The following is a 67446-nucleotide window of genomic DNA, read 5'->3' on the forward strand; positions in this document are numbered from 1 at the left end:
GAATAGAGTTTTATAGTTATATAAGGCGCAGAGTATATAATAACAAAAGCTAAGTTAGAAACTATGGTATAGTGCAAAGCTAATAGACCTAAGTAATACTAAAGAAGCCTATAAGAAATAGAGTAAACTATAGAAACCTAGAGGATAAGGATTAAGTAATTAAAGGTCTAAGGAGTAGAGGCCAAATTAGGGATCTTAACAGCAGAAGATATTTAGGTAAACTCTATAGTAAGAGAAATAGTTTAAAAAAGGAGCTTATATAAATTGCGGAAAACAGGGTTATTATATTAGAGACTATAGAAGTAGGTAGAGTTACTACGTAGTAAAGGGTACAAGACTAGTAGACAATATATACGTATAAAGGGACGACAATATACTATAAGGAATAAAAGAATATTTAATTAGAAGTTTTACGTTTTATTATAATAACATATACTAAATTTATAAGGACGCTAAGTACGGCGTAAGCTATTAGCTATAAGAGCTAGCACCTATAGGATATAAAGGAACTAATAAACTAGTTTGCAGATCGGATATTAAGGACAATAAATTTAATATAGGTAAAATATTCCGTAACAATAAGGCAATAAGGGCTGCTTACTAGGAGTAAGTAGACCTTAAAGATATTATACTAAAGGTAGAGGATAATTCCACTATAGAATAGGGAACATTAGTAGGGATTAAAACCCCACTAGATATAATATCTATTGCTTTATAAGATATAAGAGAAGTAGGACAGTGAACTACTTTAGCACTTAATAAAGGTAAAAGGCTAAAGGCTTAAGATTCTTAAAACAAAATAAGAGACGACTAAGATTCTTAAGACAAGATAAGGCATACCTAAGGACCTATAATAGACGAAAACTAATAAAGTAGGGCAGTAGCTTAGTTTAAAGACATATAAATAAGCTCGGGATAAGAATTCCCAACGGTATAAGACTCTTAAGACGAGATAAGTAAGATTTAAGACTTTTAAGATAAGATAAAAATACTATAGACGCCTAGTTAGACTAAGGCAGGAGCTAAGCTTAAGTTAAAAGTAAGCTTAGGATTAAAGAATCTAAAGGACTAAGATTTCGAAGTATAAATAAGGACACCTATAGGTAAGAGGCAAGGAGCTTCTTTATAGATTAGAGAATCTGTAATATAAACAACAGTTAGACTAGGAGACAGATATATAGACCTAGAAGACTTACTAGGGGAACGTAGTATTTAGCCTAAAAATTAAAAGTTTAATACTAGGATTAAGAAATAAAACAACTTTAAAAATTAGAGCGTAAGGCGCAAACTAAAAGAAACTATAGAAGAGTTTAGGCAAAGAATTATTGTATAGCAAAAACAGAAACTAGATAAGAGATTTAGCATATTAGGACGTATAAAGGACAGGGTATTAGTATAAAGAATTACTAATAGGCTAAGAACAGGCATATTAAAAGCTAAGTGGTTTATTAAACTAGAAGATAAAGAGGATCTAGGGATTTTAACTAGGTTTAAAGAATAATATATAAAGGGCTATTATAATGCAGTAATAAGAAAATACTTCCTTATAGATAAACCGTATATACTCCAGCAGCTATACTAAAAGTAGTATAGGCAAAGGCATAATGATAAGTGGGAAGATTTCTATATATAGTTGGATGAAAAAGTTATCTAAGACCACCCGATTATAAAAAAGGCTATAACGTATATTAAAGGAGCCTTAATTATAATGTTAAAGGATCTAAAGAAATATTTAGAGGACTAGAGAAGCGAGAGACGTATCTTAGTACCTATAAATAAAGTTATAACGTTCAGATTAGCATGATAAAGGTTTAAACTTAGGGATAAAGATAAGCTAAGAGTTAACCTAAAGTACCTAGTACACTACACGATATTATAGATTGCGTATATAGACGATATATGCGAAATATATAAGAATCCAAAGGAAAAGAATTAGAAATACCTTATAAGGATATACTAGATAACGGACAAGCAATAGTATAGGAATGCTAAATATATATATAGATGGCATCCAGCAGAGATCTAAGAGGAAGGAAGTTTAGTACTTTAATTAGGAAGATTCCTTACAGAAGAATACTTAGACGGATAATAGTGGTGGAAATGCCTAGAAAATACGTATTTATGGCATATTAAAGATAAAAAGCGAACTAGGTATTGGCTAAAGAGTGAGCTAAGCGCACTAAGATTAAGTAGCTAATAGTTAGGAAAAGTAGAGGCCTATAGGACTAGAGGGAGCTAGTAGTAGAGCCTTAGACCCTTAAAGGAATTTAAGGATAATACCTAAATTTATAAGTTAATTAGTAAGATTAGCAGTTTAAAGCGCTAATAGATAGTAGAGTAACGCGAAACTATATCTTACTAGCAGTAGTTAAAAGAATGGGACTACCTTATAAATAAAGGGAATAATCTTACCTATTAGTTACGATTTTAGGAGATCCAATAACCTATAGAGGAGGGATTATTAATCTTAAAATAGAACCTATTTAGATAACTATTAAAGGAAGATAAATTAAGATATCTTTTAATATTCTACTATTAGGACGGGATGAGGCAGTATTAAATATGCCTTGGTTATAGAAATACAATCTAAGGATTAATTAGATTATAGGTTAGGTTAATATTAGAGATACTTAACGCTGTAAGATGCGATAATAAGCTAAGTTAGTATAGTACTAAGTAGGAGCAACTTATAAAGAAATAGGAAAAGGACTAAGTTATATACTAAAAAGATACTATAAGTATGGTAAGAAACTATAGTCACTAGAAAGTAAAAAGCTGTTAAAGTATATAGTATAGGACTATAAGATAGAGTTAGAACTAAGAATAAGTCTAAAGTTCTTTTTAATCTATAAGCTTACTAAAGAAGAAGGTAAAGCGTTAAAAGAGTTTATCTAGGAAAATCTATAAAAGGGATATATTAGACTATCGCAGTTATTAGCGGGTTATCCAGTACTATTTGTATTAAAGAAAAATGGTAAACTAAGGCTATATATCAATTATAGATAGTTAAATAGCATTACTAGGAAGAATAGATATCCTTTACCCTTAATTAGCGAAATCTAAAATAGGATAGGTAATGCGTAAATCTTTATAAAGATAGATCTAAGATAGGTATACTATTAGATTAGAATTAAGGAAGGTAATAAATAGAAAGTAGCCTTTAGGTTAAAGGAAGAACTATATAAACTATTAGTTATATAATTCGGGCTTATAAACGCACTAGTAATATTTTAAAAGCGTATTAATAATATATTAGGAGAATACTTAGATAAATTTGTTATAGTATATCTTAATAATATTATTATCTACTTAATAACTAAGAAAGAATATAGGGAATATATTAAATGGGTTTTAAAGAGACTATAAGAGGAACAGATGCTAGTAGTAATTAAGAAATGCAAGTTCTTTACTAGGAAGACCGATTTCATCGGATTTATTATTAAACTAGGCCAACTTAGTATAGATCTAAAGAAGATTAAGGCTATAGTAAATTGGTAGGAACTAGAGAACGTTATATAGTTAAGATCGTTCCTAGGGTTTTGCAATTACTGTAGAAGGTTTATAGTATAGTAGTTAAAGGACACTAAACTATTTACGAAGTTAATAAAGAAAGAAGAACTATAGGTATAGGGAGAGGAGTAAAGAAAACTTTTTAAGAAAGTTAAAGAGTTATTTACCTAGAAGCCAGTTCTTAAGATCTATTAACTAGAACTAGAGACGGTTATAAAAACGGATATATTAGACTATATACTAGGGGCGTGCTTTATATAAAGGTATTAAAATAGATGGCACCTAGTAGCATACTATAGTCGGAAGATAACACTACTAGAGTTAAACTATAACATCTATAATAAGGAGTTATTAGGTATAGTTACAGCATTAAAGGAATAGAGAGTATTCTTATAAGGTATAGAAAAACTATTTATAGTTAAGACGGATTATAAAAACCTAATAGGATTTTTAACAATAAAGAAACTTAACTAAAGATAGGTTAGATGGGTAAAGATGCTTACGGAATACTATTTTGAGATTTAGTATACTAAAGGTATAGATAATATGCGGGTAGATGCTCTAAGCTATAAAGCTAAACTATAAAATAAGGAGAAGCTATTAGGGGCTTTATTGCGAAAAGATATAGACGGATTAATTAGGTACAATTATCCGAAAATTATAGTAACTTAAGAAGATAATAAACTAGAGAAAGTTTATAAGATATTAAAAAGCTTTTAGGTATAAAGAATTCTAAAAGCATAGCTAGAAGATCTACAGTTGGATATATATAAAAACTAAAAAGCGAAGTATATCCTAAGAAGTATAGCAGAGCAGTTTATAGAGGACTTTTATAAGGGACTAACTTAAGGATATAATAGAGCAATAAGCTTAGTATTAAGACTCTAAAAGGAATATATCATTAACGGAATTTAAAAAATAGTTAGAAGGGTTACTAAAGAGTATCTAAATTGCTAAAGGAATAAATTAATAAGGCATAAGCTATATAGAGGGCTATAACCTATTAAAATACTAGAGAGACTATAGGAGGTTATATTATAGGACTTTATTATTAAGTTACTAAAGTTAAGAGATCCTATTACCGGATAAGATTATAACGCGATTTTAGTAATAGTAGATAAGCTTATAAAGTGGGGATACTTTATAGCATATATAGAAGAAATCTTAGCGAAAGATGTTGCTAGAATTTATATTAAAGAAGTGTTTATAAGATATAGAGCACTAAGCAAGATTATATTAGATAGAGATTTAAGATTTATAGCAGTATTCTAAAAAGTGTTCTTAGCGGAGTAAGGAGTTTAAGTAGTAACTTTTACCGTATATTATCTGCAGATAGACGGTTAAACGGAAAGATTAAATTAGACGCTAGAGTAGTATTTAAGGTATTATATTAATTATGCATAGAATAATTAGGTATTACTATTACTAGTTATATAGTTTATATATAATATAATACCTTAAGAAGGAATAGGCATATTATTATTTAAGGCAAATTATAGATATAAGCTAAGAATATTATTATTACTATAGTAAGCGAAGAAAATAAGTAGTATAGCTAAAGAAAGAATAAAGATGTTAATAAATCTTTATATAGACCTTATAGAATTAGNAAAGAAAGTATAAGAGAGAATAAAAANGTACTATAATGCTAAGAGATCTAAGGGACTAGATCTTAAGGAGGGAGATAAAGTATAGCTACTATACAAAAATTTTAAGAGTTAATAACTAAGTAAGAAGTTAGACTACGTTAGACTAGGACCTTTTAAAATTATATAAAGGATTTCACTAGTTATATTTAAGTTAAACCTACTAGCTAAAATAAAGATCTACCCTATATAGCACATTATAATGCTAAAGCTAGTATATAGGAATGTTAAGCTACTAGTTTATAAAGCAGACACGTATAGAGGGTAAGAGGAAGATAAATAGTAAGTTTTAAAGATCGTTAGTTATAAGGATATAGACAATAAAATATAATATAAAGTAAAGTAAATAGGCTATAATAAGACTACCTAGGAGTTACTAGAAAATTTAAAGAATGCTATAGGAAAGGTATAGGAGTATTAGAAGAAAAAAGGTTAGGTAGTATTAATAAAGAAGGATCGCTAAAGAATAAGTCACCTAAGGGGGACTTAAGAAGAGCAGTTGCCGAACTACTTAAATCTATTTCCTTCTCTATTAAAAGAGAATCTATTCTTTTATTACCTAGTTCCTAAAGGCCTTATTAAATAAGTTTCTACTTCTTTAAATAAACTTTCTTACGGATATATTTTAAATGCTAAAGACGAGTATAAGCTAGACGTTAAGCTTTAAGGATATATATAGACTCTTCTAAGGTACGCTAAACCTTAAGTAGTATAGAGGCTAGCTTACTATTGAGTTTTGTAGTAGTAGATTAAATATAAAACCCTAAGATAAATTAATTAGGGAACTAGACGACTATTAAGAGTAATAGGTTATATATATTTAGCATTAAATATAGAATAAACATTATATAATGAACGTATATTAGTATAAGTGCATTTAGAATAAGAGGAAGGTTAGCGACTAGAAGGACTCGCGATTATAATATAACTTAATCCCTCTTTCGCATAACAAGAGTAAGGGATTGCTATTACTTTACCTAGTAATAGTATTAAGGAGACGGTATAAAGGCGACGCTTAACCTAAGAAAGAGAAGAAATTGCTTTAGGTATAATAAGCAATAATATTAACTAAGTTAATTAGACGGATATTATACCTCTAGTAAACAACCTAGAGATACTAGGTATCTTTAAAGACGAAGATAAAAAGGAGGGGGATGGTATTACGGACGCTTTAAGTATAATATTATAACTACTTAGAGAGGAGTTAGAAGAAGCTAGTTAGTTAATATAAGCACGGTCTAGGATGGAACCTATAAAACTATATAATAAGGAATAGTAAGCGAGTTATATAATAATTAAACGTATTAGCTGTGTTAAATATAAGGGACGCTACGTTTAATATAGATAAGACGTATATTACGTATAAGAAGGATTTTATAGAAGTACGGTTATATATTTAAGGACCCTTAGTCCCTACCTAGATAGTTCCTTCCTTGTAGTAATTCTTAGAATATAATTAAAGTTAATCTGTTAGGCAACCACTCCACTAGTTATTATTACGTTGTTAACTTTTATACTTACATTTCCTATACACCTAGCCTAATAACGAGCCTATTGTAGTTCTTGCTATAAGGTTCCGTTATACGCCTGTTAGTTATAAAATATATCTATAAAGTATATTTAGGATATTCTATAGACCTACTAGATTAATACGTACGTTAGACCCCCTAAGTATATCACCCACAACGCTAGTAGGAACTTTATTAGTAAGGAATTCTAGCAGTATACTACGGCCATAGCTATATTAACAAAAGCTATCCTAGTTAAGGCGTATTAGTCTATTAGGCTTATTAAGTAAGCTTACTTAGCCTTATAGAGAGCTTACTAGATTATTACGGACAAATGTAAGAACATTTAAAAGGAACTAGCTCTATAAATGGCCGTAAAAGCTATTAATAATACTGCTAGCCCTAACGGACTAGTACCTACCCTCTTAGTTTATAGAGCCTACCTAAGGATAAGTAACCTAGGCCCTCCTGCCCCGTCTATTACGGAATAAGCAGCTATAATACGGAAGGTAATAGCTAAAATAGTTAAATTACAGGCTAAACAAACTATTAATAACGCCCTACACTACCGTAACGGACCTAATATAACCTTAGTATATAACCTCCCGCTTAACTCTAAAGTCCTTATATAGCGTAAAAGCGGCAGCTAGAATAGACCCTATTATCTATTGGCCGTAGAAAACGAGACGTGCTATATATAGCTTCCTAGTGGGCCAACTAGCTTTAGAAGCACGTCCGTAAAACCCTACTTTTAGCCTAAAACCACCTATAACGTTAAGCTAGATAAACTAAAAGTAACCACCAAACCAGACGAACTAGAAGTAATTGCCGAATTAGACGAACTAGAAGTATCCTTACCTACCCTAGAAGTCCCCTAGAAACCTACTAAACCTATTAAACCTACTATAAAGCGTGGTTAAGGACGCCCCTAAAAGCACCCTATAACTAAAAACCCCGTAATAGAGAATTACCTAACCTCCGCAGGAATATCCGCAAGGCAACCTCCGCCTACGGATATATTAGTTCTAGTATAGGAAACCCCATTTACGGACTTATAACGTAAACAGATTAACGGACTACTTAAAAAGGGTGTCTTTGCGGTTATAACGAAGAAAGACGTTCCGTAAGGCGTCCGTATATTTAACTTACGCTTTATTAATAAAATTAAGCACCCTAGTACTAATAAAGCTTTTAAAAAGTTAAGGCTTATTATATAAGCCTATAACGACTAGGGAAAAGACTTAGTCTTTATATAATCGCCTATAATTTAACGGGTTAGCCAACGGATTATACTTATACTTATGCCTAGACTATAGCAAACTAGACCCGTAGCCCTCTACTTACGGGATATCTCGCAAGCCTATATATAGTCTAATACCTACTTAAGTAGGGATATCTTTATACAACTACTGCTCGAGCTTAATCTATAACTAGGAACAATTTTATAGGTTATAAAACCTCTATACAGAGTACCGGAAGCTGGAAACTATTAGTTTAAGATATATTACTAGCACTACGTTAGTAAACTTAAAATAGAACAATTAACCTACAACCCCTGCCTCCTATATAGCCCATTAAACGGCCTTAGTATTATTAGACTCTAAATAGACGATACCCTATTCCTAGCAGACTAGACCTTTACGAATGCTAAAGAAACTAAACTATAAAAGGCTAAGTTCTTAGTAAAGCTATAAGAGTAGTTAACTAAGTAGAATCTAATTAAGTTTAATAGAGGCCTAATTATATAAAAGGGTAACCTAATTAAGCTAACTTAGGAACGCTAAGCTTAAAACCTAAAGCCCGTTATAGCAAAGCCTATAGACCTTACTAGCTCCTGTAGAAAGACCTATAAGACCGTAAATATAAAGGACTAATACGTTGCATAGCGTATAAGAGGCGCCTATATTGCTATAGTCTGTTAACCTAAATCTGCCTATAATTTGTCCTTTATGGCCTAGGCAGTAGATCCGTAAGAAGAAAATATTAAGCAGCTTAATAAGCGCATTTAGTGGCAAATTAATAATGCAGTAAGGGGACTTACTTTTATACTACTAGACCTAAGTTCCCTTAGCTTACTAGCATTTATAAACGCCTTCTTTGCCAATAATAAAGACCTATTATTACAAATTGGCTTTATAATTATACTTACGGACTGTAATTAGGACGTAAATATACTGCACTAGTCCTTAATTAAATGCAAATAAGTAACCCGTAGCGTACTAGCTTCTAAACTATATACACTAGCTTATAGCTTTAATATAGCAGCCGTAATTAAATTAATGGTCTAGAAGACTCTATAACTAGAGTAGTTACCCCTAGTTTTATATACTAATTTAAAGTCCCTCTATAACTACCTAGTTAAACTAGGTACGACATAAGAGAAGAGGCTTATAGTTAACTTAATATGCTTATATTAGGCCTATAAACGACGTAAAATTATAGAGGTTAAATAAATTAGCGGCGGAAATAACCTAGTAGACGCTATAACTAAGGTAAAGCCGTATTAAGCCCTTAAAACCTTAATTAATATAAATAAGCTTAACCTAGAAGTTATAGAATAGGTAGAACGGGACTAACGGAGCACCTACAATACGTTTACGGCCTATTGGAAGGCTATACGGCTCATTATACGGTATAGGTGGAAAACAGTAGAAAGCTACGGTGGAATTTAGTAGACTTATATAACCTACCAAATTTTATAGGGTAGTTAAATTAACTAATCACGATTTTCCATCCCCGGGATGGAAAATCGCTATTAGCTCGCTTAGCACTAGCGCCTTAGCGGCCCTTAAGATCTGATTTACGGTTCGTTTACGGCCCGTTAAAAGGCCGTACAGTTCATTTTACGGACCATAAGCAGGACTTATGGCCAGCTTAAAGCACCGTTTAAAAGGCAGCCTAGACGGCACCTCAGGGGAGATTTCCTATGTATTTTCCTTTATGTTTTATAGTTTTATTAAAGTAATTACGGAGGCTGTACACAGGCGGTTTCATTTTTCAAGTACCGCCAGTGTATAATTACAGCACCTGTTGCACCAACCGCGTGCCTACGCGTTCGGTGCACCAAGTACGCGATTACGCGTTCGGTGCACCAACCACCCGCTTACGCGTCTGGTGCACTTATGAAGCACTGACTAATTAGGGGGGAGGTGCATCAGTATATAGACCACGTAGTCTGCTTCATACAATCGACAGTCACCATCATCCAAAAGAGCATACGATACTACACGTATTTCGTGCCCCTGGATCTGACTCACTCGTGCCATTAAATTGGTACGAACAATACCTAAAGAAGGTAAAAGTACGACAAAATGGCCGTGCGTATTACTTCAAAAGGTATAAACTCTGCCGTTTGATCACTAAGATCGACACGCGCTTTCAGCCGGATGCGCTAGGGTGGTATACATGNACCGGTATCAGTCGGAACATTTGCAGGCTCTAAATTCCCTTTTTTAGCTATAACAAGATTTGCGGGACAAACTCCTGGTTGGTAAATTTTCGGTAGAGGGGCTAGCCCATGTACAATTACAATTTGCTGCACTGTATTAAAACGTCCATTAATTACAGCTTCAATGCCGGTTCAATCCTCCCCACGCATTCTCCAAAGCCAACGAGAGCCCCTTCATCAGAACCGCACACGCCCGTGATGGTGATTTCATCACCGTCCTCCAGGAACTTTCTCTCCTCGCCACCTGTTAATTTAATGGAAGTCTTGCCATTGCCATTCTGCTCCAGTAAACTCCCTCGCTCTGATGGTTCTAAGCCACTTATCGTACCAGATCCGAGTAGATCTCCAACTTGCATGGGGCATCCTGTAACAGAATGATGGGTGAGCATCTGAGGAAAAGACCATAGAAGATTTCGGGAGCTGGTTTTGCTGAGAGTCGCCGAGTTTCCAGATTTTGCTGTAGCCTAATCAGCATTAGAAGCCACTAAAACATATAATTACATACTTTTCAGGTCAACCTGGAGCTTGATGTCGTAAACATTCTCTGTCTTCTCCTCTCTTAAGTAGGGCAAAAGCTCAGAATCATTCTCTAAACCTTTGGCCAAGAAAGGTTCTAAAGATTCAGCTAACACAACCCACGCACTAATTGTGGTACCAAAGTTCTTTGCATTGAAGGGTCCCAAAGGAACATATTCCCAAGCCTGAATGTCTCTAGCTGACCAGTCGTTCATCAGAACCACACCAAAAAGGCTCTCCTCTGCCTCACCTATCGATATTGGCTCGCCCATATTATTTGCTTTGCATACGAATGCCCCCAATTCCAGTTCAATGTCTAATTTCCGACATGGGGAGAAAGAAGGAACTTTCTTCTCAGCAGCGGGGTTCTCCAGTATTTGACCGTTTGGTCGGCGGATTGGTGTTCCGGAAACTACAACCGAAGATGCTCGGCCGTGATATCCCACAGGGAGATGCTTGTAGTTTGGTTGCAGGGCATTTGCCGGGCCTCGAAATAACACCCCGACGTTATAGGCATGGTTTAGCCCCGCGTAGAAATCCGCATAGTCTCCTATCTTGAAAGGGAGATGGGTCTGGACCTCCTTCAAGGGGTATATAGCTTGCTTCTGCAGGGATGGGTTCGTCTTGAGGACTTCTGGGTAGGGAGTATCTTCAACAAAAACGTTCTGGATGTACTTTCGCACTACGGAATGAATTGGTCGGCCAAGGGCCGCAAATGCGTTCAGTGTTGGCTGAGAGAAGACGGCTTGGTGGGGTTGTATTGTGGACAGGGCAGAGAAGCCATTGTTTGCAGCAAAGACTTCTAGATCTAAGGCGTGGTCTCCAATTGCAACAGCGACACGGGGAGTTTTGGAGGAAGCGGTGGAGATGATGCCGAATGGTATGTTTGCAAGGGAGAAATGCGACCCTCGAGGGATGCTGAGCCAGGAACGCAAGGTGGACATTGTCACTAAGGTGTGCTGTAATTCAAGGTGAACTTCGGGACGGGGTGGGTAAATGCGGGGGGTGAAATATGGAAATATGTGTCTTTCAAGGCGGTTCATATGCCATCAATGTTCTGATACAAGCCAGAGCGACAACACATGCAATGACGGAGATTATGTTGACGGCTGCCATCGGAGCAGATGCGCGTGAACGGGGGAGGGCGCAGTTGAATGGTTGAAGCATGCACGGAAGCGTTCCGCGTGATGAACTCCGCTCATTTTGTACAAACCCGCCCCTTGCCGTATCACCACCTCCCGGTCAACGATGGCGGAAAGGCCATTGACGGCATCGACTGCCTACGACGACCCGAACACGCCTCTCCATCCCAAAAGGCGCTGGAGCTCGCTACTTAAGAAACTCGTCCTCCAGAAGGATCCCGCACATAAGATCCCCAAAAGTCTCGTGCCTTTGACCGAAAGAAACCTCACCGAGTTCTTCAACCCAGACTACTGTGACGAGCACGATGCCTTCCACCCAGTTCGCCATCAAAGAAAAGTATCGATATCAGAATGGCTTCAACTCTTACCATGAGTATGCTTCTCCCTTCATTTTGAGGCCTAGTATCTTATACATCTGACTGTATAGGTCCGAAGCTGTAGAGGGCGCCCTACCCGTTGGAGCGAACTCTCCGCAGAAGCCGCCTTACGGACTATACGCCGAGAAACTATCTGGAACTGCTTTTACTGCTCCTCGCCATGAAAACCAACAATCATGGCTTTACCGAATCCTTCCCGCTTCCGCTCATAGTCCCTTTGAACCTCGAGAATCATCTACATATAATACAAACCCGGAGAACAAACCCCATGAAAAGATTCACCAAATCCCTAATCAGCTACGATGGGACCCGTTCGACCTTGACGAGACAGTTGACTGGGTCCATTCTCTCCACTTGGTTGCTGGAGCAGGAGACCCGACAATGAAGTCTGGTATCGGCATATTCATCTTTGCTGCTGGAAAAGATATGGATCCACACGAAGCCTTCTACTCTGCTGACGGTGACTTTCTCATTGTCCCTCAACACGGTGTGCTCGATATCCAAACTGAATTCGGAAAACTCCTCGTACGACCTAACGAAATCTGCGTGATCCCTCGTGGAATTCGCTACCGAGTCACACTACCTGAAGGCCCAGTCAGAGGCTACATCCTAGAGCTTTACCAAGGACACTTTCACCTTCCTGAGCTAGGACCCATTGGATCTAACTGTCTCGCCAACGCACGGGATTTCCAAGCTCCTGTTGCGTATTTCGACGAAGACACTACTAATACATGGCATATTCTCTCCAAATTCGCGGGCCATCTCTTCAGCGCCAAACAAACGCATACCCCGTTCGACGTTGTAGCATGGCACGGACTGTACTACCCTTACAAGTATGATCTAGGCCGCTTCAACACCATCGGCAGCACTTCCTTTGACCATCCAGATCCCTCTATCTTCACTGTGCTGACTGCGCAGTCCGACCATCCCGGCACAGCTGTTGCCGACTTCGTCATCTTCCCACCGCGCTGGCTAGTTCAGGAGGACACGTTCCGGCCACCTGTGAGAAACCTCACTGTCCGTCGTGATTTCAAAAGGCTAACACATTTTATATAGTGGTACCACAGGAATACAATGAGCGAATTCATGGGTTTGATCCACGGCCAATACGATGCTAAAACCGGTGGAGGGTTCCGGCCTGCAGGAGCAAGTTTGCATAATGTGATGAGCGCTCACGGACCAGACGCTACGACACATGAGAAAGCGTCAAACGTAGAGCTGAAACCCAATAAAGTCGGAGAAGGCAGCATGGCATTTATGTTCGAGAGTTGCTTGATGGTGGGCGTGACGGACTGGGGCCTGCGGAAGTGCAAGAAGGTTCAGGAGGATTATAATGCCGAGGTGAGTCACATCCTTAATTTTTTAGATACTGCCAACAGTAGCTAACATAATAGTTATAGAGCTGGGAGCCGCTTAAGCCGCATTTCAAGAGGCCAGGGAAGATAGAAAACGGAACGGCAGATGGCAAAGACGGGGTTCTGGGTGACGAGGGCCAGGTGCCGCACCGGACTTCGTAATAGGTGCTCTCTGAATCATTGTATATATTTTAACACTTTTTTCGGGGCAGGATTCGCCTGTGGCTCTTAATACCCTCACTCACTATTGTGGTAATCGGACATCTACTTGAGATAATATCTAAATATCAAATCATGATGAATTCTATGCCTACCAACCTGCACTGAGTATTCATAGCTAAGTCACTGAAATGTTTTCAAGAGTTAGGGGAGCATGAAGGACTTCTCAGGGGTCAGAACGAATGCCATTCTAAAGATGTTGTACAGTCACGAGGCATATTTAAAACTTTGGAATCGCAATATTGGGAAAGTATGAAATTTTTCTTTTAAATAGCTAACCTGATCAGACACCGAGTCAATGGTCAGATGAGAAAACGCCTGCTATATGCCGAAGAGCACCAGTACGCCCGGTAAATGTACCCAATCAAGCAAGAAGAGATATCTTCTATTCGTCGTCCTCGTCCTCAACGACTCTCCTCCTCTTCGCCCGGGGCACGTTGGCCACGAAGTCGTCATCTCCCTCATCAGCCCCGTGCCGATTCCGCTTCGGACTCTGCGTCTCGCGCGCCTTATCCCTGTGGCGCTCTCTCGGCGCTTCAATGATCCCGTCGTCCTCGTCCTCGTCATCATCCTCCGGCACTTCGTCTTCATCGCTCGTAGCGATAAAGCCATCCTCCTCGTCGTACTCATCCTCCTTCGTATGCCTCCGTCCACCATAATCATCGTCATCACTCCAATCCCTCCTCAGGCCGCTCTTCGGCTTGGACTTCCTGGCCCCACGCGCCCTGCCTCCGCCGTCCTCATCCTCCAGCCCGCCAACCGTTAGCCCGCCGGCGGTCCGCAGCCCGCTGCGGCCGAGAGTGCGGTTGGCGCGCTCGCGCTCGCGCTGCTCGTGCTTCTCCCGCGACCGCTGCTGCCTCAGCTTCTCCTTGTAGGCCGCCTCGGCCTGCATCTTCTTCACCTCCGGGTCCTCGTTCACGTTGATGAAGGTGATGCCGCTGCTCTCCTCTGGGTCGCGCCCGCGCGCCGCGGCGGCCGCTAGTGCGTTCTGCAGCTGCTCGAGCGCCGCATCTTTGCTGTCGGCTGATGGCACGATTTGCAGGCCCGTGGTGATCTTGTTCGTAACGCGCAGGATGGACGCGGTTTGGTAGGGCGCGACGAGGTATGTAAAGGAGTCGGAGTTGGTGTTATACTGCGTTGATGATGGACGGCCGTGCCTGGTGTGGATGCTGGTAGGCGTAGGCTTGGGAGGGTTGTGTTGGGGCGGTGCAAGCTGATTACCGTTGATAGAGTACTGGTGTAGCGGATCGGAGGCGAATTGGAGGGTCAGAGAGCCGTCAGACCAGCGCAAGATGCGAGCGTTGGACTGCAGCTCTGCAGGATTAGATGGAGAATGACGCCAGCGGATTGTTGTAAGGGCTGTATTGTAGGTGGAGAAGGTAGATGATGGTGGTCCTTTTAAGTGGTGGTCGGTAGTGGGGGGCTGGAATTTCTCATGGTGCCAGGCCACTGGGTCGATACTGAGGAAGCGTGGGACCTTGAGAAGGTAGAGCTGGGAGCCGCCATTAGCTAGGAGACAATGATTGAAAGAGAGGCTTGCTCACCTCATTGTCGCTGGGCTCTGGGATGGCGTGTCGAGCGATGTCGGCGTCCATATAATTGAACTGCTGCTCCTCTTGAGTATCCTCACCGGCTTCATCATTCCGCAGGCGATCAGTTCTGCCTTCATCATCTCCCGAATCGAGTTCTTCGTCATCAAGTTGACGTTGCTTGCTATAGAACCGTTAGCTAGGAACTCAAGGAGAGTGCGCCAAGTTGTTCACGGAGATTGCTCCAGCTCATCATCCTCCAGGCCATCACCAAAGAGGTCATCGTCGTCTATTTGCTCGTCGTCGAGTTCATCCTCGCCGCCGTGTTCAACCGTGCGCCTCGGAGGACTGTCGTCCTCATCGTCGTCCAATTGGCCAACCTTGCCCGTAATCTCAGCATCCGAGTCCGAGCCATCTGGTAGAGACGGAGCTGTCGAAGCTGTACTGACTGCTGCTGCGGAAGCCATAGGTGAGTTCGAGAAAGACGCGTTCGAGCCTCTCTCGGCGCAAGATGTGATAATATGGTGAGAGTCGCTCCCACTATGCAATGGTAGAGGAAGAAGCGCGAAGTATGTGGGAGGTAAGAGAGAGGTGTGAGAGGTGAAGAGGATGGAGAATAAATTGCGGGGGTCGGTTGGTGAAGAGATGGTCAACAGATGGTCAACAGGTGAATAGGTGGAGGTGATTAACGCAATGGGATAAAAGCCGAAAGCAGACTAGCGCAGTGGCGGCGGTTTTGTAGTGCAAGAAAGCCCCTTCCTCGAATTCAAGCCCCCGTGCAAAGAGCCAAACGCAACCTCCGACCTGCTTCCTAAACCATCCCCTCCGAGTGCCGGGTAAACAGGCGTAGTTCTCGGATTTCCACATCTCCAGTGCAATTGTTCGACAATGACCAGCTTCTTCTCCAGCGTGTAAGTCGTCTTGGCGTTTGGCGAGTGCCCACGAATTCCCAGGGTCATGCGTGCCTCTCCGCCTCTTCAACTCTACTGTTTCAAGGGTCGGGTGAATGCAGTTTTAGTCCAATGCATCTACATTCACGCTTGCACTCGCTTTCTCTCTCTGTCGTCCTACCCCTCGTTAAACCCCGTTCTCTTTCTCTGACTCTTCTTCTTGATTCATATCAGAGGCCAGCGCTTTGCCCGCCAGGCAAACAAGGGCAACAACCAGCAAAATAAGGGCAACGGTCAACAATCCCCCTCTCCAATCTCTTATCAGCCCTCACCCCCGTCTCAACTGCCCTCGGTTCCTCCTATGCCGCATTCTCCGGCCTTGTCTGCCGCAATGTCTTTAGATAGTCAACCCCCATCCGATGCCCAAGCTCCCGCCAGCCGCAAGCCACCGTTCTTCTTCCGCGAAGAGTACGCTGGACTTATTGTCAAGGGAAACTTCATGACTCTTGCCGCCAAGCCAAAATTAGTCGAGGAAGGCGAATGGCTTGCTCATCAAGGTAATTTTTATTTATATTTATTTTACACACTTAAAGCAATATACGTCCTGACATACTCCAAAGTGGTTGAGCAGTACAGACTGCTTGAGCAGATGATCGACATCATCAAAGTCGTTGACGAGAGAACCGGTAGGCCTGTCTGCAACCCGGAAGTCTGCCCAACCATGTCCGCATCAGGGTTCGTTCTCCCTTGCCATTTCTAGAAGCAACCAAACACCAGTTCTCCCAAAGAAAAGAAAAAAAAGCCATTCAACTAACTGCAAACCCCCAGACATACATATACCTGGCTCGACAACCAGAAAAAGCCTATCAAAATTCCCGCTATCCAATATATCAACCTAGTCCAAAAATGGATCGTCGGCAAGATCAACGACCCCTCCATCTTCCCTACCGACACGACCTTCAACTCTGCTGCAACCTACGCATCCGGATCCCTTTCGACCCCTGCATCCACCCCAATCCCCGCCGGCCCAACTAGTCTTAACGCCCCCCTCTCCGCCCTCTCGGGTCGTGACTGGCTCGGAAAAGCCTCCGGATTCCCCGAGACCTTCGAAGCCGACATCAAATCAATCTACCGCCAGATGATGCGCTGCTATGCGCACATCTACCACGGCCACTGGCTGGAGCCCTTCTGGAATGTGAACGCGTACAAAGAGCTCAACACGTGCTTCATTCACTTTGTGAATGTCGGCAAACTGTTCGGCCTAATTGGCGATAAAGAGATGGAGCCTATGCAACCACTGATCGAGCTGTGGCTAGCCAAGGGCTTACTACCACAGCCGCAACAGCTGCAGGCGGCGCAGTTGACCGGCAAAGCCGAGGCACAGGGAAGCGTGCAGCAGCCGGCACCTGGCACTGCGGCATGAGCACTGTTATTAGAGGCGTTGGTAATGTAAAGGCAATTCCTCGGTATAAGATTATCCGGATGCGAGATCATTGTTATGTGCCATGGCTATGGGATGCATGGAATGTTTTGGCGTTAACGAGCTATGAAATGAAGCTGAGCCTGTCCGGTGTTTGTTCCATCACAAGAAAGTTTTATCAAGGTGTTTTCTCTGAGCTCTCGTTTCTAGTATCTTGGTGCCACGCAGATTGCATGTTTAGATTGCTGTAGTAAACTTGGTATATATACTTTTTGAATCTGGAATTCTTTCACCTGGTTGATTTGAACTTTGCGGTGTTATGGAAATGCGTTCGTCGATGTCCGGAGTTGTAATCAATTTTCACAGGAACAGAAAGCATCAACAGTAAGCAAAACATAATACTACCGCAACTAATCCATCTATGGCTATAGTCTCTCTTGTACAGGTCCTCCTGCCTCCCAACCAAGGCAAGAGGCAAGACTTTCAAAAGAGAACGAAGCCCGCAATAAACTAAACAGCAAATAGACGAAATCAAGACAACATCCCCCATCGTAACGCATGGAGACGTACAAAGACACAGCGCACCAAGTTGGACAGAAGTATAAGGCATTTGGGGGAAGGGGGGGGGGGGAGGGGACGAAGCTGGAGAGGTTTTAGAAAAATTCAAGAGTTCATATTTGTAATATGCAGGCTTGTAGTAGTAGTAAGAGCAAGAGACCGTCTGTAAACCACCAACGACCCATGACTTATTAAGCAACTCCGGGAAACTGCTCCACCGTTTGAGACACGCACATTGTAGAAGGGAGAGTGTGAAGATTCGTGATAGGCTGGCTGGATGACATGAGGAACGCTAGAATCGATCGCGGAAAGGTGATGATGGGGCAGTAGATGGGTGGCTTAATTGTGACCGGCCTTGCGGAGCGAGTTGCTCAACCATTCGAGACCCTCATAGAGACCGTCACCAGAGGTGGCGCAGGTGGATTGAATATACTAAAACCAAAAGTCAGGAGATAAATGTTCTAGAAGAGCATGGAAAACCTACCCAGGCTCGTTGTCTCAAGCTGTGAAGGCCAAGCTTGTCGGTGATTTCGGCGGCGTTCATTGCGTTCTGTATTAAAGGTCAATGAAAGTCTCCAATATAATGCCTAGCACCAATCAAAAACTTACAGGCAGATCCTGTTTATTGGCGAAAACCAACAGAAGCGCATCCCGAAGCTCATCCTCGTTCAACATCCGCTGCAATTCCTCGCGGGCCTCAACCACACGATCGCGATCGTTGCTGTCAACAACGAAGATAATGCCTTGGGTATTCTGGAAGTAATGCCTCCAAAGAGGTCGGATCTTGTCCTGCCCACCGACATCCCATACGGTGAACTGGATGTTCTTGTATTCGACGGTCTCGACGTTAAAGCCTATGCAGCATAAGTATGCTATCATCAATCACTCCAGAGTTGCGGACGAACCGATGGTAGGGATGGTCGTCACAATTTCACCAAGCTTGAGTTTGTATAGAATCGTCGTTTTTCCTGCAGCGTCCAAGCCGACCATCAAGATTCGCATCTCCTTCTTTCCCCATAGCTTATCGAACAGCTTTGAGAATGTGAGACCCATGATTACAACCTGTGGCTACTGTGTGGAGAATGCGGAGGTGAGCGAGTCGCAAAGAGAGGCAGTGAGAAGAGGCTCTGAAACCCTGAGACGACACTAGATGTCAGTTGCCGACTTGCAAGAGGACTGCGGAGTGCTTTTGGCGGACTAGAAATGAAAGCGTGACGGCGTGACTACAATTCTAGCTGAGGCGCTGATGTCCTGTCGAAAGACTTTTGGGGATTGATGGTGGCAATAGATAGGGTGGCTCAGACCGGAGACGGGCGGCCCGGGCCTGATAAAGGATTTTTGCGGCAGAACTTACAAAGGTTGAAGCAGAGCGAAGGTGATTGATGGGGATGGTTGGCAGGCGTAGACGTGATCTAATTGATGTACAGTTCGGGCTTGGGGTTGAGGAAATGGTGTTGTCGAAACAAGCGAGCGAAAGAGGGATGCGGCTGAAAGCCCGGCTGCTCCAACAATGTCTCCTGCTATGGGAGCGCGTGACTGCGAGGGTAAGGGATTGCAACAGTAGGATATTAGAATGTGAATTGTTATTTGCAGACTCCCATCGAATGCATCGAGCTCTTTTTAAACCCAATGACTCTCCACTTGAAGACACGTTTTCCTTTCTTTTACGAAGCATATCTCAGGCAGCAACAATTAACACCGTCGAATCACCAGTATAAAATCAGAACTGAACCGAGCTCATCTGACACAAACGCTCCATTTATCATTAATCTATAGGCATGCTCATTTATTGTGGATCTACCACCAGATCGCTGCGCAAATGGAGATGCGCTTATGCTCGAATGAAAGGTTTCTAATCAAGTCATCCCCGTTAAACTTCTGTCGAAATGACTTTGGAATATTATAAAATACTTGAAATACTAGTTGAGTTGCTCTCAGCTTCCTAGCTGTCTCTGCGGCAATAAAATTGTCTGGAAAGCTCAAGCCACCCACGCACTGCCACCCCAAAAAGTCCGTGTCTCCGATCATTACGACACCTTCCGGTTCTTGCGAAAAAGAAACGCCTTAGATATATCAAAAACAATACGGCTCAGAGGCTTGTAGATCATTTTCCCCTCCGTAGTACCACTAGCAAAGCCGAAAATAGCAAGCGCAAGGAACGAGGACCCCAGGATCACGGAAAAGGAGATCCAATAGTCCCTTAGTGTGAACTTGACGTTGACAATCTGCGTTGAAAAGAATGCTGTCATTAGACTGACCGGCATAAAGAGCATCGTGACCTTGGCAAGGAGCAGAGTGATCCTGGTGAGCCTTTCGACTGAAAAAGACTCCTTGATAGCTATGAGGTTAAAGTTCTATACCAATCCTATTAGGCTCCTATTCTATCGGGATGAGGGGTCCGTAATGCATTCATACCATCATGACGAGAGAATTCTTCTGATCCAAACATTCCTGTATTTCGCTCAATGCATATAACCGGATACGATCCTTCAGTCTTTCAAATCTTACTCTTGCCGCAGAGCTCAAGGACACTCCAAGAAGACTCTCCACTACTGCAATTTGAGGGATGGAGGATGCAAGTGAGTCCGGGCCTGAAACCACATATGAGTTCTTCAGAGATGCAAGAGTGGCTTCTTGCTTCTTGAGTACTCGATCGATAATGAGCTCGTAGCCTGTGTAGACTCGTTTAAGAACTGCGAGCTGACGTCCAATCTCATGGAGCCTATCAACATGGCCTAACTCTGCTTTAATAAGCATATCTTTGCGCTGACAAGCCCATTAGACTTGCTTGGTTTTTGTGAAAAGCGATTGAATGGTGGATGCCTACCAATTTATCAAGTTTAGCGGCGTACTGGTGTTCCCTTCTAGTCACCAGACTATATGTGGTGTACCAGTCCTCAAAGAGGTAATAGAACAGCAAACCGGGAGAGTCTGTCGGCCGGTGAGCCGTTTCTTCTTCAGTATCTCCTACGCGCTTTCGGATTGGTAATGTGTTTACGGAACTCTCTCGGGAAGAACACTGGGCCTTCGACAACTGCTTGAAAACATTGACAAGATTTCGGCGGACTGCCACAAGCATTTTCAGTTCATATGCCCTGAGATTTCCATTACTGAAAGGGAAGGGGTCTTCTGCTATGGATATTACAGTCTCTAAAACGAGATACAAGTAAGTCAATCGCGGATACAAATGTCTTGAAAAATTCCGTTGCACTCACTGTCTTCGCAGAGGACAAGCCAATTCCAAACTCGTTTCACGTGGGGAATTTCTTTCCTTGTATCATGTTCTTCGGCTTGGTCTGGAGGACTCGTCCGCGCACAATGCAGGGCGTTGAATCCTAAGCATACGACTGGATAGCCATTAGTAAACGTGTGCGTATACATAATACACACACATCAAACACACATCGTCTTCCCCAGTCAACGGACGACCAATGCCACACTTCATCTACGATATGGTAGTGAGTGAGATCACGAAACAGGCCAGTCTCCGTTGATTGCGTCAGGTCCGCCATCCCAATATTCTCCTCGGAACCTAGAGATGGGTCCTTTGATGATTTCTGGGGGCTGCCCTGCCGAGGAGACTTCCGAGACCAGAGCGTCGAGCCGCTCTTTGAGGGCCCTGCAGAGTTTGCCTTTGGCTGCACAGGCTCAGAGCACATCAGCCCAAGGAGATTCGGGGAGAAATCGTAATGCTTCGCAAGAGCCTAACGAAAGTTATGTATAGCACCCGAATATTGCGGGAAGGTATTATTGTGCGTACGTGTAGAGTGTCCTTCTGATCGTATGGTAACCAGATGTTGCTACGGAAGGCATGTTAGCGGTTGCATATATCTCAAACGGAGAGATTAGGTGGCATGCATCCATCTTGTATTTAGGGCGGGCGGTCTCTGCGGAAGAATTGATAAATTAGAAAATCCAGAGAAAATCACAGCGTCAAGTTAGTTTGAGGATGCCAAACATACATTTGTCCTCAGAAGGCGAGTAAAGGAGTTGGCTTCCAGGTCAAATGCACACCAAGCCTCATCATCGCCGAAATCTATGAGAAAATTCCTGCTATTTGGGTTTCGTACTTTATGATCGAATTGCTCAAAGTGAATATCATCATCGAAGTTTTTGATGGACCGTAGTATGTCATCGTCGCCAAGCTCTCTGTAATAGGCTGGAAGATCAGTTGTTGAAATCGGTGGAAATGGAGCACCCATAGTGTTGATTCCCTCAGAGAGCTAGACGCATATTTGTGTACGAAGAATGGGCAGCCGGAGCCAGTATATGGCTTCTGTTGAGCCTCTGCCCATCTCTGCTTTGCCAGCCTTGTGATCTGAACTCGTGCAGATGCCATGTCAAGTATGCTACCCTCAGTCTCAGACGTGTCCATATCACCGGACAGCGCTCGATGCACGCAATTGTTGGGTTTGTTCTCCATAGCAGCGTTAGCCACTTGATAATGTTCGGCCAGCCATCACTATGAAATACGCTTCACCTTCTTTGATGATCCTCAGCCTGCTTTTCCGAGCTTGGAATAAATGTGAATGATCAAGATGAACAGGGTACCGCAGGGCACGACAGGTGACAGCTGGCCAAGAACTCGCTTGTGGAACGATCTAGCCTCCTACCGGCCGCCCCAACAGCAAAACATCATCTTCCGTTCCTAATGGTACTAACCCGAGCCCCATTCTGCGCACAGCATAGATTGTCAGTAAATGCTGCCCGCTAACATTTAGGTAACCCCCTGCAACACGGACATGTTAACCATATCTTCGCAAGTCAGTTTTAGCCTTGTTGGTTCGACGCTTGAAAGAAAACGAAGAATCTTGTCGGACGGACAAGTCACTGAGAAGAACTCTGTCTATTGAATGTGGCTCTAGAGCCTCTATAAATACATAAGAAAAAGGGTAGTAGACTAATTTGGTTACCGTGTCGTTGACCGAGTCGTTGAACGAGTCGTTGACCGAGTCGCTGACCGAGACAGTAGTAAGACGTACGAGAACAGGGTGGTGAGTCATAAGGTGGTACTTGAGAGTGACCTCAACGGTCGACAAATCTCGCCTTACAAGGCTAATAAAAGGGAGGCGAGAACTTTGAACTAGGTCACACTAGGAGTTTCCGATGCCTACAGTCCGCCGGCTTAGTTTGAAGGTCATAGCAGTCTCGGTTTCGGCACGGTGACTTCTCGTTCTTCATAGATGCCGTGTCCATCAGATTTGTGTGTTGTGGGGGCCAAAATTAAGTCCAGGAACAGATGCCTAGCACGAAAATTGCGAGATTTTCATCCGTCAGGGAGAAGGGACGTCTCTCCTGCTGTAAGCCATGTTGCTGCAAGGCTTGACAGGAGAAGGGTGTCTTCTCGGATAAAGGAGAGTGGTCCATCATCACTTAACGTGAGTGTCCTCGCTAGTCTATTTGAGAGAGGTATTTTCACTCGTTCACAGTCCACTTGTTATTTCGTCCTTTCATTTTGCAGCTCTGCCATACACTTGTCATACAATCCTACGATTTATAGACCACAATTCCATATTGTTTTGAAGCAATGGATTCCCATCTCCACTATAGGTCATGGTGGCTCATATCAATCGCATTGTGTTATCTCTCGTGATCAGCGATGTCGCAAAAACTATGGATCAATGCGGTTCCTGCATATTCCAACCTCCTAGTTTTTGCAGAGATACCCGTTAGTACCATCGTGAGAGACATGGAAAACGGCTGTGATGGCGGCGCAGCAGCCTCCTTCAGTTGCTTCTGTCTGTTCCGACAGCTCTAGCCAATTTGCGAGCATTATTTCAACATACGTCAAGTCCAAGTGCGGCTCCAACCCGAACACTACAGTCAATCAAGTCATGGATGTGTTTGTGAGCTATTTCCGCTTGGAAGTCTCGACAACTGCGGCGGCTTCTTCAGGTGAGTCCCAGGCTACTGACAACCCAGTTCGCCGAAGCTGACCTATCACCAAAGCATCTTCGTCTTATTCATCCATAGCATCATCCGCTTCATCGAGTTCCATATCTACGACTATGATCTCTTCTGCATCGCCTACGCTCTTTATTAGTACACCAATTCAAACTAAATCCAGCACAACAGCAACTCCTACGTCGGCCCCTGCTAATAGTTTGATGTCCTCACCGTCATCACCTACGACGGTTGCTTCCAGTAACGGCGGCAGCGGCAGCGCCAATACGGCAGCAAAAGTGGGTATTGGAATTTGCATCCCCTTTGCCGTCATTGGCATCGGCATCGGCGCCTTCTTCTACCTGCGCCATCGAAGGGCTCGTAAGCAGGGCATCGCTTTTCCAATAGACAGCATGGACAATGGAGGGCATCTGGGTATGCCACAGTCCCCAGCTACCTCTCATTCAAATTCATCATTCGTTCCTATGCCGGTCTATGCCAAGCATGAATACGATCCGAGTAAAATATCTTTCTAAACTCCTGAAACGACTCTGACATCTGGCCAACAGTGGAATTGGGGGCAACCGCAAACCCCGTCTGCCGAAATGCACGCCGAGCACCGACCCTGTGAGATGGCTTAGTCGATCAGTATCGACAAGTGAGTAAATGAGACACCCGGGAGTCAGGATTAACGGAAGGCTACAGATTTGCAATGGGTCAGGCATGGAGTCAAGCAACTGTGATTTTCTGGATACATCATTTTTGTGACGGTGTAGCTTTAAGGCACTCAGATACGAAGCTAATTAATTGGATTATTCATTATCTCCACCGTGTAGGAAGTGCCTGTACAGAAGCCAATAGGTCCTTTCTCAAGCACATTTGGTTCCCTTTATGTCAACCATGATGTAGATTGTAGTATACATCTCTAAAGTTCCCTAAATGTTAAGGATAGTTGTACCCCTAGTCCGCCAACGCAAATCAAACAATATAATGAAACCGTCCCTATAACACGGTTGAGGCGCTGACAGTCTCTGCTCTGTACAGAAGCCATAGAGCCAGACTTAGCCTATCAAAACTGCTTCAATCGTTCATCTCCAAGCTATAGTGGTCAAGGATGGGAAGAGTTGTGTTTTCGTAAGGTATCTACCCCCTCGTCCACATATATCCGCCTCGGGATCACACCTTACTACACACTGCCAGCCATGTCCGCATCAGGCAGTTGCCTCTTCTGGACGTGTATCATGAATCCCATTCCTCCTCGGACTGACTGTGGTTCCAAATCGAAGGCATAGTCCAGGCTAAGTTTGTCACACAACTCCTGCTATTTGTACTCGCGATTTATACGGTTTGATGCCTTACGAGCATATATCACCTTGTCGACGCGGATGTCCCTGCCGATATGTGCCTAGATTTTGACGATATTACCCGCCGCAATTTCTTCAACCCAGGCTAGCTCTTTGATGATCGGCGTTCTCTCACTGAATAAAGCCGACCTGGGATGGCAGCAGCCACAGTTGATAAGGAATATGAGTGGTGGCCGAAGTTCCGCCAGTTCTAGCTCACAATTCGGGTGCTTTACGGCAAATTCGATGTAGGGATATATATTACATATAGTGCTGGGCCACCCCGGGGAGGCTGGGCGGTTGCAAGTCCAATAATTTCTAAACCTAATTTGCAGTTTTCTAATCCACTTGATGTTTTCAGCACCTATGTCCTCACACCATGCACAGCTGTGCCGATAGCCTTGGCTAAGTAGTCTTGGTGGTTGAGTATTTCGCCTGTGTAGAGAAAAGTATTCTCGCCGTAGTAGATGGATATAGCTTCCCTGCGAATTTGACTAGATATTTGCAAAAGCGACGGGGTCTTAGCCCAAGAGTCGCTACGCGAAGCACCACGGTCGTTACCCCAACCCTTTTAGCCAATCATAATTGCACCTTTAAAGTAAAGAACCCCCTTATAGATTCGATTACGTAATTCACCGGAAAAATCTATAAAGCCGACCCTAGGTGTAGTAACAAGCGCAGGTACTTCACTCCTATCCCGGTTCTAAATTTTCTCAGGCCGAGCTTTCTCGGTCTGTTATTGGCTGGGTTTCCCCTCCTGGTCTTATTAAGATGACCCTATAGTTTTCTTTATACTAGATTTTTGTTTTAATACTAGATTCTATTTCCTAGTTTATTTCTTAGTAGGGGCGCCGGCCTTACTAGCTCGTCTAGGTTTATAGAAGACTGCTATTACGGAAGATAAAGCAAATAAATCCTATAATATTTGGTGCAATACTAGACTAAGGGTTAGTAATATATTTAACGGCTCGCACTATTATATATTAGGGCGCCTAGAGAGCGCGTAAGGTTTAAACTAAGAGGTTAACACCCTCTGGTTAAGTATTGGTTAAGTTTAATAAAACCCTTTTAAATAGAGATAATTTTCTAACGGTTACTAGGATTAAAGTAAGGTACTATAGGGATAAACGTCAATTTAGGTTAAATTTAGCCTATTACCCTATTCTTATTCCTATTTTAGTTATACTATTACCCCTTATTTTAATTATATACCCCCCCTTTCTTTCCTATTTTAAATACCTACCTTATATATAAATAGCTTTTTTTCTTTATAGTTTAAATAGACAGAGTCCTTATTCTTTACTTACTTATTAATATATAAACTACTAATTAATAATAAATCCTAAAATAAAAGAGTAGCTTAAATATTTTAATAGAGAATAAGGACTAATAAAGATAGCTAGGATTAAATTAGAGGGCTTTACTAGTTAAAGAGAGTGTAGTAAAAGAGAAACACTCTAGGTTTAATAAGCCTAAGTTACTACTCTACTAGTTATCTACCTAGTAGGTGCTTATAGCTAAGCGGATACGCTCTTTAAGGTTAGCTAGTTATACTATAATATTAAACCTATAAAGAGGCTTTACTAACTTTATTACTACTTTATACCTAATTTATATAATTTATAATAATAGTATTTAATTATAAATAGTGTATTTAAGCTCTAGTTTAACACTCTTCTTAAGTAGCAGCTCTACTACCGCCTTATCCCCATTCTCTGCAGCCTATAATAGTGGAGTCCAACCATTAGCATCCTTAAACTCCAGCTTAGCGCCCTTCTTAAGTAGTAGCTTTACTACCGCCTTATCCCCATTATCTACAGCCCATAACAGCGGCGTCCAACCATTGGTATCCTTAGACTCTAGCTTAGCGCCCTTTTTAAGCAGCAGCTCCACTACCGCCTCGTGCCCATTCCGTGTAGCCCACGACAGCGGCGTCTAACTATAGGTGGTATTCTTAGACTCTAGCTCAGCGCCATTCTCAAGCAGCAGCTCCACCACCGCCTTATCCCCGTTCTCTGCAGCCTATAACAGCGGCGTCTGACCATAGGTGGTGTCCTTAGACTCTAGTTTAGCGCCCTTCTCAAGCAGCAGCTCCATCACCGCCTTGTGCCCATTCCGTGCAGCCCATAACAGCGGCGTCTGACCATAGGTGTTATCCTTAGACTCTAGCTCAGCGCCCTTCTCAAGCAGCAGCTTCACCACCGCCTCATGCCCATTCCGTGCAGCCCACAACAGCGGCGTCTGACCATAGGTGGTGTCCTTAGACTCTAGCTCAGCGCCCTTCTCGAGCAGCAGCTTCACCACCGCCTCGTGCCCGTTCTCTGCAGCCCACAACAGCGGCGTCCAATCATGGGTGTCCTTAGACTCTAGCTCAGCGCCCTTCTCGAGCAGCAGCTTCACCACCACCTCATGCCCGTTCCGTGTAGCCCACGACAGCGGCGTCTGACCATAGGTGGTGTCCTTAGACTCTAGCTCAGCGCCCTTCTCGATCAGCAGCTTCACCACCGCCTTGTGCCCATTCCGTGCAGCCCACGACAGCGGCGTCTGACCATAGGTGGTGTCCTTAGACTCTAGCTCAGCGCCCTTCTCGATCAGCAGCTTCACCACCGCCTCATGCCCTTTCTCTGCAGCCCACGGCAGCGGCGTCTGACCATAGGTGGTGTTCTTGGACTCTAGCTTAGCGCCCTTCTCGAGCAGCAGCTTCACCACCGCCTCATGCTCATTCCGTGTAGCCCACGACAGCGGCATCTGACCATAGGTGGTGTCCTTGGACTCTAGCTCAGCGCCCTTCTCAAGCAGCAGCTCCACCACCGCCTCGTGCCTGTTTTCTGCAGCCCACGACAGCGGCGTCCAACCATAGGTATCCTTAGACTCTAGCTCAGCGCCCTTCTCAAGCAGCAGCTTCACCACCGCCTTGTGCCCATTCCGTGCAGCCCACGACAGCGGCGTCCAACCACAGATGGTGTCCTTAGACTCCAGCTTAGCACCCTTCTCTAGCAGCAGCTTTACCACCGCCTTATGCCCGTTCTGCGCAGCCCACGACAGCGGCGTCTGACCATAGGTGGTGTCCTTAGACTCCAGCTCAGTGCCCTTCTCGAGCAGCAGCTTCACCACTGCCTCGTGCCCGTTCCTTGCAGCCCACAACAGCAACGCCCAAACATAGGCGATGTCTTTGGACTCCGGCTCAGCGCCCTTCTCAAGCAGCAGCTTCACTACCGCCTTATGCCCACCCCATGCAGCCCACAACAGCGGAGTCCAGCTATAGGCGTCCTTAGACTCTAGCTCAGTGCCCTTTTCAAGCAGCAGCTTCACTACCGCCTCGTGCCCGTTCCGTGCAGCCCACGACAGCGGTGACCAACCATAGGTGGTGCTCTCGGACTCCAGCTCGGCGCCCTTCTCGAGCAGCAGCTTCACCACTGCCTCGTGCCCGTACTCTGCCGCATATGACAGTGGCATCCGTCCGTGAGAATCCTTAACATCTAGGTTATGCCTATTCTTAAATAGGGCCATTACTATCTCTCTTAATCCAAAGTATGCTGCAAGGTGTACTCCTGTTGTTAATGTTGGCCCTCTTTGACCATAGTCCGTGAAGTTTCTAGAAACCATCATTGCCTGGCTGGAGGCAGATACCTTAGCTTCACTCTCAAGAAGTCCCAGAACTAACTGTACCACATCCCCTTCAGTAGCATAAGCGTGATATCCCCAGTTACGCGCAGCATAATCATAGAGAGCATTAGACCGTAATCGTGCCTCAAATTCCTCATTTGTTGGACAGAAACCAGATTCAAAAGCATCGAATGATAGATAGGTAACGCAGGTTATTGTGATATCGTTCTGAGCATTAGGGAACCAAAAGTTCCAAGTCCGCTCAAAGTACTCCTGTGTTGTATAGTGGACTAGGCGAATAATGCCGCTCTCTTTATCAATAGTGACCAAGCCAGCACAAACAGAAAGCATTACTTCAGTGTCCCGGAGATTGTCCGGGTCAAGTGCCAACTCACCGACCTCCACGGCAAGAGCGTGCTGGAGCTCCAAAGTATTTAGTGGTCTCTTTGTGCAAGTGATCCACAATAGAACACGCTTGGCAAGGTCTCGAAGGCCTTGTCTCTGAAATTCGATCCTCTGCAGAGCTTCCTTGTAGGCATCATCTAATTCTTCTGATCCTTTTGGGAGTTTTCCCAATGCGCATGTAATCTCTTTTTTGGTTGTCTTATCCATAAGTGAATCCAGATGAAGCTGGGCGAGGAGAAACCTGACTAAATGTTATTCTTGCTGGGCCTTTCCATAACCGCAGGAGAAGCAACTTACATCCCGTCAATAGCTTCAATGATTTTAGTCTTAATTTTCTCTTGCAGGTCAGGGCTGCGTAAGACGAATGATGGCAGCTGTGATATATGGCCTTCCAGATATCTCCGCACGTCATTGTCACTAGCACGAATATCCACTAACATGCTTCCTTTAAACTCCTTCTCAATTTCCGGGATATATCGTGAAGTTGCAAAGATATTTGCCCTAGTCTTGACCTGAAGATTGAAGATCTCTGACAGGAACCTCCCGCGACTTCCATCGGAGACTCGACATTCGTCAAGTGCATCAACTATAATGAAGGTCCTTGAATAATAAGCGGCGACGGAGTGCAATGCTTCTAAGACTTCGCTAAATGATGGCCGCGTTCGTTTGCCTTTATGGTAAGTGTGGAGGTTTTCCACGCTTTTAGGTATATAAGGCTGTTCTTGGACCAACTGCTTCACTAGACTCAGAAGTAGATCAGTGACATTTTGTTCATACTGTTGTCGAAAATTGCAATACAGGTATGCAATGCCGACAGCAGGGTCACTCCGGAATTTGTCGTGGAGGTGGTGGACAACAATAGACGTGATTATGGTCTTGCCTGCTCCGGGAATGCCCGGGCAGAAGAGAGTCTGCTTGCTTTGATCAAGCCACTCATTGAATTCCTTCGAATCTAGCAACCATTGTCCAGTTCCCGCTTGTCGCCTCCTAATATAGTCGCTCTGCTGAGGACCATAGTCAACCGGCGTAAGCCAATCAAGGATTTTCTGACGGTCTTGGTCATCTTGTCGCTGTTTAACTCGATGAATGTCCTCTTCTACAGCTGAAGAGATATAACTATATATGATTAGTGAAACCATGCATTGAATTGGCTATCTGACGCTAATACACACCGCTTTACTTCATCAATTGGCATATGGAAGAAAAGCTGTCTCGCATACGCCGCTGCCGCCGCTGCCGCATATCCATGCCACACATCGTTCTTGTGTGAGTCACTATAGTCCGAGATTCCGCGGATGACGATGCAAGGGAAGTCGACCAACGCTCCAGCAGCCTCCATCTCAAAACATAGCACCCCATATGCTTCCGCCAAACAGTCCCTCAACTCTCCACTCCTGATAACCAGCTCACCCGATGCGATGGTCCCCATGTGGACGACCACACGAGAGTTTCTCTCGTCCTCATCGCCGGAGAAACGCTGCACACGCCGTGTAGGATCGCATCCGCATTCATCGCACGATAGCCTCGGGTCCGGATGGATGTGGCTTGGCGGATAGAGATGGTCGTGGCCTAAACCGGGATGCCTATACTTTCTAAGCCCCGGAATGTTCGTGTTGATTCTTTTTACATTCTCCGTGACTGGGTCCTCGAGCATCCTCTCGCGCTGGGCTTCTAAGTCTAGTGCCGCATTTAGGAGCACCCTTGGCGGTGGGGCCAGAACCCCCGTGCGCGTAAAATGGCCCGCCTCTGCTTTTCCGTGGTCGTATTGTACTGCACCTGAGTGTTGACCTGTGGGCTTGCTGACCACGACGTCACCGAGCCGGATTATTCCGCTGTCTGTTTTCCTTGGTACGCCGCCCCCGATGCCGACCAACATGCCGAATCTGAGGTTCGAAAAGGTGGTCATCATCTGAGCAACAACCGTAGCGGCGGGGCTATTTCCTGCTTGATGCAGACCCGCGATAACCACGTTATGACCTCCGATACTGCCTAAGTTATAGACGTTGTGATCGGCCGGTGGCTGCTCGAGGCGCTCATGGTCCTCATCCAACATCTCCAATGCAGCGACTTTCTCTACCTTGAGGGGACAGATCCATCCGACCGTATAATCTCCATGACTCAATCTCTTCTTCGACATCGTGGAGAGGATACGCCATCAACGCATCGCTTTTCGGGCTTCGGTGACTGTGCGGTGTGGTCGCTGAGCAAAGAGAGGCTTATATTATGTGAAGGTAAGATGGACTTCCAAAGAGTTCGTCCGTACGAACGCGGCAGCAATTACCGCCAATATATTTTCAGCCGCAGCAAGCACTGTTTCCAACCTTATTAATTAGCCCATTGAAAGTCCAAAGTAGATGCGCCTACCATAACAGAGCGAAGTGAACGAAAGGAAACCGTGATACCAAAATTGGGGCCATATATGTTCCTCAGCCTCGTGAGGCATTATGGCGGGGTTGAGTCGACATGAGCTAAACATAGGACATGTCGACCTTTGGATTTCAGATCAGCCACATCCAAAGAGCAAAAGGAACGGGCGAAAAGCCAAAACCCTTGTGTGGTCTGCTTAAAAAGAAGAAATCGAGCAACTTATATACGAAACCCAGCTGATGCAGCTCTTGGTACCTTCAAACAGATGGTACGGAGGCCGTCTCTCAGAGCTAGGAGCGAAGGCGGCATGAGAGTGTCAGTTGCAAGGGACACAACCGAGAACGTCTTCTGGTTCAGCCCTAGCCGCACACAGGGATGAGGAGTGATACTATTCTTGGGATTTTAAGAAGCCGATTTCGCTAGTGACTGTACCTGTCTCCTCTCCACCGTCTCTGTTCATCCCAGACTGCCCCATCCTCAGTCCTTCCGACAAAATATCTTCGAATTAATCCCAGCCTCCCACTAAAGCCAACTATAGTCAAGCCTCCCCACGAGAATCACACAAGTAACTCAGAATTGACCGTTCCAGAGATCACCCCTATCTGTCCTTGGCGCCTACAACCCTTCAATCCTTGTCATTTCCGTTTACCATGTCCTTTCTGCCCTCCGCCATGTCTATAGCTTTATATCGCACAAACAGGAAGCTTTTAAAATGGAATTAATGCTGTCTACGCCCCACAACCCTTTACTCGAACCTCAAATATACGCATGACGGAACAGTTTCGCCGCCTATGAACGTGCTAAAGCGTGTCACTTGAACGGCATGGATAATTTCCCGTTCTTCACGATGGCAGTGATACTTTGGAATATAGCTGGATTGAAGGTCTGCATTGGAGACCGGTTGGCTTTGCTGGAACGCTCTTCGCAGTTATGTTGACAGATACAGTACTAACAGTAGCGTTCTTGATCACGAATGGCAATAGACTGATGTCACTGAGGTGCAGTCTTTGGGCTGTTGGGTCGGGGTTGTGTGTGAGAGTTACATGAGAATTACGCCCTAAGTAACAGCATGGTAAGCGGCAGAAATCTTTCTGATCAAAGACTTCAGTGCGAGTCATATCATTGCCAACCGCTTATATATTCGCTGGTCACCTATTAAACCACTAGCGCCGGAAGTGCATCATTTTTTTCTTGCAAACACTCAAGTTAACTTGGAGGTATATTAGATACTGAGGGTTACCTAAAAGGACGTCCATGAATCTAGCTCCTGTCCAACATACTCGAACATCAAACCCAGACAATAACTACCAAGGCGAACTGAAACCGGTAAAATTAATCGCAAAAGCAGAGGCGGATGAAAGGGGGAGAACAGAATAAGACCCACGAGGGTTTAGAGCGGCGAGGTGCCCTTATATTTTGATGGTGTTAGAACTCTAGTAATTAGCCTTGTCATTATAATTCTGCATACCTCATAGCTTCCGTGTAATACTATGAGTTATGGGAGGACAATTCCCAATCAAATGAAGGCGCATGAGAGAGAAAGCAATGCTTCCGCGGTCGATACGTGGTACCATGCACGCTTCCCGAGACAAATCCAAACGCAGACTCTACGATGAAGAACAGGCTACCAGGGCCGAATATCGATGCTCCAAACATGGCGGACGTCAGTCCGAAGAGTTTTAGCATCGGAGATCGCGTATCTCAACGATCCTTTACGAATCGACGCGTGCACACCGTTGCAGTAGTTGCTGAAACCATTATTCTGAGCATACAAAAAGGAAAATAAAAAATGACCACTAAACGGGTAACATCACCTATTGAACTTCTCCGCGGAATAAGTTGGGTTTCAAGGAGATAAACCTACAGCAGGCCAGGCTCGCTTCATGTAATGATTAACGGAGGCTCGTGCGCAAGGTTGGTGAAAGTAGTTCGTGACTAGCAACCTAGGTGAACGCTATTGGCCTAGAAAGATCATGATTCTAGGATTTCGTCTGCAGCAAAACGCCAAGATCACGGCAAATACCGATCATGTCACAAAACCTTATTGTTCAGCTGCGCTAGCGCCGCTACTCCACAAACTCAGGGGGGAGCTCTGACCATCACAGATGAGGCGGAGCTCTCAGGCTCCCAGTTTTCTGTCCTTGCTGCCTAGTCACATTTTATGGATATAAAAGCTTACGAGTGGGCTGCTGTTCAATAGCAAGAGTTTTCTTGAATCTGTCAAAACTTCCTGGAGCTTTGCTTCCAATATTCTAATTCCAATCCCACCTGGGTAACCCAAGTCATCGCCAAGACTAAGATGACGTTTAATATTCCAAAGCAGGTGATCTTGATCAAGGACCTGTCAACCAAGTCGGTTATTCTCTATCCATCCAGAGCCCATATTGTTAGAGACATCAATGATGTCATGCTCAAACCAGGACCAAACGAAATCGAGATTTACGGGCTCACTCCAACGGTGGATGAGCATTCAATTCAGATTGAAGGCCGAGGAGCAGCAACTATAGTCGACATGACTATTGATTTGGTTCCAAATCGCGACATCTTTGAAGAGGTGTACCCCAAAGAATCGTATGAATCCAGCAGCGAATCTGAATACGAATACGTGGACAGTGATGATGAAGTTGAGAGTGTCAGTAAGATCTCTAAGGAGCTCAAGGACCTGCGTGCCGAGGCAGCAGAGGCAGTGGAGATGCAGAATTCGGCAAATCAGCGTCTGGTGGCACTAGACAGGTACGCGAAGTCTGTTGCTGCAGAGCACAACACCCCAGACGATGTTGGCAAATTACTCGAGAAATATGAAACAGACCGACTCGCCATATACAAAGCCCACACCTCAGCCACCAAGGCGATTGAAGGTTTGAACAAGAGAATAGCTCGGAAGGAGAACGAGAAGCTCAATGCTGGAAAGGGATACCGTAAAGAAAAGAAAGGCCTCACGAAGCAGAAAGAGAAGGATCGACGTAGAAAGGAGCTTCGAATGGCTGAGCGAAAAAAGGAAGCGAAGCACACCGAACAGGAGCGCCTTAGATATTGGCCGAAGAAAGTCTACAAAGTCACTCTTCAACTTGAGACTTCGTCAACTGAGACTCCTTCTTCATCCCGGCGAGGCTCTGTGGATTCGGTTACTCTAGCACAATCGCCGCTCCCAGAATCTGGAAAGGCTGAATCCGCCACCGAGACAATAATATCTTTGTCTCTTTCGTATGTGACGAAAGAAGCTGGGTGGTCCCCCCGTTACGACTTGAAGATCTCCTCTCTCCAAAAATCTGCGATGATAGTCTATCACACGGAATTCCTGAATCGTACTGGAGAGACTTGGAAAGACACCAAACTCTCCTTCTCTACATCCCAAACATCTTACCAAGGGCTCGATGACGTTGTTCCATTCATGCACGCTTGGCGCGTCAAGCTTGGTAAGTACGGATCGGGCGAAGAAGGTCTTTTGAGCACCGAAGAGGCCCAAAAACCTCGCTCAGGACGGCCAACTGTAGATACGTTTAACCGCAGTGAAGTGTTTGGGGTAGATGGAAATTACGTCGCACCGTTTGAGAAGAAACTTGCGCAGCAAACAGCACCACCTGGTGTATCTCGCACTGCTCGACAGATACCCCAAGCTCAAACATCTATGGCCTTTGGAGGATTTGGGCCAACCACTAATATGCAAAGCAGCCATTCTATGATGATGCAACAACCGCAAAATGCTTGGGGCACAAGCCAAGTATTGCAACAAGGATGTAAAGAGCTAGACAGTGGAATCCAGCAGGCACGAGGGGGACGGAAATCAGGGGGTGCTTTGCTAAGAATGCGTCATAGAAGCACTGCAGAAGGGAGCGAAAAGGAAGAGCAGGTGGAAGAGTCCTACGACCCCACAATAGAGGACAGCGAGTATTCCGCAACTGTTGAGTTCGAGGAATCAGTTTGGGAGGATAGCGGGCTAACGGCAACATACGATGTGCCTGGCGCTCGTACTCTTATTCCATCATCAATGACTCGTCGCCACAAGATTGTGTCCTTGAACGCAGCAAACATACATCTTTCGCACATCTGCGTCCCCAAGTTGCGTGCTGCGGCTTTCTTGCGAGCCAAGATACGAAATCCGTCCAGCTCCGTTACCCTACTCAAGGGCTCTGCAGGAGTAACGCTGGATGGAAGTTTCCTTGGCAATATGACACTTCCACGTGTCTCCCCTGGGCAACTCTTCGATCTGCCCCTTGGAGTGGACCCTGGAATCCACATCAACTACCCGAAACCAAGTGTTCACCGAAGTACGCAAGGGATCATGTTCAATAAAGAAAGTGCTCAAGTCTTTACTCGCTCTATCTGGCTAAACAACACTAAGCCCACGCCTATCGAATTGCTCGTGATTGACCAGGTTCCGGTATCAGAAGATGAAAGGCTCAGGATTGTCATCACTGAGCCGAAAGGTTTGGCTCGTGAAGGTGACTCTGTGAAAGCAGGGACTTCGGCGAAGGCGGGAAGCAGTGGGTCGACTGCAGTGATGAAGGGCTCGTCTTGGGGTCATGCACTTGCAAAGATGAAGAAGAATGGAGAGATTAATTGGACTGTTAATTTGGAGAAGGGACAGGCATGCTTGCTGAAACTGGACTATGAGGCTAGATTGCCTCAGGCGGAGAATATCGTTCCAGCATAAGGTAGAAAGCATTTGATTATACATGTGAAGGGTGTTACAACACCATTAAGGTGCGCTCAACAGCCCAACAGGAATTTATTTTTGGTAGAGAATGTGAGAATATATGGAAATTTAACTTTGCGTTTCGATATTGCGGGGGAATGACTACGAAATTCAGATTCGATGATCATGAAGCTTCCCAAAATCACAGCCGGCATGCGAATTATAAATATATCCAAACTCATTCTCCGTTTCTCTTCGTCCATCATTAACGTCACCCTATCTTCGCAATCTAGCAAATTCTCTTACGAACAAAACAATGCATCAACATGCGCTTCTCTATCCTCCCCATCCTCGCCGTGGCATCTGCGACATTCACGTTTGATTTCAACACACGCCCTTTCAATTAGGTTCCTCATTGCGCTGTATGTTCTCCTCTTCTTCCTCACGCATGCACAGTGGTAATAAGTCCTATTGATACTAATGTCTTTTTTAATGTCAATGCGGCGAAAGATGCGTCGAATCCAGTCGTTGCGACAGGTACTCCGAAGACTTCGACTGTTTCCGTAGAGACGAAGCTTTCCGCACCACAGCGGTCTCTTGCGTGAAAGAGCTGTGGTTTCGAAGACCAACTTGGTACGTGTTTCCCGTACCCCGTTTCCATCGCGGTTGGATATCGACTGATTGGTTCATTACTCATTTTCTAGACTCGTGTAGGCCAAGAACTATTGCGGACATTTTTAATCGAGACGTTTGTATCGGCAAGGAGGGGGGGTGTTGAAGAAGTGGACAATGAAAAGCTTAGAGCCCGGCAGCATGGATAGCCAGGGGTCCACGATAACTAAAGTGGTTCTAAAGGTCCTTAAGACTGAAGGCTCTGATCTTAAGGTGTTACTCGAGAATCTTCAATGCTCACCTGTCCGCCTCCCGTGATGGACAGATGTCGGCAATCTCGATTGAACATATCTCTTCTCAAATTTTCGTTCTTATCCGAGCCATCATGTCAAACAAACTAGTCCCTCGGGAACTAGCACGAAGATAGCTAATGAAAGAACATATACATGACTAAAACTATTATTTTGTCCCAGCCTGCCACACAAGCTCATCGGGTGATGTGGTAAGTTTCTTAGCCGAAAAAAGAGAAACGTAATTAATGCTTTGTGCTGGATCCCGGTTCCGACGTGGCTGAGTCGCTGGTAGGCTGGAGAGGGCCACGCGCTAAGGCGGAAACGATGGGACCAAAAGCTCACTGATTGACACAAGGTGACGGCGGCAGCCTTCCATCAGCCCTTCGCTACGGTCCTTCATCCCGTCGATGGCAAAATGTGCAGGAAGTGCAGGAAGTGCAGGAAGGCAAGCTATATATATATACATATTTCATGTTTTCCTTCGTTCTCCGTCTCTCCCTTAACCCCCCTTTTAAATACATTCGGCTGACAAGGAGATGGAAATTGCGCCACGATGAAGCCTTGCAAGGTAAGGAAAAGAAATATAATGAATAACAAGAAGGTTCAAAGAGATGGTACTGTAAAGAGACACAGAAGCGGAGGTAGAAGAACGGGCAGGGCGTATAAGAGCAGAGTGGCGAGGCATCGACGAAAGTAGTGACGGGGAAGTAACGGAGGCAGTGAGAAGGAGGTTGCAGACAGAATGATAGATGGTAGGTAATAGGCTAGTTTGGAGCTTCAACTAGACGTACTTAAATATTTTATGGCAGTAGCTAAGTACTAGCCTATGGGCACATGGGGTGCTATGGGAGTCGATTTGAGATGCTATTTGAGCCCTTTTTTGAGGCTCGTAGAGCTTGATTTTGGAGCCAAATGGATGTGTAGTTTTCAACTGTCGATTAATTTCTTTTTTAAAGGTTTTAGCAACCCTTTTTAAAGCTCTAGTAGCCCTTTTTCAGTGCTCTAATAGCTTTGATTAGGTAGTAGGGTAGTACTTTCACATGCAAATACGTAGATACACGGTACATTAGAAATGTTAAATTTTTAGTCTACCATCTATCCACTGCCTCGTCTCGAGGCCTCCTTTCTACCGACAGCTCCGTCGCTACTCCACCACTACCTCACCGTCTTACCTTTGTACGCCTCTGCCTCTCTGCCTCTCTGCCTCTGCCTCTACCTCTACCTCTACCTCTACCTCTACCCCTGCTCCTCTCCCTACCTTTGCTCCCTACCATAATTCTATCTGTTACCCTATTAGCTATAGATTCCTCAAAAAGCAGATAGGTAGGAAGGAGAAAGAGTAGAGGGAGAGGGAGAGTGTCGAATGCCAAAATGAGCCTAGTTTAGGGGTACTACAGGGGGGGTCACCCCCTACATAAATAGCCTAGATATCCATCCATTTGATCCTCACACGAGTTCTGACAGAGAGGGAGAGGGAGAGGGGAGAGAGGCACGAAGGGAGGGATGAGGCAGGAGATGCATATATAGCCTTCACCACGGCACGGAGAAGTAGCCAATTTTGGTAGAAAAGAGGGGTATATCTCCGCCCTTGAGTGAGAATAGATTAGAAAAGGACTATTTTAGTACCTCTTTTCTAACTAGCTGAACGCCTCCATTCTAATCGGGCGTACTGAGCCAATCTTACCTACTATCATTCAATACATTTGACATCATATCCTAGCTTATCACACATATATGCCTATTAAACTGTCTCCTCCACAAGTGTTTGCTCCTTCTGGACCACCGTCGCCTGTTTCTCCTGCTCGACAACTCTGCTGATACTGGCTCTCGCCTCCCCCTTTGTCTGCGCCTTTCTAACCTCTTCAATCTCCCTATCCAGCCTTGAGTTACCAGGCTTAGTCTTCCACGGGGGTGGGCCCTCGGGACCAAAAAGTAACTCAATTTCCTCAATCGTCTTGCCGCATGTCTCGGGGTAGGTGAAGTAGAACTGAACGGCGGCGCCAAAGCACAGCACGCCAAAAACTATAAAGGATTTCCAGAGAATATTACGGAAGGCCGGTGGGATGAAGAGGCCCAGTGCGAAGTTGAATAGCCAGTTGCCTATAGCTGCAATACCCATGCCCGTAGCACGTGTCTCGAGTGACCAGACTTCAGCAGCATAGACCCAGCAGACGGGGGCAAGGGTAATTGCATAGATGATGATGAGAAGATAAGAAAACGCAATGACCGTGTGTGCGGCGCCGCCAGTGACACGCATGAGGACGTTGAGATTGCCGTCCACGCCCCCTGGGATCAATGTTAGCACAGAGTACTTGGATTAGAGATACGGTGTACTTAGCACTTACCTGGGACATAGGTGTAGTGGGCTCCGAGGGTCCCTCCCACTACGAAATGACAGATGCCCATAGATATGGCGCCGTATACAAGCAAGGGCCTCCGTCCAATTTTGTCAATAAAGAAGAAAATGAATGTGGTGAAGATAATGAAGAGAGCGTATTGAATTCCTGAAGAGATCAAGTTAATGTTTCCTGTAAGGTTGGCCATCTGGAAGACATAGACAATGTAGTAGGTCATGACATTGGCTCCACTAAGTTGCTGCCAAGCTTGGACTGTAAATCCTGCCATTGTGCGGCGCCACATGCCGTTGGAGACGAATTTCTTCCATCCCTTCCCGGCAGCCCGCTCTGCAGACAACACCGTCATGATTTCCTCGTATTCTGCAATGACAAGAGGGTCATCAATCCTCCCGTCGGCTTGGATCTTAGCAAGAGTGCGAATGGCTTCGTCCGTACGATCTACCATAGCCAGCCAACGGGGCGACCTGGGAAGAAATGGTAGCCCGCACATAAGGAAAACACAAGGGACGAACTGGATGCCCCATGCAGTTCTGAATGAGGCCGTCCCCTTGATGAACGAGCACCCGTAGCCTAAATCAATGTTAACGACCATTGCAATTAATTATTTAAGAGTCAACAGAGTCTACCAATAAAGTACATCACCAAAATTCCCCATTCAATTGCGAGCTGCTGGATGACAATGATGGCTCCGCGTTTGTTGTGTTTTGCGATTTCGGCGAGATACACGGGGACTTGGGATGAGGTAATTCCGACAGTGACCCCATTGAGCACACGACCGGCAATCAGCATGCCGCGACCATTATTAGCCACTTGGACGGCGGTGCCTACGAGCCACCACAAGCAGGCGAACATGATGGAGTCTCTGCGGCCAATCCTGTCTGAGATGGGACCGGCCATGATGGACCCAACAACGGACCCGGCCGCCAGAGCAGAACCAATGGTACCCTGAACAACGCCATGGGGATTGTCGAAATAATCGCTGGTTTCAATGTTAATTGTATTGCCTAGGATAGAGTACTTATGTAAACTTACATGTATTGAGGGGTCCCGATGATGGCGGACATGGACGAGATATCAAAACCGAAGCTAGCGTGAGATTAGCAAGTTAAATCCAGCACACACGTAGTTCAAGTTCAACTCACAGCATCCCGCCAATGGTTGCGATAATCGCAAGAAAGTAGGTGTTGTAGGTTTTTGGGAGTTTCATGGTGGCGGTAGTGCTCAGTGATGCGTCTCTAGTGCCCGGTAAGAAGAAGCTCAACTTCTGACCGGCTGCTGGTCAGAGTCGAGTGCTACCTGGCTCATATATACTCCATGGGGTATCGTAGTGTGATCATTCCCCGCTAGAGGTCTTTCCCATTCACGAGCAACCCACCGGGAGTACAGCATGCTTGATACCACCGGCTGGGGTCCAAGTGGAACCGAAAACTATTCGACAGATTTTAACGCATGCCAACGAGCAGGAGGGAGCGATGCCGGGGCATTAGCCGGTGGTCGCACTGCATCTGTGATGTTTCGGGAGACCGTTGGACGAGCAGGTTGGGGATGGGAAGCGACAGGCAAGCCATGATGACCGGCGGGATAATACAAGCAAGGAATGACAACGTTCCACTGCCGGGAGTCAAGCTCCAGGTGTTCCAACTGGCGTCAGCGGCGGATCAGCCACTAAGCCCATGGCTTCAACGCCAATTGTGAAACCCCCAGCCAAGGATTCGCCCTTCTTCCTGTGTGAATCGATGGGAACCCTGTTACAGTCCGTACAGGCTCCAGTGTCCCCCCCTGTGTGCGCAACGCACACCTAATTTCGCTACGTCTGCAGCTAAATTAGCATGTAGAGCTAGCAAGAAGGGGTGTAGTACGTGACCAGGGCTTGAGCCACGGCCCACATCGAATTCGGAGCGCAGAGCTCGAATTTGAAGCTATTCTGAACTTCGCTCTCTCACCAAAAGTCGTGATATTTGCTCCGGATTGTGGTGTTGCAAAACTTCTTCCTCGTCTTTCCGTGCAGCCTCATCTTCTTCCGAATGCGTTAGATTGCCTTAGGAGAGTAATCGGCTTAATAGGTGTATACACGCTTACTGGCGCCGGCTATAAGAAGGATTTCAATAAAGGAATGCTGCTAGTCGCCCGTATGGAGCCATATAGGGGAAGGCAATGGGGTAAAACACCAAGATCTGGAGGCAATATCACACAACTTTTGGTAAGAGAAGTTCAGAATAGCTTCAAATCCGAGCTGCGAATCCGATGTGGGCCGTGGCTCACGTACTACACCCCTTCTTGCTAGCTCTACATGCTAATTTAGCTGCAGACGTAGCGAAATTAGGTGTGCGTCGCGCACACAGAGGGGACACTGGAGCCTGTGTAATACAGATATCAGACGTTACGTGAATGAGCGCAACAGAACTTCCCGTTAATGATAATTCCCAATAGTGCCCGTGCGTGGGAGAAGCTAGGGTAATCGCATTAGATGTGGAGTCCGGCTACGGATCAAAGAGAGAGATTGGAGGAGACGAGTGAGAGGTTTAGAGAGATTCGGAGTTTGTAAGTATTTTAATTTGTTAACTTCTCACTGCTATGCACTCTTTCATGACGTTTAATGGAGCAGTGGCAATTCACAAATTTCGTCTGAAAGGTGAAGTGGAGAAAAAGCCCAGTCTCTGTGATATTTGAAAACAAACTTATTTATCTTGCTGATACCTCCCAAAGCTTGTGCCGCACTTGCTTACCTGTTCTGGAACATCGATCAGCACTTCTGCCCTCTCCTTACCACACTCGAACGTCGCATCGGGCTGCCCTTCGACATGCTGCTAGAGCTACACGGCTAGTGGCACATCTTGACTGCCACTAGCGCCTATATATTCATAGCGCTTGTGGAGTATCTCACCTCTAAAGATGGAGCTCCTGAAGACAGGACCGAGGGAGGGTTCGTATGGCCTGTAAGAGCTGTTTTGAGAGATATAAAAGGGAAGGTTTAGGAGGTAGTTAGAACAAGGGAGGACGAATATGCTATCCCTTAGCACCTCGAGAGTCTAAGAGAAGAAGTATCAAAACAACGCGCATCAAATTCAGCTAATCTAAGTGGCTACTTCTTATCGATAAGCCTAGGACCAATTTCAACGTGCTAAGGGATGGAGATTCTGAATTAGTGACCTTGCCTTTGTACCATAGGTACTCGTTTAAACAATCTAAGAGAGGTTAGAGCGTTAGTAGAATAGAATAATGTAGAAAGTGTAAACCGGAGTTGAGAATGCGCTCTCATCTCCGGCACGGGCTGTTCTAGATCGGCAAACCCTTTAACACCCTTGGCCAAGGGCTCATCTACTGCACCCCGCTCTAACTGTTATTGGTGGGCGAAACAACCCTCAAAGGTAGAACTGAGGGCACCACAAGTTTTGACGCAGCAAGAGCTATCTTAGCCGTAGATGACGAAACTCCTACGTTAAAGATGCATCCAAGCCTACTCAAACCCACCACGAGGACGATTAGGCCAAAAAAGACGGCCTTTGGCGCACCCGCAGAACGCCTCTTGTGGGGAATTTGGAGTTAAGGAATCGCTAAGCCCGGTATTGCTCTCGTGAGCCAGCGCGACTTTGAGCCATATATAGTTCGGCCTCTACCTACAACGGGTTATTTCTTCAACCCAAGGAACCATTCCAAGAACACATTCAAATCAACCACCAAACACCGATTCTCAAGCCTTCAGCAACCCCTACCACTCAATTCATATTAGACAAAATGGTCAAGCTTGCCGGTAAAGAAGTCGGACAGACTGGCTACGGCCTCATGGGTATGGGAACCTTTCATTGCTAAAGCTTCTACCGATGTGTAGCATAAGCTAAATATCACAGGTCTTACTTGGCGCGCAAACCCTCCATCCCAAGAACAGTCCTTCAGAGCAATGCGCGCAGCTCTTGCCAACGGTGCTAATGCCTGGAATGGCGGCGAGATCTATGGCTCCCCCGAGCGTAACTCCCTCCACCTCCTCAACGAGTACTTCACCAAATATCCAGGGGATGCCGATGGGATCGTTCTCTCAATCAAAGGTGGTTTTGTGCCGGGACAAATGTTTCCGGACGGCAGCGAGAAGAACGTACGGAGAAGCATTGATGAGTGTCTGAAAGTGCTCGACGGCAAGAAGTTTCTCGATTTGTTTGAATGTGCCCGCCTAGACCCAAAAACTCCGGTTGAGATAACCATTGGGACTATTGCAGAGTATGTGAAGGCGGGGAAGATCGGTGGCATCAGCTTGTCAGAGGTCAATGCGCAGACAATCAGGAGAGCTAGCAAGGCGCATAAGATATCAGCGGTTGAGGTCGAGTTTTCACTGTGGGCAACTGATATTCTCGAGAATGGTATCGCGCAGGCATGTGCCGAATTGGATATACCCATTATTGCATACTCGCCCCTTGGAAAGGGATTTTTGGTAAGCGTTAAGCTAATGCCCCTGCTCATGCTTTCAAGAAGCTAATATCTGCGATGTAGACTGGTCAAATCAAATCCTTCGACGATATCCCAGAGACTTCCTTTATTAGGCTTTTGCCCCGCTTCCAGCGAGATGTATTCGACGAGAATCTAAAGTTAGTCAAGGAGGTAGAGCAGCTAGCGGCGAAGAAGGGCAGCACGCCAGCGCAGATTGCTCTGGCTTGGGTCAGGGCCTACAGCGGTAGAGACGGCCTTCCTATCATAATTCCAATCCCAGGTGCTACGACAGAGGAGCGGATAAATGAAAACATGACGGAAGTCACTCTAAGCAAGGACGATGTGGCAGCCATTGACGAGATCCTTAAAAAGACTACAATCATTGGTGGTCGCTATCATGACGCTGGAATGGCTCTCTGCGAATTGTAGGAGGAAGAGGTCGGGGTGAGATGTTGCATTGAAGTATTGTTACTAGAATGAACTCGTTAGCTCCTTAAATACGAGTCTAAATTAAGGCTTGAAGCAAGTAAATGTTTAAAGGAGAATCAGATCAAGTGTAGGTGTAGGTGACTCCGCATGCGGCTTCTCACAAGGGAAACCGTTGGAATTGCAGAACTCTATGTTGTTCATCATGAAGTAGATTGGAGAAAAATTGATATGCTAAGTCTTACCTAAAGATGTTCATTCTCTCCTGTTGTGCTTGTAGAAGAGATGATGAATTTTCGGCGAAGGCACGGAATAAGTTGGTGTGAGACGCTTGGACGATTTTCTTCTACCGTTAATACCAACCTGAAGTTATCTATCGCCATCACTACATCTCCTCATCTAACCGTCATCTGCTGTTTTAGCACACACGAATGGACTCCCCAGGCTCGGTTCTCTCAGACTACGCGTCTGATGATTTCCCTGAAGATGTCAAAGGCCGACGTCTAAGCTTCGACTCAATTCATCACACTCCAGACCATGACCCCATTATGCGGCCAGCAAAGCGGCTGCGACTCACCGGCGACGCACGACGCGCGACCTCAGATCCTCCTACTACCCAGCTACCGGAGCTTGATGATGGCTTCGTTCTCTCCGAGGACACTGATGGCAGCGTGCCTGCTTCCCCTAACCACCCGAGCATGGCCGGCGACGACGACTACGGCCAGGAGCAAGTCACCGTGTGCAAGTGGGAAGGGTGCGATGCGGGGGATTTGGGCAATATGGACAAGCTAGTTGATCACTTGCACGAAGATCATATTGGGGTTCGACAGAAGAAGTACTCGTGCGAATGGTCCGATTGTAACAGGAAGGGCATACCACACGCAAGCGGATATGCATTGAGGGCACATATGAGGAGCCATACGAGAGAGAAACCCTTTTATTGTACTTTGCCTGGTAAGTGGATCCCACCTCCAACGAGTAGGATAGTTAAATTGACAACGATTGTAATACAGAATGTGACCGTTCTTTCACACGCTCCGATGCTCTTGCAAAACATATGCGTACCGTTCACGAAACAGAGGCTCTGCGCCCCTCCGATCCAGTCCCAAAACATCATTCTTCAAACCCTTCAAACCGCTTCCAGCGTCTCCGCCTCGTCTTCAACAAAGGCATGAGCAACGGACCTGAAAAATCCTCAACCCCGACTCCCGCTTCGCCATCTTCACACCCACCTCCAAGTGCCACTGCAGCCACAAACCCGGAATTCGACTACTCGCATAACAACATCATGTACATAGCGGATCCGGCATCACCAACAGCGGCACCGCTGATCCAATTTCCATCTGACATTCATTTCTCTGTCCACGAACTCGCCTTACCCGCAGATCAACTTTTCCGTCTTCTGCGCCGCCAACTCCACTGGGCGCAGCAAGATGCTGAGGAGCTTAAAGCAGAAGCAGAATCATTGGAGAAGAAGCGCAAGGAAGAATGGGTTGCTAAAGAGTTACTTTTAGAAAACGCGATGGAGGCAGAGTTAGCGCGCATGCGGCGGAAGAGGTCGGAGATGGGTGCTGGAGACGAAGTGGAGTTGTGGGATTACCTGGAGGAAGATGTGAAACCTGCAAGGGCGCTAGAAATTAAGGCAAAGAATATGCCCTGGTGGAGGGAAGATCTAGGCGTCAGTGGGGAAAAGCAGGCGAGAGATGAGGTGCCAAAGGAGCCGAATAAAGCCGTTCCAGAAGCGCAAAGCATGGATGCGGAGGACCTGTGATGAAATACATAGAGTTAAGGCATTTCTATTATACGAATTCAGATTTGTTGCATCTTATATATTCGCATAGGTTTAGCGTAGCCCGATTGGCGTTTGGCGATGAAGGTATCTTTCAGGCACGGCTTTTCTCTACAAGATCACAATGGTGATTAATGGCACAAGTAAAGATGTCGTTTTATTTTTAGAGGATAGCTACCATAATTAGATTCTTTATTAAACTATTTGCACGCCATCCATACTCTTCAGCGATATGGTTAGCCAATACCACAGATACCCATTTTTCAAATATCAGCTAATTCCTTTGCACCTTCCTACTACTTTTGGAGACCAATTCTCATGCTTGTCCAGTCTCAGTCTGAGGCAAGGGCTGTTTAATCGCGTTCTCGTGAGGGGCTCCAAGCCGCTCAGCAAAGGTTATAGTGGATTATAACAGAGCATTGAGTAGAAAAGGACCTGACCGGGAAAGCTGCAGAGCTCCTCCGAACATTTGGCCATGGGATTCTTTAATAGCTCATCCCAAATGTAAAGGTCGTAGCAAAAACTAAGCGTCGCTACATTCCTTTCCTGTCTTTCCGCTTATCCGCTTCCGCATTCTTGAAAGGGAAACCAGAGGTTCTCTTATCCGCGCCTGTCTTCCTGGAAATCCTACCATCGCTGATAGCAAATAATATGCACCATAATCCAATAGCAGCTAATGCACCGCTGAACACTGTCCCTAGAGCGAAAGAGGTCACCGAGGTCTGGGTCCACTGGCATAGGTAAATGTAGTACAGGTATTACCTAGGGGAGTATATACTATACTACCTCTTACGTCTCCCTTAGAGGCTTTTTATACCTAACTTAGCGGAATTTATCTGCATAGGCTATAATTTGGGACTGTATTAGACATTAATTAAAAATGAATATATATATATATAATTAATATTAAGGAAAGGATCTAATTAATAAAGGTAAGCGAGGAGAAAGATATAGGACATATTTAACTTAATACTATACTAAGACCCGTAATACAGCTTTGACCTATAGGGGCTTAAAGCTAAGGGGGTATATTAATCTAGGTTAGATTTTACTAATTACCCTATTTCTATTCTAGTTGCTTATTACCTTATTACCCTATAACTTATACTATTTCTATTGCCTATACTACCCCCCCCTTATTGCTTATACCCTCCTTATATAGATAAAGTTCTTATTCTTAATTTTCCTATTAATATAACCCTATAGCTTACGTTAGTTTTTTTTAATAAGCTTTTAAATAAATTTATTAAAGATTTAGTATAAGAAAATCATTTTTTTTATTAATTTTCTAGTACAGCTTTATTTTATAGGTTTTACAAATTTTTCAATAGTAATAGCTAGTTTATTTTAATTTAATTTAATTAATTAAAGTTTATTAATTAGCTAGACTATTAAATATATAAATAACTCTAAGGGATATTATTGCGGTTACCTTAGGTTGCCCTTAGGACAACCCCCGGATACCTCTTAAATAGCTATTAGTTATATACTAAAAGCATATACCTATAGTATATAGTCTCTACAATCCTAAAGGCCTTACCTCCTTAAGGATTTATCTCCTTTATAATCTATTCTATTCCTATAATTATGCCTTATAGCCCTCTATCTATAAAGTCCCCTTATATTTAAATTCTTTATACTCCTTTTTAAAAGGGCAGCTAGCTTTAAGAACTAAATTATTAATTAAATTTTTTTGTTTATACCTACTATTTCTCCCTTAAAAATCTTATAACGACTTAAATAGAAACTCTATAGATACCCTATAGATAGCCGTCGCTTTAAGGTAGGAAAGTCCCATTAATAGTAGAGGATTATAATAAAATTAACCTTTAGGTAAAATAACTGTATAAGCCCTAATAGCTAAATACACTACAAGCTTAAAGACTCTAATATACCTACAGTTATTTACAATATTAAGGAAAACGTAAATACCTTCTATAATAGCTATAATGCTACTAAAAATTAGCTAGAACCCCTTTGGCCCCACTTAGGCTAATTAAAAGATTTAGCGCTAGAAGTAACTTTAGTATCTTTTTTTAGGCTAGAGATACTAGAGAGTATACTGGTATATTTAATTAGGGACCTAACCAGAACCCTCCTAGAAGATTACTATAATGGCTTATATAAATGCCTCTAAACTAAAGCTTGTAGATTACTATTTAATAAAGATACTAAGCTAAGGAGAAAGAAAGGGGGTTATTAGGGCTGGTATAAATAAATAAATAGCGCGAGCCGTTAAGGAGCTAGTAGTAGGCGAGCTAATAGTAGAAAATAGTACTAGATAGTATACGATAATATAATAGGTGGTAGAATATGGTAGAACTTAGGTAGAATTTGGCAGGTAACGCGCTTTAGCACCGTTATATTACTCCCCCTCTTAAAAAAGCCTGCCCTTAGGCGTTGTCTAAGCTCCTTGTTATTATTTAAATTATTATAGTTATTTAACCCTTCCTCCTAGTATTTAATCTAGTTGTTTAATTTATATAGTGGTCTAGGGAGGTTAGGGTAGGATAGGTAAAAGTCCTATAGCTTATAGGGGGAGTACTTAAAATTAGATGCGGGGTACTACTCTAGATCTTTATTATAGCCTACCTAGCTTATATAGTATTTTAAGATATTACGGTCCTTTTTAACTGCTAGGATTTCTTTAACTTTCTATTCCTTATTTTCTATAATCTAGATTAGTAGTAGGGGGTCGTTATACTACCTAGGTAGTGGATTATCTATAGCCTTTTATAGCTAGTCTAGGGAGAAAATAGAGTAGATCTTTATTAATTCTAGTAACTTAACCTTAAAAGAGTGTCCTACCTTTTAAAGAATCTTATATAGGCTAGCTATTTAGTAGTCTAGCTTATAGCTTAGCCTCTAGGTTTTCTAGTTCTTTATTAACACCTATACCTTATCTCCTACTTAGAAGTCTACCTTATAATAATATTAGTTTATATTAGACTCCTTCTTTTCTTACACTTTTTTTTATAATTGTTTAAGTAGTCTCCTAAGCTCTGTGTATTCTCTTAGTAAATAACTAGGCCTCTTTATAGCTAAGGCGTTTATAGGCCGTAGTGGGTTTAGTAGGCCTATCCCAATTAAAGGACGTTCGTAGTGTATACCCATAGAGTAGTATAAATAGTAATATCCCTATACTATTATAAGGGAGTATAAGCTATGCGTAGTTTATTATAAGTAGTAATTCTAACTAGTTACTCTAATAGTAGTTTATAAAGGGATGTAGTTGCTAGTTAAGGTACTAGTTTATAATCTTGGTTTAGCTATTAGTCTAAGGGTAAAATATAGTAGAGAGCTTAATCTTAATCCTAAGGATAACGTATTCCACCATCGAGCTGCCCAACCCATCGAACTGCCCATCTCAAAACTCACCAAAAATTAGAAAAATCGCACTTTAATATCTCGACAACCACTTAATAATAAATCCTAAAAATTTAGATTTGGGCTTTTATATATACTCTATAGCTTTTATTAAGTTTATATAGTAAATAGGTTGGTAGTTTTTAAGATATTAAAATTTGGGGGCCAAATTAAGGCCAAATTACTATATCTCAAAAACTACCGAACTATTTACTATATAAACTTAATAAAAGCTATAGAGCATATATAAAAGCCTAAATCTAAATTTTTAGAATTTATTATTAAGTGGTTGTCGAGATATTAAGGTGCGATTTTTCCAATTTTTGGTGAGTTTTGAGATGGGCAGTTCGATGGGTTGGGCAGCTCGATGGTGGAATACGTTATAGTAGAGTTTATTTTAGAAATCTAATATAAACCAGAGACTACGGTTAGAGATAATTAATTTAGGGGCGCTGTAGAATTAATAGATATTATTAACGTAGATCTTAATAGGCGTGGTGCACGCAACCTGCGTATACATATGGGGGAGGCTCTAAGGAAACATAGGCTAGTCGTACGAGGACTCGATAAGTTAGAGACACAGGCCAGCTTATAAGGAGGGGGGACACAAGCTTGGTTAGTAGGAGAGGGCAGAGCAGGTCGCCTGGCGCGGGACCGAGCATCTACGACCCCTCCTGCAAGACACGGTCGGCCTGTCATAAGGAGACTCTTGCAGGCAACGCGAAACGGGAACTGGCAGTAGTATAGGGTGTTGCGCCCCTATACTACTACTAGCCTCCTACGGGGCGTAGTGCGTAGTAGCCACTGCTGGCTCTAGGGACCTCACCCCTTAGCTGGGCTCTGACCCCTAGTGCACCTGGTAGGCAGGCAGGATCACGTCCTGGCCGGAGAGACTACTACGTGGCTCGAGAGAACGGATGCGCGTGTCGGTGTACCAATAGATAGGACTGCTCGCTAGGGCAGTACAGCTGCTCGCCAGGGCAGTACGGCTGCTCACTAGGGCAGTACGCTAGTGAGGTACGCTTAAGGAGCAAATAGGAGTTACTTAGGCGGGGGAGGCTTTTGGCTGGGCCTCAACCGCAGAAGGTACCTAAGGCTTCCACATTGCAGGATGCAGCTACGACGCCCTTATAGGATTACGTCAGTAGGCGCGTAAGACGGGAGTTGCGACCCCTGTAAATGGCAGCTTATGCCCGTGCCGGCGGAAACGATAACGAGAGGCGTGAAACTAGAGGCTATGGAAGGCTCCTAAGCCGTGCGAAAGCGTACCAACTCTAGGAGGAGACTCTTATATAGACTGCTGGGGGGCAGACTAGTACTTAGGCTAATAACCTATTATAAGATACCCAAGAGAACTGGTGAAATTCCCCGTGTTATTGGTGGTGGCAGCTAACTGCTTGTGGAAAGCCCCAGGCCCTTAGGCTTGGTAAGGGAGAGCTACTCGAAAACTGAGGTAGAGGCCTGGATAAGCAGGCATGTCGAACTCTACTATATAACTACCTGCTACGTTATTGAACGCGCAGGTCAAGGCAAGCGTGATTGCAGAATATCAAGTGTAAGAAGTGGTTAATTGAACTATCTGAGTAGGAGGTTGAGATAAAAGGTTAACGACAACCGAGTCACGTGATATAATATCGGGTGAAAATAACACTCCCCCTTAAACGGTATTGCATCTACCATATTGCCCATTAAAACTCCCTATATACCTAGTATGATTATAATATAGTCCCCTCGTCCGTTACAAAGCGTAGAAGCTAGTCGCAGTAGGTAAGGTAATTAGTGAGGCTGGAAGCTCGTAATGTAGCTCGTAAGTTAGACATCTTGTAAGGCAGCTTATAAGATAGTTCGTGAGGCTGGTATAAGCTAAGCTATTTATCGGCCTATCTTAAACGTAGAACTTATTAAAATCGGAAGCTATAAATATAAGTTTTAGAATTACCCCTTGCCTAACCTAATTCTCCTCGTCTGTTGCAAAGCCCTGAGGCTAATTGCAGTAGGTGAGGCGTAAAGGCTAGATGCTTAAGCTACTCCATCTGCTACATTCTTATTCCAACGTTACCCTAAAGTGCTTCCTCTGTGTTGTTCTTTAGCAGAACGAAGGCCTGTTAAGGTAAGAAATTGGTTAAACTTAATTGGACTAAGGGGCTTAGTAAGGGCGTTAGCTACTATATCCCTAGTGTTAACGAAAGTAAGTTTAATACGTTTAGTAGTGACTTTATCGCGTATAAAGTGGTGTTAGATGTTAATGTACTTAGTATGCTGGTAAAATTTAGGGTTCTAAGCTAATACTATTAAAGACTTATTGTTGCCGTAAATTATAATAGATTTGGTGGCGTTAAGGACTAAGTCCGCTGCTAAGTTGTCTTTCCGTACCTTAACGTCTACATAAGGTTAGTTAATCTGTTGTAACTTAGTAAGCAGCAACTTTAGCTATAAGGCTTCCTTTGCTGCTTATATTAGGCCTATATACTTAGATTTAGTAGTTAATAGGGCGACAGTTATCTAGCGCTTAAAGCTCTAGGTAATTAGTCCACTACTAAGCATAAAGATATATCCGGAGGATAAGCGTTAATTTATAATATTATCGCTATAGCTTATATCTAAGTAGCCGATAAGCGTTAAATCTTAGTGGTTACTGCTGTAGTTTATTCCGTAGTCTAGAGTTCCTATAATATATTAGAATATCCGTTTAATTACAGTAAAATACTAAGGTCCTGGATTATAGCTAAACTGGCTAACTTATAAAACTGCAAAAGTAAGATCTAGTTAGGTCTTAATTATTGCGTATATAAGGGAACTAACCTACAATTAATAGGTCTTAATGTCGTCCTTTAAGGCCTAGCCGTTAAATAGTTTAAGATGTTAATCTTTCTTATTTATAGGAGTCTTCACCGGATTTAATAAGGGTTTATTATACTTGTTGTCCTAATAATAAAAGGTCTAGAGCACGCGCTTAAGGTAGCTGCGTTATTAGATCGTAATAGTCTTTAGCTTGCGATTATAAGTAACGGTTATGCTAAGGTAGTAGCTAATAGGGCCAAGATCTATTATCTTAAATTTACTGCAGAGTTGCTGTTTAAGAGAGTCAACGGCGGCTCTACTGCTAATAATCTTAATATTGTTTACGTAGACTAATACAATAAGGCCGTTTATAGAGGTAAAAGGGGAGTTCTTGGTTATAAAAACGCTATAATTGGCTTAAAGCTTTTAGAAGCTAAGGCTTATAAGGAAGTCGTAAATAACTTTATACCATATATAAGGTAACTATTTAAGACCGTAGAGACCTTTAAAGAGGCGGTAGACCTCTTTAGATTTACTAAAGCCGTAAGGGTGTTTAACATATACGTCCTTAATAATTTAACCATTAAGAAATGCCGTTTTAACGTCTATTTAATTGATTTTAAGATTATAATAAGCAGCTAGGGCGAATAGCGTGTGGAAGGCCATTGGCTTAACTACTGCGGCGAAGGTTTAATTGTAATTAATACCGTACTGCTATTTATAGCCTTTAATAACCTAGCGTGCTTTATACCTAAGTATTTCCCCTTTTTACCCACACTTAATCTTAAATACCTATTTGCCTTTAAGGACTTTATATAAAGAGTTTACTAATAAGCGTTAAATAGAGCGCCAGGTTTTATTTTATAGGAGAGATTTAAGTTTATCCTATATAGCTTCTAGCCACTATTTTGCGTATAGGCCGCTAAGAGCTTCTCTTAAGGTCGCTGGCTTAAGGGGATCGTGTATAGACGACGTATTAAGGAGAATTTGGTTAGGTTGCTAAGCGTAACCCTTATAAATCTTAAAGTGATTGTGCTCGGCAGAGCTAAGTAAGTTAATAGTGACATAGTTTAAAAAGATTTTATTAAGGAGAGTTTCGCTTTTAATAGATTCTTAAAAAGCTTAACTAGCGTAAGTTTTACAGCCGGATTATTATAAAGGTGGTTCCGAAATTAGATTCCAAGTTATAGGTTCTAGATCCTATAACGTAGATTCTTTATATAGTTCTTAAGGAAGTAGTAATATTAATATAGGACGAGAATAAGACGTAAACTAATAATTCTTCCCCTACGGATTAGTATCGTACTCCCCCTACTACTTGTTCTCCCCTTAGAACAGAATATCTTAAGCTTTAATAGTCTTAAAGATAGTAATATCCTTAACTCTATATACCTACTAAGACTAAAAGTCCTATACTTAGTAGATGGAGTTCCCTTTAAAACTAATAAGAGTAAACTTCTTAGCTCTTAGTCCTAGCTTATTAGACTATATAGGTTTCTTATAATAGTAAACTATAGAGCCGATAGTGCGTAGGTGGTTAAGGCTAGGCTTTAAACCGTAGCGCTTCTTATATAGTATAAGATGTAAAAGCGGAGCTAAGGGACTTCGGTTATATAGATAGGCTACTATTTAAATAAGTTTAGGCTAGAGGTTTTATAGTAGATAACTATAGATATATAGGCAGCGAGCTTTTATAGTAAGCGTTCGCTAGTTACGCTCCGTGACTCCGTTCTATTTAGGTAAGTTAACGTAAGAAAATTTAAGCTTAATGCCGTAAGAGGTAAACTAGTTTTTTATAAGCCAGTTATCTAATTCGCCGTTATTAAATTAAACCCTTTTAAGAGGGCCGAGTTGCTTTTCTAACTAGGTAATGTAGTTCTTAATAATGTCTTAAACGCTATAAGCCTCTTTTAACCTAAGGAAACGGACCTCTATCTATCTAGTATAGTTATTAGTAAAAGTAATAGCGTACTTAAAGCCTTTAATGCCGATTGGCGTAAGATAGATAATATTAATATAAACTAGTTTGCCTATAGCTATAGCACACTATTAAGGGCCGTAATTAAATAATTTATGCCTTTTTAAGATGGTATAGGTTTTATAGTTAAATAAATTAGTAGGAAGTCCTAGATGTTTTATATCTACAAAGTTTAGGTAGCTAAGTCTCTTATACTACCGCCAAGAGTTATAATCTAAGCCTATTAGTAAGAGAGTAGTGCGTAAATTATTTAGTTTATTAAGGCGGTAAAGTCCTCTCTATATAAAGAAGTGCGCTAGTTTTATTTTGTCTCTAGTACGTAGAAAGCAGTCTATAGTATTAATAGTTATCCTATCTCTTTAGTAGGTAGAGCTAGATATAAGGTTAATAAAGAGGTTTAGAATATAAAGCACGTTACAAAGTTTAAGTACATTATTGCCCTACGGTAAAGATATAATAACGTTAACGTCGCTATACCTAGTAGCGTAGGTAATGCCAGTAGCGGAGTTAACTTTAATTTTATATCCTTAAAAGTTTTTAAAAAGCTTACAATCCTTATAAGTATAGTGTGTTACTCCGGTATTAAAATACTATCTATTTAGTTAAGAATCTACTGTATTATAAAGTATAAGGATCCTTTTATAGTTACTTAAAAAGTTAGTTAGTTAATCGTCGCTTTAGTTAGGTAGAGGAGTTTTATTTTAGGTAAGGCACCTTTTCTTACTCTTAGGTTTGCTAGTAGATGTCTTTATAGCCCTATAGTTACAAGTCCAGTAATTAGGTAACTTATAAAAATCGCACTATTTTTTATTAGGTATAGCGGTAGGTGCTATATAAGATTAATTTAGGAGTAGCTAAGCGCCTAGTGACATTACGGACGGCTTATTGTTAACTAGTTAATAAGCTTCTTTATAGAGTTTAAGGCTAAGGAGTTCTGTAATAAGATTGTTAAGAGTAAAAGGCGTATCCTCTTTATAACTAGGCGTGATTTTACTATTACGGAAGTTCTAATAGTAATCACCTAAATTATAAAGAAAGATACTAGTTATCTAAGTATCTATTACCCTGTTTTATGTAGGCCTAGTATAAGTTAGATTTAAGTAAGGTATTTCTTTAGAAAGTTGCTTTGTTTATTTAGCAGTAGCTTTATATTTAGTGTAATATTCTTTAAGGGAGTCGCCTAAATACGTATTAATAAGCGCCTTAAGTTTAAGGTGGTAAGAGACCTAGCCAACTTTTGTATATAGTCCCTTAAGTATTTCCCAGGCATGCTTCGCCGTTTGGTTTTTAATATATAATTAGAGTTTAAGGCTAACCAATTCGTATATTAACTAGAAGGCTTAAGATTCCCTAAAAGTATACTTTTTTTAATCTTTTAAAGAGGCGTTATTGGCTAGAGTAGTTACTTCGCCGGTAATATACTTCCAGAGCGCTCTTAAATAAAGCTTATAGCGTTTTTTAGTAGACTATAAGAGGTAGTTATCTTGGCCTTTAAGGATAATGCCGAGATGTTTCTTGTTAGTAGGAGTTTCTAATATAGTAAAAGAGACAATTAGTATATGGGTTAAGAGATAAGGATAAAGTGGTAATAATCCTCTTTAAGGATAAAGACTTTTTAATAGTTATAGCTTATCCGTCTTAGTGTAGTCGTTATCTAATTAACCACTAGGAAGAAGGCCGTTAGAAGTTAACGCGAATATAAAGGGGTTGCTAAGGCGCTAGTAGTAAGCGAGCTAATAACGATTTTCCATCCCAGGGATGGAAAATCCTAATTAGTTGGCATAAGTTAGGGTCCGTAGAATATAGTAGAGTTTAGCAGGTAACGCGCCCCAGCGCCGTTATAATTTGGTGTTGGTTAACCACTAATAAGTATCCTTTAAGTCATTGTAATCGATAGGCCTTTTTTAGGGTGTATTAGATGCTTTATAGTTTAAAGACTTATAAAGCGGATAGCTTATAAGGCAGGTAGCTTATAAGGCAGACAGCTTATAAGGTAGCTCGTGAGGTAAGTTACTTATAAGGCTGGTAGCTCGTAAGAACAAGGCTTAAGCTTATAAAAGCTAAGGAGCAAGCAATATACGTTAAAAGGAGTTAAGGTTTAAACGCGTTTTTTATACTAATTTAAGTCTTAAGGTATAAGGACGCTAGAGGGCGTGTTTAACTCGAAAAACTAATAATAAAAAGGCGTAAATTACGTTAAGCAGACCAGGCTTATAACCTGTTAAACGCGCAGGTTAAGGCAAGCGTGATTGCAGAATATTAAGTGTAAGAAGTGGTTAATTAAACTATCTAAGTAGGAGGTTAAGATAAAAGGTTGATAACAACCGAGTCACGTGATATAATATCGGGTGAAAATAACATATGTCGCTACTAAACGATAGGCAGAGTGCTTACTAAAAGCTATAGACACCTAGGGCCTTAAGCTGGCCACCCCCCCTAAAGTAATTACATGGCAATGAGGACCCGCCAAAAGTATAATTGACCTTACATTTATGGACGAAGGCCTATACTAGAGACTTAAAAGGTATAACCCTAAAGAAGAATAGGCACTTACCTTAGACTATATCCCCATCCAGATATAGCTAGATTTAGATATTAAGGCGTAACTAAATAGCAAAAGATATGCAATAAGGATGCTTAAGGCAGATAGTTTCCTTAATATAGTTAAATAACAACTCTAAGACCTAGAAGAAATCTACCTAATACTAAACAAGCGAGGCTTATTAGCCACCCCTAAGGAAATCGACCAAAGACTAGAAAGGATCTAGGTAGTAATTAAAAATGGGCTAAAAGAGCACTACCCGGTCTTAAGACCGGGCCCCTACGCGCGATATATATGGTCTATATAATGCGCGGTTTTTATAGCTAGCTAACAACAAGTAAGAAGGAAATACTTAAGTAGCTATAACTCTAAAGATAAGAGACGATATAAAGATATAAGAAACTAGTTAAAGAACACCCTAAAAAAAGAAGTAAGGAATAACTAGAGATAATTTATAAATAAGTATACTTTTAACCTAAGCCTCCCCCATAATAAGGGCCTGTAGGCTATAGTAAAATAGATAAAAAAAAAGGTAGGGTGATTAGCAAAAGACCTATACCTACTACCCCTATAAAGAGTAGGGGAATTATAGGCTACTAATAATAACGATAAGAAGGCAAAGATCCTTATAGAAAGGTTCTTCCCCTAACTAGCTTTAGTAGACCTTAGTAATATTACGGGTAAAGCACTAGTAACTCGCCTACGGGTTAACAGCGATATAATAATAGAGGAAATGGCCAGAACTATTAGCCGCCTTTTAAATAATATAGTACTAGGTCCAGATAGGATTCTAAATAAGGCCTTAAAGACCTATAGACTACTTATAGCACCCTAGCTTATAGATATAGCTAGAGTATGCTTTGCTATAGGCTACTACCTATAACTTAGAAGATTTATAACGACGGTTATCCTATAAAAAGAAGGTAAAGTAGATTACTTAATCCTAGGAAGCTACCGCCCTATTGCCTTAGAAAACACCCTTAGTAAGATCTTAAAAAAGGTAATAGCGGACTATATAGCAGATACGGCTAAGAAATACGCCCTACTATTATAGAGCTAAATAGGGGCAAAAAAGAACCGCTTAATACTATTAGCACTTACGTTACTTACTACTACTATTAAATCTACATAGGCGATACGAAGGGACTTTATAGTATTAATGCTTAGCCTAGATATTAGTGGCGCCTACGACAATATACCCCATAAGCGTCTCCTATATATCCTTAGGGCAAAAGGCTTCTTAGAATAGATTATATAATTTATCTAAGGGTTTATAGGTTAGAAAGAAATATTATTAGTCTTTAGCGGATACTAGAGCCCCTTTATTATAGTTATAATAGGAATACTATAAGAATTACCCCTCTTGCCTATACTCTTCCTTTTCTTTATAAGTAACCTACTTAACTTCTTTAAGAAAGGGGCAACCTAGGGGATAGGCTTTATTAATAATATAAACCTAATTATATACGGGCCATTAGCCATAAAGAATTGTAGAATACTAGAGAAAGCTTATAATACCTATATAGAATAGGCAAGACGATATAAAGTCTAATTCTTACTAGAGAAATACTAGCTAATCTATTTTATAAGAAAACGTAACTAATCTATAGATTTTTAGCATATAATCCGCATCTAAGGCTTTAGGGGTTAACCAGTTTAGGGCCTAAGGGTATTAGGAGTATAGGTAGACAGTAAGCTCCGGTAGAGCGTATATACGGTATAAGCGGCCTATAAAGGCTAAGTATAGTATATCGCATTATCTAGGATCGTTAATTCTATATAGGGCCTATGCTTTTAGAGGTTACGCCTATTATATATAGCAGTTGTCCGGCCAACCATAACATATAGGTCCTGTATTTGGGCTATTAGAGAATTTAAGAAAGGCCCCCCTAAGTTACTCCTTAAACCACTCTAAAAGGTCTAAATAGCCTACCTCTAGAGTATAATAGGCGGATATAAGCGAACGGCTATAGCACTTCTTAAGAAGGAAGCTAATATTCCCCCCCCCATAACTATATATTAAAGCCGCTATAATATAAAGGGCCTAAAATAAACGTAACTCTAATGTTATAAAGTATATTAAGATACGCCTAAATAAACTATAGAGGGACCCTAGGGCGCCCTGTAGGAGAATAAACCAATAACCCTAAAGTAGGGAAGACATATTAGAGAAATAGGTAAAGAAAGCAGAAAAAGAATAGTGCTGCTTTAGGGCCTAGGCCTATATAAAGGAGGAAGGGAGACACGTAAGAGGCTAGTAAAGACAATAGTAAGAAAGAGAAAGGAGCTAAAGCAGAGCATAAAAGAACGCTAGGAAACTATCTACCGTAATACAATACTGGTTAAACTAACGCTAAAGAGATATATAGGAGTTAAAGGTATAGAGGCTAACTAAGGTAAGAGGAACCTAAGCTATAGTATAGTTAACGCTATAGGGGGTAAATACTTTAGGGCTCTAAGAAGGCCTAATAAAGGCAGAAAATATAATGGCGATACTCTTAAGAATAGGAATAATAGGATTAAAAGACTAACTCTACCGGGTAGGTGTTCTAGTAGATAGCCTAAGATGCAAATATAGCTAGCTAAGACAAATACTAAAATATATAATACTATTATGCCCCTTATACACTAACTAAGAAGTAATACTTTTAGTAGCTAGCATAGAGAACTATAATATACTGCTCTTAATATAAAAAGGCCTTAAGGCGGTTACCTAGTGGCTTATTAGCTAAAATATACTAAACCAGTTCCGGGTTATAANGGAAATANTAATAGANGGTNGGNGGGNAAGNAACGGGNGCCCCCTAATNACTCTANAGNAGTAGAGTAAAGTTTACAATACTAGCGCGTCCGTAGGCTTGTTACGATAGCAGTAGTTCCTAAAGAGGTTAAAAAGTAAAGTAGTAGAAGCACTATAGGTGACTCGTAGGCGCCTTATAGGCGCCTTATAGGCGAGTCTTAAAAGGTAGGGAGATGGATTACGGGGTTTTCTTAAATAGAGTTTTCTCCCTATATGTATATAAGGAGTAGTCCGCGTAGGCCTAATAGGGAACCAAATCAGACGTTAAGCAATGAATTATTATTATTATTATTATTATTATTATTATTATTAACGTAGAGGCGGGCTATATCCTTTATAGTTATAGTTTTAAAATAAAGAAGAGAGACGGATTACTTATATAATTAGTTAATTACTATAAAGGCCACATTATAGCTGTAGGCGTCCTTTAGAAATAACTTAAAGTCTATTATAATATATTGCTAAGGGCGTTTTAGAACTAGTAGCAGTTATAACTACCTAGGAGTTTAATCCCTAGGGGCATCTATATGTTTATAGGCGTAGCAGTTTCTAATAAATTAATCTATATTAGATAAAAGTCCTTACTAGTAGTAATAGGGCATTAGTAGTTAGTAGGTTTTATCTTAACTAGGGTATACTATAAAGATTTAGCAGTAGGCTTTATAGATTAGCTTTATTTATAGGTTATTAATATCTAAAACTATAAGCTGTTCCTAGTATAAAAGTAGTCCTTCTTTTATTTCTAAATTAGGGTTACCTTTTATAGCTTAGTTGTAGAGGGCCTTTAGGGAGTTAGCTATACGGTTTATATTTAGGATATAATTAATTAATCCTATTAGTTTATCTAAGACTTCTCCCTCTATAGGTGCTAAGTTATTTTATTTAAAGTCTAGTTTTTTAAGGATTTACAGGTTAAGCTATTTAGGATAGAAAAGCGCGCGCGTTTAATATTAGGTCTTTAGCTTATCTTAAGGTCCTATATCTTATTCCCTTTGGGTTAATATATTAGCTTTAGAGTTTTACTTACTAGAACAATATATAATTATAAAAAGGAATTAAAAGAGTATTTTTGTTAGGATGCTAAGGTCCTTAGGGTATATAGTAACGTAATAACAGTAACGGGATGCAAAGAGTATCTGGTTCTTGATAAAGTAGAACTATAAAACTAAATTCTGCTGTTCTCTGGTGCGGGGCGACTACGTTTTATAGGCGCCTCGCCTGCGCCTCGCCTGCGCTAAGCCGGTTACGGCTAGTGCGTCTCTATAGCCTAACAATTGCCCCCCCCTTCTTAAGCGGCTGTCCTTAGCCGACGCTATTATATAATAGGAGTGCTATTATTATCCTTCTCTAAATAAAAAGTTTTTAACAAATTTAAGTAAATTAGATAATATAATAATAGGACAATATAATAATAGGATAATGTAATAATAGGACCTTGTAGAGATCTATAAAGGTAGGAGTTCCTACCTAGGTAGGATATCAGATTTCCCTTCTAATTCCATTTCGATTCGTTTAGCCTGCGACTTGCCTTCTTTACGACTTCTAATTAACTATAAATCGCAAGCGCCAAGCTGTCGGTCCGCCTGCTGGTAAACCTTTCGTAAGTATTCTTTATACTAGCTTATAGCTGTCGCTAACAGTACCTATAAGCTAATATGCCTCCCATTATAAGGGATAAGGAGGAGGATAAGGGTGAGGAGGATAAGGAGGAGGGAGAGGAGGAGGATAAGGAGGGAGAGGAGGAGGATAAGGAAGGAGGGGAGGAGAGGGAGGATTCGCTGGAGCTGTAGAGTATCTATATTTCTGTCGGCGTACTACCGTCGCTCCGCCGTCGTTCCGTTGTCGCCTTACTAGTAGGGCGTAATCTTAGTTATAATTAAAAGTTTTTTATTCTCCCACCTACTTTCTTTTTCGTTTGCCCCTTAGGGTAAAGTAACTATTATACGTCTCCTTTACGTCCTTATTAATGTACTCTGCTAGGACCTATTTGTTATATTCTTCTAGCTAGCCTTTTTACTTAATTAGGTACTATAGGGTCTAGTTACGTCCCTTCCTTCTATATACTTCTTCTACCTTATATTAGTCCTCTTAGTCCGCTTAATTGTCTAGCTTAATAGGCCCTAGTAGAGGGTCTCTAGTAGTGCCCTTATGTTATTTATATAGCTCTAGTAAGCTAATATAGAACACTGGGTGGATACGGTAAGACGTAGGTAGATATAGTTGGTATACTTACTTTCTAACTAGTTCGGCTATACTAAAAGGTCTAATAAAGCATGCTGTAAGTTTCTTACTTAGCCTTTTTAGTTTAAGGTTCTTAGTTAATAGCAAGACTAGATCCCCTACTTTATATACCTATAGTTAGTGATAATGATTATAGTATTTTGCCTACGCCTCGGCGGCGTGCTCCTAGCGTTTTGCTAGCGCCTTACATTTAAGGGATATTCTTTTAATCCTTTTAAAGGCGGCTAGAATAGAGCTACTATTGTTTACCTAGACCTTATATTCTAGATATAGGTAAAACCTATAGTAGGTATAAAACGGGCTTATACCCGTTATACTATATTTAGCATTATTATAGGTAAATTCGGCTAGTAATAAGAGGCCTGCCTAGTTACTCTGCTTTTTATTATAGAATATATAGAGGTAATACTCTAGGGTTTAGTTCTAGCGTTCTATTTACCCATCCGTTTGCGGGTAAAAGGCCATACTTAGCCTACGTTTAATCTTTATAGTAAAATATAGCTCCGACTAAAACTTACTAGTAAAGATACTACTATAATTAAATATAATCCCTCTAGGGGCTTTAAAACGGCGTACTACTTCATTAAGGAAGAGACCTATAAGTTCGGTTATAGTAATAGTTTTTACTATAGGCAGATATAAGGCCATCTTAGTATAGCAGTCGACTATTACGTATATTGCGTTATATACCTTATCGCCTTATCTGCTAGGCGGTAGGCCTATAATAAAGTTTATTATAATCTCCTACTACGGCTAATCTGGGTAAGGTAGCGCTTAAAGCTCGCTATAAGGGCGATGTTAAGGCGTATATATACGCTAGTATAGATTATAGGTAGAGATATAGTTCACAATGTCCGCAGTTATACTAGGCTAGTAGTACTTACGCGAAAGTAGATCTAAAGTCTTTTTTTTACCGAAGTGGCTAGCTAGGGCATTATTATAGTGGATCTGTAGGAGCTTTATATAAACTGCTAGGTCTAGGGGTATATATAACCTCCCGCGGTAATAAAGTAGTCTAGCGGAATTAAACTGCCACACTGGCTTTAAGTAGGCGCGTTAACGGCGTCTTACCGTATCTACGCTATTGCTGCGCTTTTATAGTATAAAGTTATCTATAGTTTAAAGTCCTTTAATAAGCTCGACGACTATTTCCGTATTAGACTTATAGGCACTCTTTTAAGCGCTTATTACTCTAACTTAGGTCCTTATTATACGCTGTTTAACAGTATATATATAGGTTGCCTAGTTAAACCGTAATACTATATAGCCTAGGCGTACTTCCGTTAGGTTGCTGGCTTATAGCTATAGAAACAATACATCTATAGAAGGCTCGCTTTCCTATACACCTAATAGGACTTTTATTTTAAGTTAGTGGCCCTATATTCCCAAAGTCCTTTAGAATAGTAGTAGTATAGTATCTTCTTCTGGCGGACCCCCTGCGCCTAGGGGTTACCTTAATAGCGCGTTTGCGGGGTTCGTTTTTCCCGCCCTATACTTAATAATAAAGTTATAGGCAGCTAGGGTTATAGCCTATTTAGCTTGCCGTCTATTAAGGGCTTTTACTTTTATAAAACCCTTTAGATTATTATAATCTAAGAGCACTTTTAGGCGGCTTAATAGCCCCTTAATATAGTGTCTCTAATACTTAAAAGCCTCTATAATAGCTAGTAGCTCTTAATTATAGGTTTTATAGTTACGCTCTGCTAGCGAAAGCTTCTTAGACTAAAAGGCTATTAGATACTAAAGGCTGTCTTTAAATAGCTATAATATAATTGCTGCTAGGCCTTATATTAAGGCATCCGTCTCTAACTAAGTTAGTAGGCCTAGCGTATAGTATTATAGGAGCGGCGCCGTTATAAAGGCGTTGCAGAGCCGGTATATCGCCTACTCCGCCTCCTCTAGCTAATTAAAAGGCCTAGCTTTACGGCCGTTCTTTACTCCTTTTAGGAGATTAGTAATAGGCTTTATAATAGCAAAGTATTTATAAATAAACTAATAATAGAAGTTGGCAAAACCTAGGAAGACCTAGATATCCCTATAGGATTAAGGGCTCTCCTATTTGGTAATAGCTTTTACCTAGCTAGGATCTATTACTACGCCTTTAGGGCTAATAATATATCCTAGAAACTTAATCTCCTATACGCCAAACTTGTACTTCTTAAGGTTTATATATAGTTAGTATTATTATAACCTATGCAGTACTTCTACTACGTAGCACTAATGTTCCTCTAGATTTTTAGAGAAAATTAAAATATTATTAAGGTAGACTATATAGAAGACGTCTACTAGTTTTAATAAGGCCCAATTAATATAGCCCTAAAAGGTCGCTGGTCTATTAGTTAGCCTAAAAGGCAAAACTAAGTACTTAAAGTAGCCGTAGCGCGTACGGAACGCCGTCTTTTACTTATCGCTATAACGGATATAAAGGCGGTAATATATATACGTTAGGTCCAGCTTAGTAAAGATCTTAAAACCTACTAAGCGGTCTAAGGTCTTACTAATTAATAGTAGTGCGAGACGATTTTTAATTGTTACCTTATTAAGGCCTTTATAGTCTATATAAAGCTATAGCTTCCTATCCTTTTTAGGTATAAAGAGGATAGGTGCCCCTATAGGATTAGTACTTAGTTAGATCTAGCCTTTAGCTAAGGCGTTATTTAAGTACTCCTTTAGGACTTCTAGCTCTTTAGCTAAGAGATTATAGAGCGGCTTATATAGGGCCTCCTGTCCCTCTTTTAGGTTAATAGTATAGTCGCCCTAGTAGTATTAGGGTAGCTTTCCTACTTCCTTATAGGAGAAGATATTACTAACTTCCTTTAACTATCCCTTAACACGTCAGGGTCCTTAGAGTAGGTGGTCCGTGCGGGAACACCGTTTTCAAATCAACGCGTGCGCGTCCTCTAAGGACTTATTTTGGCTGCAGTATATGTAAAATACTGTTCCGCAGGAAGGACGACTGCTGGAGGCCTTATATGGAGCGACTTAACTCCAAAGATCAAGCTTATATATCAATTTTGTATAAAATATTACGAATATCACCAGCCTTATATTCCTGAGTACGGGCACCAAATTCAAGTGATCTGATTGGCTACTCCTTATCGATAACCTGAGGACCCGAATTGACGTGTTAAGGGATAGGGGGAGGACTAGTAAGCTACCGTTATTTTACTTACTAAGTATTACTCTAGAAGTTAATAGGGTAAAGACCCTAGATTCTGTCTAGAGAGACTCTATAAAACCTTTAGAGGTTTATAGTAATAGGGACGAGCTATCTAGCTTTTATTGCTACGCCTTCGCCTTATAGTTAATAAGAAGTTAGGCCTTCTTTAACCCTAGTATACCTAAGGTAATAGTAGGGGATGCGTTAGCCATTCTATAGCAGATAAGGGTTACTTCCCTAATCTTACCCCAGCTGTTCTTTATTCTTAGTAGTACTTTATAGGCCTTATAATAATATACCTAAGTCTTATTTAACTAAGAGTAGGTAGGCAGCTCTACGTCTAGCGTTTTAAAGTTATACTCTATAGCAAATCGCTAGTTAACTATATTTACTTTAGTACCGATATTAAGCATTACTAAGGTCTCCTTCTAGGTCTTCTTTAAGAGGACTTTACCTAAAATAGTAATAGCTTCCTTATAATCTAATAGGAGCTTATACCCTATAGCTATAAGGGGGTCTAAGGGCGCTTATCTTTTTCCAGTATAGAGGTAGTATTTACACTACTAGGTAGTAGTTAATTCTATTACTGCTCTTTATATTATTGCCACTAATATCCTAGCTGCTTACATTTTAAGCAGTTTCCTTTAGGCTAAGTTAAGCCCCTAGCGGTATTACTTCGCCCCACTATTAAGTTGCTAGCGGTAGTTTTAGAGTCCGCTTTTTCTAAGTTACCTAACTAGGTAGTCTTTATATTTAGGTTCGCGGCGCGCCTATTGCTTCTACCCTATAGGGCACTTACGCTCTTCTAGTTTTCCTCTAATAAGGCGGCTAGGGAAACTAGCTAGTCTTAAGTTTAAGGGAATTCTTAATAGTTAGTAATAGCAACCCATAGCTCTAGCCGTAGCTTCGCGAATAGATATATTATTAGATGCTTTATATTATAAAAAGGGTTAGTAGTAAGTTCTTTGATTAACGTCTGATACGGATCCTATCTAGGCCCACGCAGACTACTCCGTACACAAGGGAAACTTATAAATTGATAAGAAGAAAACCCTTATTAATGTAGGGGACGGAAAAACCCTATGAGCCACCTCAGTAGGATGAAAAACCCCTGTTTTGCCATGTCCGTCCGTAGCGGCAGCCCTGCGGGCCTACGGCTACGTCCTGTCCTCCTTAGATGTTCGAACTCCTTGGGAACCACTGCTTCCTTCTCTAGCTTATCCAAAGCTAGGGTTCACTACGTCCTAGCTAGGCCTTGCTATTCGATTGCTGTACTGTTGTTTCCCATATCTTGACCACCCCCTGTATACTATCTCTTGTTAACCATTGCCATATACGCCTTGCCTCCCCCCCCCTAAGGCCTATCAAAGGCGTAAGGGGGATTCATCCGTTCTACCATTCTAATACTAAAAACAAAAGCGGGATGTATGTGTGTGTGTATCTGGGTATCTTTTGTGCCTAGGCCCCAGTCGCTAGGCCCTCTTTACGGGCACCACTCCGTTAAGAGGAGACAAGGAAAACCATGGGGGGTTATCCAGCTGCTGGTTTCAGTAGTGTTACGGTAGTACGGCGAGTGACCGCATGCTCCGCGGGCAATCAGCCTAGGGGTTAGGAGGGGCCGTATATTTGCTCGTTCGTTCGTTCGCGTTCGTTCGTTCGTCGATGTGAGGTCGTCGATGCTTTCCGTTGTAGGTCAGGGGGATGTTATCGAATGCCGTGCATCCATGTTGGATCGTACAGGTGCTCAGTAGGGGAACAGTAGCGGCTGTATTGTGAAGGGGTACCATCAGCAGTGGTTTTCGAGATCTCACCATCCCATGTGAAAACTTTTCACTACGCCCCACGACGCGTACAACCACCACCAGGCCCACCAGCACGCTGTGCGACGTCTCTGCGTTGGCTCTGAGTCTGATCTTCGAAGACCCAGGTTCGTAGCCGTCACCGCGTACAGGTGCAGAGTCCGATTTCGACGGCCTTATAAAAAGGGTTAATTTGCGCTTTTAAGGAGGTTAGGTAAGTAGTAAACTTATTTACTGGTTAATTGGTTTGCTATATTACCTTTATATAGGTTAGGGCTATATAGAGTTCTTAATTAATAGAACTTTTAATCTAGTTAAGTAGGAATTCCATAAGCTCCTCTTAGGTAAACTATATATCTAAATAGTTATCTTTATACTATAGCTAAAGGGTTTAGTTAGTCCCCTTTATATATTGTATAGTAAACGCAACTTTAATATCCTTATTTATAAAGCCGTCGCGCTTTAGGTAAAATGCTATAGCTTTAAGCTATTATAGAAGTCTTGGTGCTCTTATATAGACTTACT

General features: G+C 42.5%; 13 protein-coding genes across 13 annotated transcripts; 6 read left to right on the forward strand and 7 right to left on the reverse strand.

Annotated features, from left to right (window-relative positions):
* Positions 1 to 10225: 10225 nt before the first annotated feature.
* On the reverse strand, positions 10226 to 11572 carry K441DRAFT_547147 (Fumarylacetoacetase; the record flags this gene model as incomplete). The annotated part of the gene is made up of 2 exons (XM_067642898.1): positions 10226 to 10569; positions 10618 to 11572. 2 exons carry the CDS (start codon positions 11570 to 11572, stop codon positions 10226 to 10228), a joined length of 1299 nt encoding a protein of 432 aa, XP_067507082.1.
* A 293-nt stretch (positions 11573 to 11865) lies between these two features.
* K441DRAFT_630612 (Homogentisate 1,2-dioxygenase) lies at positions 11866 to 13817 on the forward strand. The gene is made up of 4 exons (XM_067646283.1): positions 11866 to 12143; positions 12198 to 13149; positions 13204 to 13488; positions 13548 to 13817. Exons 1-4 carry the CDS (start codon positions 12076 to 12078, stop codon positions 13662 to 13664), a joined length of 1422 nt encoding a protein of 473 aa, XP_067507083.1. The 5' UTR covers positions 11866 to 12075; the 3' UTR covers positions 13665 to 13817.
* Positions 13818 to 13963: 146 nt separating this feature from the next.
* On the reverse strand, positions 13964 to 15837 carry K441DRAFT_655440 (uncharacterized protein). The gene is made up of 3 exons (XM_067647847.1): positions 15485 to 15837; positions 15266 to 15434; positions 13964 to 15213 (listed from the first exon to the last, which is right to left on the reverse strand). The coding sequence occupies exons 1-3, from the start codon at positions 15715 to 15717 to the stop codon at positions 14107 to 14109; spliced, it is 1509 nt and encodes a 502-aa protein (XP_067507084.1). The 5' UTR covers positions 15718 to 15837; the 3' UTR covers positions 13964 to 14106.
* Positions 15838 to 16085: 248 nt separating this feature from the next.
* Positions 16086 to 17863, forward strand: K441DRAFT_605457 (Mob1/phocein). The gene is made up of 3 exons (XM_067645369.1): positions 16086 to 16697; positions 16761 to 16875; positions 16969 to 17863. Exons 1-3 carry the CDS (start codon positions 16502 to 16504, stop codon positions 17561 to 17563), a joined length of 906 nt encoding a protein of 301 aa, XP_067507085.1. The 5' UTR covers positions 16086 to 16501; the 3' UTR covers positions 17564 to 17863.
* A 450-nt stretch (positions 17864 to 18313) lies between these two features.
* Positions 18314 to 19260, reverse strand: K441DRAFT_365393 (ARF/SAR superfamily protein). Its single transcript, XM_067641417.1, has 4 exons — positions 19024 to 19260; positions 18728 to 18972; positions 18603 to 18668; positions 18314 to 18550 (listed from the first exon to the last, which is right to left on the reverse strand). Exons 1-4 carry the CDS (start codon positions 19169 to 19171, stop codon positions 18458 to 18460), a joined length of 552 nt encoding a protein of 183 aa, XP_067507086.1. The 5' UTR covers positions 19172 to 19260; the 3' UTR covers positions 18314 to 18457.
* An 885-nt stretch (positions 19261 to 20145) lies between these two features.
* On the reverse strand, positions 20146 to 22320 carry K441DRAFT_547585 (uncharacterized protein; the record flags this gene model as incomplete). The annotated part of the gene is made up of 8 exons (XM_067642920.1): positions 20146 to 20472; positions 20534 to 20884; positions 20946 to 21268; positions 21334 to 21465; positions 21522 to 21822; positions 21879 to 21918; positions 21957 to 22003; positions 22081 to 22320. 8 exons carry the CDS (start codon positions 22318 to 22320, stop codon positions 20146 to 20148), a joined length of 1761 nt encoding a protein of 586 aa, XP_067507087.1.
* A 609-nt stretch (positions 22321 to 22929) lies between these two features.
* K441DRAFT_655444 (uncharacterized protein) lies at positions 22930 to 23121 on the reverse strand (the record flags this gene model as incomplete). Its single annotated transcript, XM_067647848.1, has 1 exon — positions 22930 to 23121. A coding segment is annotated over one exon (192 nt), but the record flags the coding sequence as incomplete, so codon positions are not given.
* A 351-nt stretch (positions 23122 to 23472) lies between these two features.
* K441DRAFT_365591 (uncharacterized protein) lies at positions 23473 to 24625 on the forward strand. Its single transcript, XM_067641418.1, has 2 exons — positions 23473 to 24013; positions 24068 to 24625. Exons 1-2 carry the CDS (start codon positions 23824 to 23826, stop codon positions 24535 to 24537), a joined length of 660 nt encoding a protein of 219 aa, XP_067507089.1. The 5' UTR covers positions 23473 to 23823; the 3' UTR covers positions 24538 to 24625.
* Positions 24626 to 28939: 4314 nt separating this feature from the next.
* On the reverse strand, positions 28940 to 31651 carry K441DRAFT_694149 (purine and uridine phosphorylase; the record flags this gene model as incomplete). The annotated part of the gene is made up of 4 exons (XM_067652703.1): positions 30528 to 31651; positions 29653 to 30471; positions 29014 to 29596; positions 28940 to 28960 (listed from the first exon to the last, which is right to left on the reverse strand). Exons 1-4 carry the CDS (start codon positions 31490 to 31492, stop codon positions 28940 to 28942), a joined length of 2388 nt encoding a protein of 795 aa, XP_067507090.1. The 5' UTR covers positions 31493 to 31651.
* A 2183-nt stretch (positions 31652 to 33834) lies between these two features.
* K441DRAFT_655445 (uncharacterized protein) lies at positions 33835 to 36514 on the forward strand. The gene has a single exon (XM_067647849.1). It carries the CDS (start codon positions 34022 to 34024, stop codon positions 36374 to 36376), a length of 2355 nt encoding a protein of 784 aa, XP_067507091.1. The 5' UTR covers positions 33835 to 34021; the 3' UTR covers positions 36377 to 36514.
* A 2305-nt stretch (positions 36515 to 38819) lies between these two features.
* Positions 38820 to 41160, reverse strand: K441DRAFT_605474 (general substrate transporter). The gene is made up of 5 exons (XM_067645370.1): positions 40763 to 41160; positions 40653 to 40706; positions 40247 to 40599; positions 39609 to 40190; positions 38820 to 39549 (listed from the first exon to the last, which is right to left on the reverse strand). The coding sequence occupies exons 1-5, from the start codon at positions 40825 to 40827 to the stop codon at positions 39005 to 39007; spliced, it is 1599 nt and encodes a 532-aa protein (XP_067507092.1). The 5' UTR covers positions 40828 to 41160; the 3' UTR covers positions 38820 to 39004.
* A 1805-nt stretch (positions 41161 to 42965) lies between these two features.
* K441DRAFT_655448 (Aldo/keto reductase) lies at positions 42966 to 44723 on the forward strand. Its single transcript, XM_067647850.1, has 3 exons — positions 42966 to 43407; positions 43469 to 44043; positions 44103 to 44723. Exons 1-3 carry the CDS (start codon positions 43356 to 43358, stop codon positions 44466 to 44468), a joined length of 993 nt encoding a protein of 330 aa, XP_067507093.1. The 5' UTR covers positions 42966 to 43355; the 3' UTR covers positions 44469 to 44723.
* Positions 44724 to 44876: 153 nt separating this feature from the next.
* Positions 44877 to 46464, forward strand: K441DRAFT_630640 (uncharacterized protein). The gene is made up of 2 exons (XM_067646284.1): positions 44877 to 45419; positions 45479 to 46464. Exons 1-2 carry the CDS (start codon positions 44897 to 44899, stop codon positions 46234 to 46236), a joined length of 1281 nt encoding a protein of 426 aa, XP_067507094.1. The 5' UTR covers positions 44877 to 44896; the 3' UTR covers positions 46237 to 46464.
* The last annotated feature ends 20982 nt before the right edge of the window (positions 46465 to 67446 follow it).

This window comes from Cenococcum geophilum (genome assembly GCF_001692895.1).
Source record: "Cenococcum geophilum 1.58 unplaced genomic scaffold K441scaffold_9, whole genome shotgun sequence".
NCBI lineage: Eukaryota > Fungi > Ascomycota > Dothideomycetes > Gloniales > Gloniaceae > Cenococcum > Cenococcum geophilum.

Bases quoted from the DNA above. Each gene is read 5' to 3' on its own strand.
- K441DRAFT_605474 (XM_067645370.1), bottom strand. From the start codon at position 40,827: ATGAAACTCCCAAAAACCTACAACACCTACTTTCTTGCGATTATCGCA. The intron at 40,707-40,762 runs GTGAGTTGAACT...ATCTCACGCTAG, and splicing joins GCAACCATTGGCGGGATGCT to CTTCGGTTTTGATATCTCGT. The intron at 40,191-40,246 runs GTAGACTCTGTT...ACATTGATTTAG, and splicing joins TTTGGTGATGTACTTTATTG to GCTACGGGTGCTCGTTCATC.
- K441DRAFT_630640 (XM_067646284.1), top strand. From the start codon at position 44,897: ATGGACTCCCCAGGCTCGGTTCTCTCAGACTACGCGTCTGATGATTTC. The intron at 45,420-45,478 runs GTAAGTGGATCC...ATTGTAATACAG, and splicing joins CTTTTATTGTACTTTGCCTG to AATGTGACCGTTCTTTCACA.
- K441DRAFT_655448 (XM_067647850.1), top strand. From the start codon at position 43,356: ATGGTCAAGCTTGCCGGTAAAGAAGTCGGACAGACTGGCTACGGCCTC. The intron at 43,408-43,468 runs GTATGGGAACCT...TAAATATCACAG, and splicing joins GACTGGCTACGGCCTCATGG to GTCTTACTTGGCGCGCAAAC. The intron at 44,044-44,102 runs GTAAGCGTTAAG...TCTGCGATGTAG, and splicing joins CCCTTGGAAAGGGATTTTTG to ACTGGTCAAATCAAATCCTT.
- K441DRAFT_365591 (XM_067641418.1), top strand. From the start codon at position 23,824: ATGGCGGCGCAGCAGCCTCCTTCAGTTGCTTCTGTCTGTTCCGACAGC. The intron at 24,014-24,067 runs GTGAGTCCCAGG...CTATCACCAAAG, and splicing joins AACTGCGGCGGCTTCTTCAG to CATCTTCGTCTTATTCATCC.
- K441DRAFT_605457 (XM_067645369.1), top strand. From the start codon at position 16,502: ATGCCGCATTCTCCGGCCTTGTCTGCCGCAATGTCTTTAGATAGTCAA. The intron at 16,698-16,760 runs GTAATTTTTATT...CATACTCCAAAG, and splicing joins CGAATGGCTTGCTCATCAAG to TGGTTGAGCAGTACAGACTG. The intron at 16,876-16,968 runs GTTCGTTCTCCC...GCAAACCCCCAG, and splicing joins CCAACCATGTCCGCATCAGG to ACATACATATACCTGGCTCG.
- K441DRAFT_655445 (XM_067647849.1), top strand. From the start codon at position 34,022: ATGACGTTTAATATTCCAAAGCAGGTGATCTTGATCAAGGACCTGTCA.
- K441DRAFT_655440 (XM_067647847.1), bottom strand. From the start codon at position 15,717: ATGGCTTCCGCAGCAGCAGTCAGTACAGCTTCGACAGCTCCGTCTCTA. The intron at 15,435-15,484 runs GTGAACAACTTG...ACGGTTCTATAG, and splicing joins GATGAGCTGGAGCAATCTCC to CAAGCAACGTCAACTTGATG. The intron at 15,214-15,265 runs GTGAGCAAGCCT...GGCGGCTCCCAG, and splicing joins CAGAGCCCAGCGACAATGAG to CTCTACCTTCTCAAGGTCCC.
- K441DRAFT_365393 (XM_067641417.1), bottom strand. From the start codon at position 19,171: ATGGGTCTCACATTCTCAAAGCTGTTCGATAAGCTATGGGGAAAGAAG. The intron at 18,973-19,023 runs GTTCGTCCGCAA...TATGCTGCATAG, and splicing joins GACGACCATCCCTACCATCG to GCTTTAACGTCGAGACCGTC. The intron at 18,551-18,602 runs GTAGGTTTTCCA...TTTTGGTTTTAG, and splicing joins GCTTGAGACAACGAGCCTGG to TATATTCAATCCACCTGCGC.
- K441DRAFT_630612 (XM_067646283.1), top strand. From the start codon at position 12,076: ATGCCTTCCACCCAGTTCGCCATCAAAGAAAAGTATCGATATCAGAAT. The intron at 13,150-13,203 runs GTGAGAAACCTC...CATTTTATATAG, and splicing joins AGGACACGTTCCGGCCACCT to TGGTACCACAGGAATACAAT. The intron at 13,489-13,547 runs GTGAGTCACATC...TAATAGTTATAG, and splicing joins AGGAGGATTATAATGCCGAG to AGCTGGGAGCCGCTTAAGCC.